At 40.1% G+C, this 72,089-nt stretch overlaps 2 protein-coding genes across 2 annotated transcripts; one reads left to right on the top strand and one right to left on the bottom strand.

The window, feature by feature from the left end:
• Positions 1-12,509: 12,509 nt before the first annotated feature.
• On the top strand, positions 12,510-60,287 carry LOC136832835 (histone-lysine N-methyltransferase, H3 lysine-79 specific-like). The gene is made up of 5 exons (XM_067094485.1): positions 12,510-12,950; positions 13,208-13,372; positions 14,678-15,039; positions 15,639-15,682; positions 59,542-60,287. Exons 1-5 carry the CDS (start codon positions 12,546-12,548, stop codon positions 59,553-59,555), a joined length of 990 nt encoding a protein of 329 aa, XP_066950586.1. The 5' UTR covers positions 12,510-12,545; the 3' UTR covers positions 59,556-60,287.
• LOC136832836 (pro-resilin-like) lies at positions 15,893-18,863 on the bottom strand. The gene is made up of 3 exons (XM_067094486.1): positions 18,728-18,863; positions 18,149-18,223; positions 15,893-16,606 (listed from the first exon to the last, which is right to left on the bottom strand). Exons 1-3 carry the CDS (start codon positions 18,737-18,739, stop codon positions 16,343-16,345), a joined length of 351 nt encoding a protein of 116 aa, XP_066950587.1. The 5' UTR covers positions 18,740-18,863; the 3' UTR covers positions 15,893-16,342.
• Positions 60,288-72,089: the final 11,802 nt, after the last annotated feature.

The raw sequence follows: 72,089 nt of genomic DNA, 5'->3' as shown, positions 1-72,089 counted from the left end.
TATTAATCCGGTAGCAGATTCCTGAGATGTAAGCTAGTATTGCACCAGCCCCACATATTTTGCCATATCCCTAGGTTAGGTTAAGTTAATGAGGTTGGGTTAGAATTAGAATGAAATTATGATGGAATTTGGGTGTGGGAAACACAATGAAATTATTTTCAAGATACTTATATGGTTAGTTTTTAAGATATGGCATCCCGCTGTTTTCAGGGAAAGGTCCTGGTATTCGATTACATCACGGGGAAAATGCAACCAAGTATGTATCCACCACCTTTATGCGTCACCCACTCCGAGGTAACTCCTTGGGGCGCTGTGTTTAATACTAGCTCCTCTGGGATCAAAGTATTATATACACCCATTTCTGTATTGTGTGGTTGACAAACAGTATTAATAAACGATATCTTAGTGCGGCTGTCTGCTGTACTTAGCATGAGTTTACCCTGGACTCAAACAAAGATGGATACATACCAGGTTAATAATCTAGGCTAGTTTACTGGCATAAGTAGTCAAGCAAGGACGTGCTAGTTAGTTTGTTAGCTCAGGTAATTAAACAATGGTGATATTAGGTACTTTATTGGCTTGGGTAGTCAAATAGAGGTGGTACTAGGTTAGTTTGCATTTGAGGTGATGGTTTGTTTCTAAGAAGTGAAAAAATGCAGACTTAGGGGCTTGTGATATATTTTCAAGTGTTTTGACTGATTCTGATTATAGCTGGAAGTTCATGTTTCTCAAGTTGAGATTTCGAGCAAAGTTCAGTATCAGATTCATCACAAAATACACCAGGAAAACTGTAATACAGCACTGAGAGCCATTCCAGTATTGAACACTCAAGTTATTATTATTTCTTAATGGGCACCTTAACACCTCTAATTTTTCGCAAATCGTATATGGGCTATAAATATGAACGTACTACTCAAAGTGTATTTGTTCATTTGGTTTCCAGGTAATTTTATAACATTTCCTGTAGTTACTTATCAATCCATGTTAAATGAGATTAGGATGTCATTAAGGTCTATACTATATACTGTATAGAGATATTGGATCAGAAATCACAGGAGTTTAGTGAATATATTTGGTAACCCCTGGAGCGGAGAGGTACTGGGGTGGGTAAACACTCTAGGTTAGGTTAGGTGAAACCGACTGCCGAAACTTTGAACCGCCACTTAAGATTTAGGCGATCATCCATGAAACTATTTTACGAGTGCACATGTTTTTATAGTGATTCAAATGCAATCCCATCAAAGTTCTTCTCTTGTTCTTGGAGAGACGGACAAAAGATCAGGCTGTTGGCTGAGTGAAACAAAGGTGTTAAATGAGAACCCAGTAAACAGGAGGAAAAAGTGAGTAATTATCTAAGTTTTGTTACCTGTAAAGGCCTTTATTTTCCAAAGAACCATGATGTACTTGAAGATAATACACCAACATTTTATAATAACAAGAATCTACTGAGGTAATTACAGTAAAATGTGGAACAAACAAGCGATTACGGATATTTATAAGGTAACAAATCAGGGCGATGGTAGAACAATGTCTCTGCTGTTTTGTTGATTATCCAAATAACTAACAACCACCTTGCCACCTGGGTCATCAGTCTTATTGCTGAAGTTATTAGATAATTTCGTGAAAATTAATATTTTTATATGTCTGAGAAACATTCCGATATTTTGATAAAACCTAAGATTTTACGTTACGTGGGATTTGAAATTTAGTTTCCTCAATTGACTGAAGCTATGGTAGCTTGCCTTACTAGAAACATTTGTTAAAATTAATTACAAACAGTGAACTGTCAGCATATTTACAGAGCAATTTCTCACAAGGCAATAATAAAAAAAACGTTTTTGGGCTAAACAGCTAATTGCACGCTTCGGAATAGTGGAAACGAACTTCTGAGACAAAATATTGTGAAAATTAAATGTATTCCACATGACAGAGTCCCTGCTCAAAGGGTTTCATCTCATGCTTGAAAAATTAAACCCGTCATTTTGTAGCACCATTCATGTGACAGTAATAATGATCAGAATTTAGATCACTAATTACAGGAATACTCTTAAACCAGTCGTGTAACATCCTACAAGTATATGAAGGCTTTGCCCTCCACATTTTTTCAGTTAAGAAATGTAACTCTACAGTATAGAAATAATCATAGAAAAGGGTGTTCTAATTATATAATTTTTCCTTTTGTGGTTTTATGCAAATTATGCATGTATGTTAGGCGAAGAGAGCATGCTGGCCAATTTTTCTCAGTCTAGGTCACTGACTTTTTTTTGGGGGGGAGCAGTTTTGCCATTGGTCACTCTTACAAATCAATAATAAAACATTGTGTTATTTCTCATGGAATGAACATTTCAAATGTTATATGATGAATGAAAAAGAGACTGAGTATTGAAATCCAAGTTTTCTCTTGGAATACTGATGTGAGCAGTCTTTGAATTAAAAACTACACAGAAATGGTTTAGCAAGCCAGCTATAAATACATTGTGGGAGATGAATAATTTGCTAGCTCAGAAACGAAAAAACAAAATGTATATTGTCGTGATTTCAGATCGTTAGCTTGTTTAGGACATCATCATGCAGAGGAATGAACATATGTATTTCGTCATATCCCTCGGCGAAGGGGAAATTCGAATGAAATGGTAGCAAGCTGACTTAATGAAGGGTCGGGAATTTATGTAAAATTAGCTGATATGTTAGGCTTTAGAAGCCAGCTCGGGAAAACCCTCAGGTACCGAGTACTTAGGTTCCAACCGCTTTTATGACTTCGGTGGGTCAGTCACTACCGCTTTGGCCTGTCACTCAGGAGACTGAGGTCCGTTCCTGGTGTGAGTCATAAATTAATTTCTTTAAAAGACGTGCTCATGTGCTTATTTCCACACATATATATATATATATATATATATATATATATATATATATATATGTATGTATGTATATATATGTATATATATATATATATATATATATATATATATATATATATATATATATATATATATATATATATATATATATATATATATATATATATATATATAATATATACTAATCATGAAGCTGTACAAATGTCGCTTAATATCAAATCCACGCTACCTCGGGAATATCCCCGATGGGGAATTATCACCGAAGTAGAATTTATAAGTGATAAATGGACGGGCACTGCCGAGTCCGTCCATTTATCATAAATTCCCCTTCGATGATAATTCCCCTTTGGGGATATTCCCGAGGTAGCGTGGATTTGATATTAAACGACATTTGTAGCTTCATGATTGTATATATATATATATATATATATATATATATATATATATATATATATATATATATATATATATATATATATATATACATTATATAATTCACACATGTATGGTATGACTCTGGCTACCTACGGTTAGTCTGCCTATGTTAATATCAGTCCGTGTCTGCCTCTCATAGTCGGTGGAGGCCAGAGGTCCACATCAGTCCTCTCACCCCCTTCGACACCATACCATGCCTTGCTGCTTTAGGGAAAGAGCCCTTGCTGGCAGAAAGACGGATTACCCAAAACCAAACCACCTCCAATCCATCTCTGTTCCAAATAGAAATGAAATTACCTGTAGTGCAAAATGCTGTAGGGAAACCGCCCAGCTGGATGTTCAGAAATTTGAAGTGCTCATGACTGCGATTTGAGGTAGACATGGCACTATCACTGTTCGTGTTACCATTGTGGCTAAAAATAGTCATTGACTTTCACACAAACCTCGTACCCTGCATGACGTGTCTCCCTTATCGTTATGAACCTCTTTTTTTTTTTCCTTCTTTTTTTTTTTTTTTTTTTTTTTTACAAATAGACAATCCAGCGCTACAGCTGGCTTAAGAACATGAAAAAGAGAATGACCTGGGCCAGCCTCGCTATTTTTAAGTACAATAGAGCTCAACCCTTAAGACTCTTGTTAGGTTAGCGTGAAGAATCCCACAACGAAGAACAATACGTATCCGATGTGTATTATAGGCTTAACTTTTTTGTCATATACATTTCAAGTTACGCAAGAAAACGCTGTATTTTGAGTAAAAGATTCTATTCAAGTATATATATAATATGTATATATATATATATATGTGAATATATAACTATATATATATATATATATATATATATAGCAATATATATTATATATATATATATATATATATATATATATATATATATATATATATATATATATATATATGTATATATATATATATATATATATAGATATATATATATATGTATATATATATATATATATGTATATATGTATATATATATATGTATATATTTATATATATTGCCTGCAGTACAGATAAATTCACAAAGATGCGGAAATGCAATGTCACTTTGTGTTTTCAACTTTTTCAAAACCCCCAAATGAGAAAAGAATAAACCAAACTCTTTCAATGTCAGCTCTCCGGCTGAGCGATCCAAATGAAAGCAGCGAAGGAGAATTCCGGTTTTCCTGAATCCATTTTGTCTCATTTCATCAAAGAGATAAAGTGAAATTAAAAAAAGATACGAGAATCCTACACCTTGCATTCTGGGGCTACAAGTATGTTTTTGTGTGCCTGTACAGATGTATCTGATATTTGTTTGTTCTTGCGACATTCACGCCAGGCCGTCAAGTGACGGACTCTGGCGAATTGCATTTATAATTCATTTTTCTGCCTAACGTTCGATCGCTTTTGCAATGTGCACACTCGACCTTCGGTTGCACAGAGGCAGGGCGTGTCTTCTGCATTTGCTAGTTTTATTCAGAGGTGTGACCGAAGCCCAAATGCGCGAAAATGGAAGACTTTCTTCTCCACGCTATGAACTTCAGCCAAGTAGAAAAGGGAAATCTCCGCTGAACAGCGTATCTCGGGAAGGGCGTGTATCAACATACAGTTATTGACGAAAGACGTCTGTTAGCCGAGCGTAAAATGAAAGTTACTTTCATAAGTTCCTCAATACGTCAGTTTTGACCACCTTCGTCGGGTACAGTGCACAATGTATGTCAAAAAAAAAAAAAAAAATGTGAGGTGCACAAATTGGTTTTTAATGCCTCGGTTCTGGGTTATCGAATCGGTTGGTTCCTTGTATGTCTGTCTATATATATATGTGTATATATATATATATATATATATATATATATATATATATATATATATATATATATATATACATATATATATATATTATATAATATATATATATATATATATATATATATATACGTATATATATATATATATATATATATATATATATATATATATATATATATATATATATATGTATATATATATATATATATATATATATATATATATATATTATAATATATATATATATATATATTATAATATATATATATTATATAATATATATATATATTTATATATATATATATATATATATATGTGTGTGTGTGTGTGTATGTCTGTGTGTACATTTGCATTTTAATTCTGTTTGAATATTTGACGGGTCGTAACGGAGACATCTTTGATAGGATTTTTAGGTGGACGCCACAACAAATCGTTTGTAGATTTCCTGCTGTCACATACATTCCATGCGCAGTTTGTTCATGAGTTTTACTTTTTGAAAAATGAAATTGAACAGAAGTATGGAGAGCTGGCATACAGAGGGGATTCGGGGTTGTGTTCTGTTGCATCATGAAGTGGAACGAATAACCGTCAGTCCATAAAATCAGTTTAGAAGTCTTTTGTTTCACGACATCTGAGTTGAATAAGTCCCCAACTGCGAATTACCGTCGAAATTTTCGGAAAAGTTATAAAATACTGACTTTTATTTCAGCTGCCTACTTTTAGGTCACGGTGACGTAGCAAAAGTAATGAACGAAAATAATCCGACTTATCAATACACGTAAATGGAAATAAATGGAATCGGTGTTATTAATTTAATGGTTATTTTATAGGTCATCATTTGTTCCGCTTTTATAAGTGCCGTGTTTACAAAACCTTACGTCACCCCTTAATTAGAAAAAAAGTTAATTATTTTGAACTTTTATTGTTTCTTGAGAGAGAATTTCATTTCTTGTTTCTGACTGATTTTAGTCAAAGTTTTGTCTTCATAGGAGCTGTGACCAGATCTTAGTCTCATTTATTTTTACAGGTTTTCCCAGTCGTTGCTTTCAAGTATTAAATTCATCTCGAATTCTTTACTCTCAGTTGTTGATGAAAAGCAGAAATGACTCAGCACTAATAGAAGAATGGGGACTATACAATGACTATGAAACAACGTCTTGGAAAGCTATTTTCGACAACAATAAATATATTTTTTCCATTACTCTTTTATAACTTTATAAGATTCAGATGCCAAATAAGATGACTGTCAATCTTTTTGGACGCGTTAGTGTTTCTCATTTTCATCAAAGGTCTTTGCTAAAATCTGGGTGAGTGCAATAACAATTTTGATTATTTCTTTTCCGATATATTGTTTTTTTTGCTCGAACAGCGTTTGTGTATAGAATAAATGCCCATTCTATTACGAAAATAATTTTTTTTATTTATGCTCTTTAAAACTGAAGCAAGTATATGGACACATACGTAAATACCCCAACACGTACACCACTACGTCAACAGACTTTATATAGAGATATTCCCGCACAGTAATGTTAACCTTACACGTTCCTGCAATTAATGGGTTAACCTTTAACCGTTATACGTATTTACTATACAAATACGGAATGAAATCCAGAGACCAAGTTCGGCCCGGCCATGAAATTAGCCCTTGGTGGTGGTGGTGGACCCTTTCCTTAGTGTGAACTAGCCAAGTGTCGGTACAGTAGCCAACCACGTTATTAATTGTTATTCGTATTTCCGTAGCGGGGAAATACGAGTGTTTTTCTGTCATGTGAATGATTTTTCTCTTGCTCTTATTAAAAAAATTTACATTAAGCTGTTCAGAGTCGAGATTTTCCAAAGCTCTTTAAATTACGTTTTGTCTCACTGAAATTGACTTATAAAAATTAGTTTTCCAAGTGGATGCAACACTGGCACGTCAAAATGGAAAGCTATTTATATGAAGTGCCTCAATCATTATACATACATACATACATACACAATACACACACATGTACAGTATGTATACATGAGTGTCTGTGTGTGTGTGTGTAATGTATAAACTTGTTGCAGGGAACGAGGAAGATTTAAAATTTTTTCTGACATACAATTGTCTTCGTTGGAGTATTACGAGTGAATGTCAAGCGAGAACTGTAAGAGTGAAGTGAGCTCTTACTAGTAAGGATGAAAGGAATATTATTATCTCGCATGTTAATAATTTGCGTCTTACTCGTCTGCAGTTCATCCTGGTAAGTAGCCAATTAGTAATTATTATTAGTAATTGTTAATGAAAGAATATTTGAAGTTCGGGAGACTGAAAAATATAAAGGAAGTGAATAATGATATTATAGGTACAATCATACTGTTCCATTCAGGATTTAGAAAGTATCAGAATTGTAACATGAAAACATTTTTAAACGATTACCGACTGAAATTCACTGTGGCATTAGTGAGGGGTAGCATGACTGATTTTGTCTTATATACAAAACAGAAATTGCACTAAAGTGAGTTTCTTTGTCGCATTATTGCCACATAACCAAGATACGGTTATAAGGTTCCAAGTTAAAAGTTATAGGTATTGTTTACAGTAGTCAAATTTATTTATGGTGTCGGCTTGAAAGTATGGCTGTTGAACGGTTTTAGAACGAGTTCACTGTCGAAGTAAATGTTGTTTTGGTAAGCTATTTTCAAAAGAGTACTTTGCAAAACAATAAATAACCTAATTATGAAGCTTACGAGTGGTCGTGCGGGAACAGAAGTTAGTGAACGTGCTTTAAAACGTATTCTTGCCCTAGTCCAGAATATAAAATATTGAAAATAAACTTCTGAGAAATGAACAAATGCATAGCTAAAAATCCTATAATGTCAAAATGTGTTTCATAAGAGTAAAGAATGAAAAATCGACCAATAACCATTTTGTTAATAGGTAAGTGTATCATGTCACTCTCAAGACTTGCTGTACGGACCATTTTCGTCTGCACTCACTACCCGCGAACGCGTTTCTCAGATCGCTTGTTTTGGCTGTATTTTAGAGAACTTATATCCTGAAAAATATGTTTTCGTATTTGTTTTTCATAATGTTGATATTCATGCATTTGATATTTACGAGTGAAAATTTAGTAAGTGCATGTTTTAAGTGGTGAAAAAAATTGTACATATTTTCCTTATATAATTTATAAAGTGTTATTTATATAAAATTTAGACAAAGCTAGGATAATATATAGAGAAAATATGAATGGAAGGACGTAATCTCGCTTTTTCATTTCAATCTCTAGTTCTGATCCTACATTCAGCAAACAGTTTTCTGGAAGGGTTAGTGCAGTTATATAATAGTAGTTATATAATGTTTCTTTCTGATTAATATGTTGACTACAATGATCTTATCATAAAGATATGTATAGGCATGTATTGCAAGCCTCGAATTCAATAAGAAACCACCCCTTATATAATATATATAATATATATATATATATATATATAATATATACATACATATATATATATATACAGTATATATATATATATATACATATATATATATACATATAATATATATATATATATATATATATATATTCATATATATATATATATATATATATATATATATATATATATATATATATATATATATATATATATATATATATATATATATATATATATATATATATATATATATATATATATATATATATATATATATATATATATATATATATATATATACACAGCAGTTAAGGAGAGTTCAATTTCAAAGCTGATTTGAAACATCAGTAAAGATAATAATAAAGCAAGAGGCACCGTTTAATTTTTGAACTGAGTTTTTTTGGTATCTGCTTCTTTATTTATGAATATGTAATCAAAAGAACTCATTACTTTAAACCCCAATGAAAATAAGCTAACAACCTATAGCCAAAGATAATGGGTGGTAATATATATATATATATATATATATATATATATATATATATATATATATATATATATATATATATATATATATATATATATATATATATATATATATATATATATATATACATATATACATATATATATTATATATATACTGTATATATATATATGTATACATATATATACTATATATGTATGTATACTGTATATATAATACATAGTATATATAGATGTATACTATATATATATACTGTAATTCATGTATATATATATATATATATATATATATATATATATATATATATATATATATATATATATATAAAGATCACAAGCTCTTAATAAAACATCGCAATCATTTAGAATACTGCTCAAGAACTCGGTCTTAACATGTTTTGGTAAGAAATAACAATTATTGTGGTCTCAAGCTCTTAATAAAACATCGCAATCTTTTAGAATACTGCTCAAGAACTCGGTCTTAACATGTTTTGGTAAGAAATAACAATTATTGTGTCTTTCTGATCATTAGTCTGATTGGCTGCATTTGACAGTGACAAAACCTGATAAAAAACAATAATAAAAGCGTTTTCAGTGAATATGTGCCTAGTTTGTTATTACGCTAACCACCAGAAGTCCATTTATATCTTTAAGATATTTCTTCTCCATCTAAAGCCATCAAAATTATTATATGAGAGTTTCTCGAGACAAAGTGAGCGCACTCAAGGATTTCGTGAAATAATGGCTTGATTTAAGCTACAAGATTTTATACGCAGACAGCAGTATAAACTTATTGCTGTTCTTGAAGTATACCGCTTGCCAATAATTCAATGTTTTGTTCAGTGTTTTCGGTAATTTAACAATTGGCTCATTAGCTTTGACGCTGATCGCTCTCACTACATGAATACTGATATTTACAGGGTAAATATCAGTATTCAGGAAATTTCAGAATTTACGTTAGCTACCAAAGAGCGATAGTGATCGAAAATTCGAAATAAGTGGGAAAACCTGATGAAAAACATGTCATCACAAATTTTTTGTAAAAAAAAAAATTACATCTGTTTTCCCTTAATGCAAAAAATGTTGCATTTTGTTATTTAACGTGAAACGTTAAAGGCCGTGTTTATATTTTCAAAAGAACATTCATTATGGAGTGAAGTGAGTAAGGGATACGAATATCTGAATAATATACAGACTGCAATGGCACATCAAGAAAAGTCCGAGCCATATACAGGCTTATTTTGACTTAAAACAGTTTGGAAAGGTTAGAGCAGATTTACAACTTTATAAGCTTTTCTTGGCCACAATGAAAGTGAATCATCTCGTAATTATATTAGCGTATTTCCTAACTGAATTTGACAAAAAGCTGGAAACTATTCAAAGCTGCGACTGTTTTTAAAAGGTTATCAGAAACTATCCAGAATTATATCATTAACTCAGTAAGTACGGTTGTCTTAAATGCCATCAAAAATGGGATGTTAGAATGCAAGCATATTGTTATAATAAGGTTGTGGAGGAATTTTGCACAAAATCAAGGCGAGCCGAATTTCATTTTAAATTAATTTCTTCAGGTATACTTTACTTGAGAGCTGCTTATATTTATAGTTCTAATATAAGTATTAGCAAACTGTTTACCCAATATGGTGTTGTTGTATGGTTATGCATCCGTGTCATTTGGTCAAATACATTTGTTTTCTGGCACGGCCTTTCTTCAGTTTTTTTCAGGTGCTAATGCTCATGTGACTTCCACAGCTCACTGGCAAAACTTCAAACTATCTTCAGTGCTTTTCAAGTTGCAGCAGTTTTGTTCATCTCTTCTTGAAGACTGAAAAAGCATTGGAGATTTTTTAGGTTTTGCCAGTGAATTCTGGAAGCCGGGTGCTCATTACCTCTTGAAGATTATATATAATTTATGCATTTCCCATATCTTTAATGTAAAACGATAACATAAACAACATGGTATTTATACACACCGAACCTTTTTTCGAATTAACGGTCATTGCATGCCCATGTAAAACTGCCACGAGCCGCCACTGATATATATATATATATATATATATATATATATATATATATATATATATATATATATATATATATATATATATATATATATATATATATATATATATATATATATATATATATATATATATATATATATATAAATTTTTTTTTTAGATATTAGATAGATATATTTTGAGAGGTCGCTTTTGAGATTTTGGTCCCGTGCTGTACAATTGTTTGGAAAAGTTCAGTAAGTAGTTGTTCCGTGTTATAAACATATTCTTATCCATATTATCATTTTCTCATTAGCGCTCTTATTGTTCACATTTCCTTGGAAACAAATCCTTGTCAATTTGTCCTTGATGTTTATCGTTTTAACACTGGTTTCCTGTTCATTGTTCCAGGCATATTGTTTCCGGTATTGAAATAATTAATGATGTAACTCATTAACCCTCTTTGAAAGTTTTTCATTTAAGAAATGTGAGAATGTTTAAGGGGGTCCTTTTGTGTTATCGGTATTGCTAGTGTGAGGCTTCAACTACTAACAGCATAATCTAACAAAACGCCTTCAGTTTCAAATTAATTGCCACTTTTTTCATGCACTCCTAGACTTCTCTAATGTTTATCACTTTATACAGCAATATGCTCTCTATCGCTTGGTTCGAGTAATCATGACACTTATACGCAGTAAAAAAATGAAGACTGAGGGTGATGCAGATGCTGCAATTAGATATCTTGTGTTAAATACGGATGCATATTTATACCAACATTGTAAATATAAATATACACATGTATATAAATATATATATATATATATATATATATATATATATATATATATATATATATATATATATATATATATATATATATATATACACTCATGTATAAGGAGGAACAGGATAGCCAGAAGACGTAGTAACATTGTAGACATTATTATTTCTTTGATCATAACAGAAACACAGCCGAGCTTTCGGGGATACATAACTTCACATCATCAGCATAACTTATATAAAGAAACAGTAAGAAAATATACTGATTTACTAGATCTAAAAGTATTAAAACAGCCATAATTGACAACACTTTAAAATACATAATAATGTAAAGTAAAAATATGCGATGATAGTATACAAAAGGGAACATAAAAATGAAAATTAAATGCAAATCAAAACTGACACAAGAGCAATGACTAATTAAGAAGAGATTACAAACTGAGCAGAAATCGTCAAATAAAATCGCTGAGGGATAGATACCGAAAAAAAAAAACATGAATATTCAGAATAATAATAACGATAACGTAGTACAATATACCGGAAAACCTACTGTTTATGTCTGTAGTTAAAAGATATATGGGCGAGTTAAGAGGAGACTGCGAATGGAAGAAAGTAAAGTGGTGTGAGTTTAAAAAACGATGCAGTGTATACTGTATAGATAGATGCCCGTTAATCAAGTATCGACGCGAAAAATTTGATTAACGAGCATCTACGGTAGACTGCTCAGTACATACCAAGACTCCTGTGTCGCTTGTGCATGAATGAAATCTGGATATGACGTTAGAAGCTGATAATAACGATGCCGTTTCCTTTGTTTTTGTCTCAGTCATGACATGTTTCTCCTTTCTCCTCTTTTTCAGTAAGACACCGAGAGCATGGAAGGTTTATCGGCCGAAGGAGAAGCACACAAGCCCCTCAGGGCAGTCGTTCCACTCAGAGTCCTGCTCCCCTTCCGAGGATATCTCAACCTTTACTTTCCTAAACTTCGCCCTGGCAGTTGGTCAGATGGCAGTGAACATCGCTAACAACATCGCCAACAACAACAACAACAATAATAATAACAATAACAATAATAACAACAACCTTCTGAACGCCAATGTTGCTAGCAACAACAATAACAACAACAACGTTAATGATATTCAGTTTGAAATGCCAGGGCTGAAAAGAATGAAAAGACAGGTCGGTCAAAATTTGTATTAAATTCGTTTCTTTTCATTGAAACTTTAATAACTTTTTTTTTCATCGTAGAAGGAAGGTATCTCTGATACTGAGTAATATGTACCTCGATAAATTTCCCATCTGTGTTTTTTTTTTCCAATATAAATTTCCACACCCTTTTCCTCACAACAAATTTGTTGACAGAACTCTGCATCATGAGTTTTAATTTCATTAAAAATCCTTTTTTCAAAATAGTTTTACATCTCAATCTTTAACAGAGTCTTCGACCTGGAGAGATTTTTGCGGACGTTTGTCGGTCTCGGAATACCACAACATTTCAGTCTGGAAAGTCTTCCTACTCGCAGGTCAACGCAACGGTCTTCATTGTCGATGATGAGCCGTTTGCTTATAAAGAAGACAAAGCAGAATGGATAAGTCAGGAGGTAACAATAACGCAAACTTGTATGTACTCGTAATATACGAACACAAGCACAAACATGTACACCCTCTCTCTCTCTCTCTCTCTCACACACATATAATATATATATATATATATATATGCATATATATATATATAATATATATATATATATATATATATATATATATATATATATATATATATATATGTATATATATATATATATATATATATATATATATATATATATATATATATATATATATAAATATATATTATATATATATATATTCTATAGTGCTTGTATATATTGTAAGTTTGTGAGTGCTTTGAAAAAAAAATGTATTAAAGTTGTCAAGTTGATTGGATGATCAATTTAGAAAAAAACCGTTACCACAGTGTCAGTTGTCTTTTCATTAAAGTTTTTGTTGATCAGATGATCAGTCATTAAAAGAAACCGTTACCACAGTGTCACTTGCTTTTCATTAAATCTGGTTTTTTATATCGCTAAAAGCTGCACGGCATTCATATATATTGGTATCGTTTCACCTTCCTTCGTGGCCTCCTTCTGGACTTTATCTTAAAAGTAAATACATACATATGTATATATATAAATGTATTTATGTATGTGTACACAAACCTGTTTAACCTGTCCACATACATTAGTCGATGTCCTTGCAGGAGATCTTTCCCAGTATCAGAAAGAGCGAGGTGACCGCCATGAAATTAAACGCATAGGTTCAGATGTATTACACAATAATATATCTTGTAAGGCTTCGAAATGAGAAACTGCAGTTGCTTTCTTGTAATTAATACAAAATTTCATATTAAAGACAGGAAAAAACACTAATTATTAACTATTTAATATAAACAAGAATGTAAAAGCCACGGACCTTTTCTTGGCTAGTATAATGATCTGTGATCTACATAAAAATCTAAGAATTAACCTCGAAATGAACGAAGCAGATGCGTATCTTGCGCTTCAGAACAATTCGTATTTTCTCTGTAGAGGGGTTAGTGCTGTCAGTGTTCCTCATGTGGTACACTGTTGGCATTACCAAAGGTTGCTTGCACCGTTCCTACGGCCCTCAGCTGCACCCACTATTAATCCTTCATTTTATCTCCATTCCGATTCTCGTTCTTGCTGTCCAGCCATTCCAACTCAGTCTTTTCATTCTCTTAATCAATGAATGGCTGAAATTGCCCAAGTGTTTGGCTTTGTAGCCGAATTTCCCTAAATTAAATTATTTCATATTTTCTGTAGTAGTGTGGAGGTACGAAATCAAGTGTACATACTGGAAAACCATTAGCTATCTTTCTGACACAGGTATGGTTGGGTGTGATGAAAGTCCTCGCTGAACATATGGAAATTAAGCGCAGCAAAACAGTGTCGCAGCGGCAGGTACATGAGACCAACAATGCTATTGAAAATGACTCGGATCCAAGAGAGATAGAATGCTCTACAGGAACGATGTGTTCAATGATGGCAAAAAAATACTTGATTATTAAAGACGAGACATCCGCCAGTATGCTCCAGTTACTCTCAGGAATCAAGACTGTGAAGAAAGGGAACAGTTCAAATACACTCCAGAGTGGCAAGAGGATTCGTCAGGATTCCGAGCTAACAGACACCCGTGACAAATTAGAGCAATCAAGTCGACTTTCTGATGTTATCGTCATGATCGTAAGGTACGGATAAACTTGATTTCGTAGGTGATGTACCTTGAATCAGAATATCATAAATCAGAATTTGAAAGAGAGCGCATTTTCCTCGAAAGGCAGTCGGAACTATCGAGAGAATATTTTCAAACAATCTCTCTCTCTCTCTCTCTGATATTCGACTTGCAAATAAGGGTTTCTTAATAATCTACTTTATTCATATTTAACTCCAGTTAGAACTCTTATTAGTGTTAATCTGACAGTGAACGTCTATAGAGTCTTCGAATGTTAAACAACATAACAAAGAAACCAACCGGATTCATGTCTGTTTTGAAATATCATTTCCGATTGATTGACTGTAAATTGACGTAGTGTAAATTGCTGTCCCAGGTTATGGAGTGTTCTACATTTGAGGAACTGACAATAACGCATATTCCACTTATATTGTCTCAGAATTAGAAATAAAATAGAACTGTATAGTTATTAATTTTAGTGAACGACACATACAGTAAATGTTCACTATAAGCAAAATTTTAATCACTTTAACGTCTTTTATTTTTGTTCAGCCACATTAACAACTTTGGTTTTTTCTTTCATTTATATTCAACAAAACAATCCTCTCCTTCCAGGGAACTCATAGAGAGCTTCACATACGAAGAACCTGTTGATTATGGTGAGTAAAAACCTGCTTCTAATTCAGTACTTGGATTATCATGATAGCAGTTCAGGTGTTTGGCAAATACTGCATTCTCTTTACCGATGGTGACCTATGGGTATGCAAATAATTCGGAAAAGTAAAGGCGTTACTCTAAAGCATTTTTAAAGTGCTGGTTGACGTTCTTGCCGATTTCATAATTGAATTTAACTGACAGATTTTTGTATAAATGTACAGAACTCCAACATATTTCGACACTGCCAACGCTATTTTGTTAAAATTGTCGTTTTAACAATTTCTGATCTACACGAGAATTTCTTTAAATTTACGTTCACTGGTGTTTGTGGAATCGCTTTTCCTCAGGTTTTTTCAACTCGTGTTTTTTGAGAAGGTTTAAGACTTAATAACATGTAAAGAATCGGTTTCATCAAAAGTAACGTTATTTTTTAATACACTTTTAGCGTTTATTCACTGAATTGTTACACATTTTTTTTGTTCCTTTTATTTTGCAGCGTCATAAGAAATACCTTACCATACTATATAACTTAAAGGCGGAAAAGTAAGAAAATATAAAAATTTGAGGAACATCGTCAGAGGCAAATTTGAAAAGGAATGATTTTTTTTTCATTGTTTATCCTACTGAGATCCTTGTCGAAGTGAAAATCCTTTGGAATCCTTCTAGTGGTAGCCTCCATGGCCTCCGTATCCCCCATGCCCTCCATGCCCATAGGTTGCGGGATGATGGGCCTTTCCTGAGTAGGTGACGACGGGATGGTATCCATATTCATCAGCAGTGTAGTGGACGTCCTGCCTTCGGCCGTCAGGGAGATTGACGAAGTAGTGTCCTTTGGTGTTGTAGCCATCGCGGTATTCAGAGTGCCCGAAGTGCGCCCCCTTGTAGTCGTCTTGGACGGCGTAGTTGAAGTTGTATTTTGCTGGAGCCTGTCAGTGGAAAAAGTCGTCGTGAAATTATTCTTTGTTGTAGTGGTTTATGGTATTCTGCAATGTGGGAATCTGCTTGGGCTCCCCGTAGGAGGGTAGAGCCGTCAGTGCACCTCACGCGGTGCACTATAGGCATTACCTAAGGTTCTTTGCAGCGTTCCCTCGGCCCCTAGCTGAACCCCTTTCATAACTTTTACTGTACCTCCATTCATATCATCTTACTTTCCACCCTCTTCTAACAATGTTTCAAAGTGCAACTGCGAGGCTTTCCTACTGTTGCACCTTTTAAACTTATAACTCTCAATTTACCTTTCAGCGCTGAATGAACTCACAGACCCCAGCGCTTGGCCTTAGGCCTAAATTGTATATTCTTTCTGTATATTCTTCTATCTGCTTGGGCGGATTAATAGACATTTTGGCTTTTCCTTACGAATATGAGCTCATTATGATCAATATGTGAAATTAATTAGTTAGGGAGCGAATGAAAGAACTGCTGAAAGCTATCGAGAAAATTAGTTCTCAGTTCAAAGACCAACTGAGAGTAGTGAGGCGATTGACATGAGATTTTTCCCACATTTTCTTTTCGTTATTATGAGAGAAGCTGACTGATTACAAAATCAGGGTGGAAAATTTTTTTTACTGTATTCACAGACTCTGGTATTTGTATTTGTATTTAAACAATGGGAAGTGCGGCCTACATTAAATTCGAATTCAAAACACTTATAAGATAAACTTATAAGGGGACAAAAACTCTTATGAGAATAATTCAGAAAAATTCCAATGCCTTTCTTCTTTGTATTGAAATTAACCTAGAAAAACTTCCTTAGAACTCATGCTGTAATTGACGTAAGGCTTGGAACTTTCATTTTATATGTATATATATATATATATATATATATATATATATATATATATATATATATATATATATATATATATATATATATATTTTGTTTGTACGTTACGGCTTCATTTATGATAGGGGACAAAACCGCAAGTGAAGGCGAGATAGTGAGATGAAGGAAACAAACTAATGTCTTGGTTAAAACCCCTAACGAGGATTTCTTGTTAATTTATCACATGTGCACAAGTTTTTATGAATTGTACTTTTGGTTGCTTTTTGGGACATTATCAAAACTTGGATGGTACAAACCAGTTGTGGGAAAAGCCGTTTAGAATAAAATTCTTTAACAATCCTGCATAAGTAACAGAAGACTCAACGTAGGAATAACAACAAACGCAGCTGGTATAATACAAAGCAGAGAAGCTAAAGAAAAATTAAATATTCGTAATTTAGTAATTAACATAAATCACACAAGATCGTTATTTTTTACTATTTGTTCATCATATAGTATTTCTATATATTGACTGATTCATTCTTTTTCCTCCGTTTCCACTTCGTACACCAAATCACTAAAATCAATAACTTGATTTTCCGTCCACTATATTTCCTCCCTGATTATTTCATATATCTGCGGTAGAGTAGCACAGCAACTAAAGTAAATGAATAAAGAAAAACTAAAAGGAGAATAATCTGCTTACATGGTACGACGGACCAGAGTGATAGCCATCAGGCGCGCATGAGGCCAGAGAAGCCAATGCCAGGACGATTGACACCTGTGGAGAGATTGCAGAGTCATTATTAGAGAAAAGGAGAGAGAGCAAATGTCTCTGTCAAATACCCACGTCACCAGAGGTAGCAATTAGCAATAAAGTTTATATTCACTTGTTAATAGATGCGGCCAAACATTTTTGTGAATATCTTGGTATCGGTTAAAAAATCCGTTATGAGAGATTTTGCCGGACAGGTTAAAAAATGTCCCAAAGTCTGATATGTAACTAATAGCATAATTAACTCAGCCGCATTATTCTTATAAAAACAAAAACGATAATAAACTGTGATTGACAAAGTGTTTCAAATTCAGCTGTTGAGACGTGTAGTAAAGAATTTCGGAATATTTCCCATACCGATTAAAAAGAAAGTTTTCAGCAAAATCATTGAATTGCGTTAATCTGTACTCCCGCAGCAGCTAAGAAAGGGCTTCTTAATTGCACTATAAATTAATTCGCAAAGAACTAAGAAAATAGCCCAGAAATTCCTCAACTGAATAATCATCTTACTTGAAGGATCATCTCTTCGCAGACGTAGTGGCCGGGAAGGGAAACTGGTCGTAACTGATGCTACTGACAGCGCCGCCCGCTTCTATATAGCTCTCCGCCCACCGCTTTTGACCTTCGGACCTTCCATGGGCGTCACTAAAACGTGTTAGAGAACGGGTGGGGTGAACTGATTGCTATTATAAAAAAAAAAAGTGAGGAACTAAGTTACGATTAATTTTTTTGATGATTTTGCGTCATATATACATTATATATAGCGTATATATATTGTGTGCATTAGCGACAGACAAACGCATATATGTGTATATATATATATATATATATATATATATATATATATATATATATATATATATATATATATATATATATATATATAAATATATATTATATATTTACATTTATGTATATAGCCTAAATATATTTCGTGTGTGTGTATTGTACAGATGGGTATACATATATATGCATTATATATATATATATATATATATATATATATATATATATATATATATATATGTATATATATATATATATATATATATATATATATATTATATATATATATATATATATATTAATTGTAGGCTCCGATTAATTGTAGGGCTGGTTTTGCATCATATATAGCCGATATATATTGTGTGTGTGTATTAGCCACAGAAAGACACACACACACATATATATGTATGTATAATTATATTCATTTATACATATGTATATATATATATTTATACATATTTATATACATATATATTAATGAAAATTTGTCGGGTATAGCCGCGTAACGCCAAATTCTAGAACTTATTGATCCACAAATGTCGCTTCATATTGAATTCGCTGTGCCTTGGCAATAGCTTACGGCCAAAGAATTATAAATCCCCTGTGGTATAAGTTATTCCCATGGTATAACGAATATATTAGAAATGAAATATACATTATATATATATATATATATATATATATATATATATATATATATATATATATATATATACAGTATATATATATATATATCAAATGTAGAGGTTATTATCTTTAAAAGCCGACAGAATGCAGTAACTTACTGAATAAGGATGCATGCTAGAATGTTTCTGAATTATTGATTTATTGCATTGTATCAGGTTAAAACATACACTCCAAAGCAAAGACATGCATGATATATGTATGTGTATGTATATATATATATATATATATATATATATATATATATATATATATATATATATATATATATATATATATATATATAATATAATGTATGTATATTTATATATAATATATGTATATAGTACTTAGTATATATATATATATATATATATATATATATATATATATATATATATTTATATTTATATATTTATATATATATATATATATATATATATATATATATATATATATATATATATATATTATATATTTATACACTGTGTGTATATATATATATATATATATATATATATATATATATATATATATTTTATACACACACACACACAGTAGTTAATGTGTTTGTTTAAGAGTATTTGTTTTTAATCTGATCAAATGTAGTAAATCAATAATTCAGAAAGATTCTAGCATGTATCCCTAATCAGTAACTTTTTGCATTTGTTGGTTTTTCAAGATAATATTCTCTACTTTAAATATATATATATATATATATATATATATATATATATATATATATATATATATATATATATATATATATATATATATATATATATATATATATATATATATATATATATATATACTGTATGTATATATATTGTCATATAATATTTAACGTAGATAATATTATGAAAAAATCAACAAATTAATATATTGATTGATACATGCTAGAATCTTTCTGAATTATTGATTTACTACATTTGATCAATTAAAAACAAATACTCTTAAACAAATAAACCTATATAAATATATATATATATATATATATATATATATATATATATATATATATATATATATACTGTATGTGTGTTGGAATATATATATAATATATTCCTAGGAATAACTTATAAACCTGGGAATTATTGCTAGGAAGAGTTATTGCCAAGATATAGTGAATTTAATATGAGGTGATGTTTGTGGATCAGTAATTGGTAGTATTTGGAGTCACGCGTCTATATCCGACAAAATTATATATATAAATATATATATATATATATATATATATATATATATATATATATATATATATATATATAATATAGTTTCAGAAACATTCCAGCATGTATTCTTAATCAGTAATTTACTGCAGTCTGTCGGTTTTTAAAGATAATAACCTCCACATTCTTTTATAACACTCAAGGAAATTAATTGACCCTAACCAAGGCCCCAAAGTTCCCAACGTGACCGGATAAGATCGACCCTAACACAGCGAACTACTTTCAGTCTCTGATAAATCCGTCTGCTGCCGGGAAATTGATGAGTAATTCCCCATTGTTTAGCCTCTGTGACATTGGTGGAATTGGCTCAGTCTTTCCCAGAGTTATTCTGTCGAAGGAATACTTACGTTTTCATATCTCTTGCGCGTACGTGATAAAAACAAAATGTTTTTATTTGTGTGTGTGTGTGTGCGCTTCTGGGAGCGGTTAGGTAAAGAGGTTTTTTTGCGAGATACTTTCTTTCCACGAGAAAAAACTTGTCATTTTTCTGCTCAAACTTACATTAGGAATTAGGAGAACCTTTGCAGTTAGCCATGACAACATGTAAAGTAATGAACATGTTTCCAGGAAAGAATGATATAAATAATGTATAGACATAATAATAGTTGGTAACAACGGAAAAAAGAGCAAGTGTAAAGGTGTTTATTTATAAAAATATGAAAACTTCAAGTTCGTTTGTTTTATATATTCTGTTTTTATATTACTGTCGAACTTATTCTTTTCCCGATTTTGTTTTAGTCTTTAATAGCTTAACAAAACAATTATGTTGTGAACTATACAGTACTTACTTGTGGCTGCCTCATTCGCTCGATCTCCCTCTCTCAATGAATTTCTCGCTTGTGAAATTGCATTTGTCATGCATGCCGGACGATTTTCGTTGGTAACCCCTACTTTCGTTATAAAGTATAGTTACGCAGTCACGTAAATGGATTAAAAAATGGATTCTCTCGCTGATTTATAAGACTGGACGATTCTGCACATCTGCTTTTGATCAAGCAAAGAAATTTAGTTACATTTAGCCAAAGAAAGTTGGTTTGTTTGTGGACTGTACAGCTGCAATCACAGTCCACAACTTGATAGGTGTGAGTACCGCAGTGAATTTACAGTGAGCTTTTAATGTTTTTGCCACACTGGATTTTCATGTAATAAAGGATAAATCCAGTCTTCTTGCCGAGTGAGGAGAAAGTCTAAGAAGGAACAACTGCAAAATTTAGGAAAATAAAGCAAAGCGCCGATCCTTAAGTCTGTTATTATTACTATTGAGAATGAACGTAACACCTGGTGGATCGAGACAAATGAATGTAAACTTACTTTGCAAGCCTCTTTAGAAAAGATAGTCATATGTTTAAAAAGAGGGAAAAGAAGAAAGTAGTAGGTACATAAATGCACAATGTACATACATACATACGCACACACATATATATGTGTGTGTGTGTGTGTGTGTGTGTCTGTCTAAAGAAACAAATTTGATGTTTCCTTTTCGTATAGATAGAAATCTTTATGCAACTAGAAACGTGTAATCACGTTTATGCACATACAGTAAGTGAAACTGGGCATTTTCATTTGTCCTACTAGGAAGCAGCGGGAGAAGGCCCTTGCTTTTGTCTTTTTTTTTTTTTATTTTTTTTTGTAGAAGAGGAAAACCTCATATGTAAAAGATAAATTGGTAAAAGACGTATTCTGCATCTACCCTCTTTATTATTTTTTTTTTTTTATCCATTCTTGGCTTTCTCTTATAGTTTCTCCTGCGTAAACAGAATATGTAAAGTAGTTTTCGTTAAAGCAAATGAATTTTAATGATTTACTGTCTGAATTTTTAAATTGCACTCAGATTGGCAGTTGGCTTCAAATTGAATTTACTCATATGGTTTTTTTCAGTAAGAACTATTCCTTACTCATTCCATACATCGTGAATAACATGTTTCAAAAACTGATTGACAGCTAATTAAAGATCTCACTAGCTTATCATTCCAGTAATTAGTTATACAGTGGCCTCTAACAATGACTTTTACTTAAAGACTGGAAAATAAAGAAGAAAAGACTTTGGTCTTTCCTCAGAAAACAAAAAATTGACGGTCGAACAAAACATTTCTCTTTTGTGCGTATTAGTAACAGAGAAATAATCCAGAATTGTTCTTTCTACATTGCTTGGATCTCAGTAACACCAAATACGACTTAATATCCATAATCATATCTTGACCATTTGGAAAGTATGATGCCAAAAGTATCTTCAGAAACTAAAAAGACAAAATCATTAACTGTAGCCATCATTTCGGTCTACAAATCGATCACTTTCACCCCTCGCTTTATGTTTGACATAATTTTCTATTCGTCACAGTTTCTCCTAAAGTAGAAATGTCTATTTTGTTTACCTTATCCACAAAAGACCGCCTTTAAACAACAACCCTAGCGTGACGGAGCTAATCCAGAGATAGACTGCGCCGCTCGTTACGTGACGTTCAACCGATCGCTACCTGACGCGTAGATCATTCGACCGTTCGGAGACTTGAATCGGTGTTTAACCAGTTGTTGACAGACATCACGTAGGGAACACCTTGACCATACCTCTGGCCTATTGCCAGACAACTGGCTGATGTTGCGTTGGAGTCGTTAGGGCGTTTCCTAGTCGCCATTCTTTTCGTCACGATAAGGTACCTGATGATATGAATGAACTGCAGCTATTTTAATTTTTTATTTAAAAATGTCATTTCTTTCATCGAAAATAATAAAGTTGCAGAAAAATACTAATGGCAATATTCAATAAAGCAGGACACTGACTATGCAAATCTTGCTCTTCGTAATTTTATAGTCTGATTCATGGTTTGGATAGTAAAAGGAACCGTAAAAATGCAATGGCTGATTTTACCAATAAATCATGATAGCAATTTCAATAAAACTCCGAAAAAGATTTGAAGTTGAAGAATAAAACTTCCTTCGAATGTTTTGGTAATCCTGCAAATTACATACATTGTAACTTGTCTTTTAAAAGTTGATGTCCATTTCGAGAATGTCGCCATTGTTCTCGTCTACCTAGATTTCAGAGGAGAGAAGTATCTTCTCCACATTATTTCTGTCTTTGTGCTCTTCTCTTGGCTTTGTGGTCCATTAACTTTGGCTCACATCCTGTTCGTGAAAATCACTAACCCTTTTCCATGTCTTTACCGATTTATTCACGGCCTTGACTTTGTGCTGTTACAAGTGATGCGGTTAAGATGCAGTTTACATCATTAGTGTCTGATATATTTTCATTTGCTGTTAATGTCACATTGTATCAAACTTAGTTTTACGGCGTTGCGATATTCACGTTGGGAAACAGGTTCCGCCAAGTGATGGTTATCGTCAAATCAGAAATGTTTGGCAAATGTCAAAAATAGTGGCACGAGCAGAGATGTCGTACAAATTTCGTTCATGCTTGTCAGTCAGCTGGCATCCCACAGTAACTCATTTGTTATTGGATGAAGAAGTTCACGTCTCAAATACACCTCTTGAGTTTGGAAGTCCATGTAACCCCTTTTGCATTAGCCACTGAAACAAACTCATCCATTTAATGAAGACATTTTAACAAGTATTACACACACAAGACATTTTACACACACACACACACACACACACACACACACATATATATATATATATATATATATATATATATATATATATATATATATATATATATATATATATATGTAATTGTGATAGCCACAATGCCCTCTTAACTTCTCGAATTCTTCATTTTTTTTGGATACGCTGCTTTGTAGTGACAAGCGTATCCAAAAAGCGATGAAAATTCGATAAGTTAAGAGGGCATTGTAACTATTACAACTACATAAGTATTTGGTAAAAAGTGACCAGTAGATTCTACACACACACACACATATATATATATATATATATATATATATATATATATATATATATATATATATATATATATATATATATATATAATATATATATATATATATATATATGTATGAATATATATACAGTATATATATATATATATATATATATATATATATATATATATATATATATATATAATATATATATATAGTTTTTTTTTTTAAGTTCTTACCTGGTTCCTGGCCTACTTACTGTTTTCCTTGTTCAGGGGCCAATCTGGGGTCTAGCTCTTGAACATGGGGACTTGAAGAAATCTGACTGTAATTGCTAGCTCAGGCAGGAATCGTAAAAAAAAAAAAACATTTGGGCTGAGGCCATACTTCAACAAGGGACTTGAAGACAAACACTTAGGCTTACTTTAAATGGGATATATTTACAATTAAACACGTCATCAGAAGACTGGGGAATGATAGGCAGATCCACCAAGGGCTGCCACGTGGTTAGTTATGCTATCACTGTTTAAAAATTTAATAGTCTATGATTAATCTTCTTGAAAGGGATACTGAAGAATTGATTGCAGTGGCCTTTTCACTGCAAGAAGCACAAGACAAGTCGATGTTTCCACTGCTGATGTACCATCTGCAATTTGATAATGCCAGCGGTTATACAAGGATTATTATAACAATCTTGGGTGAATCGTGGGTTGCACAGAGGGTGCCAAGATGACTTGATTCTGGTACGATATACTGTACTTGCATTAAAATTGACACTGAGCTAAGTGAGTCAGGTCTTATTGATAACTCGCACTTCAGAAAATAAAATGAGAGTGCAGTTGGAGATGAAAGATACGTGTCTGTTGAAAAACCTCTAGTCAGGACGTTACCTTATAGCAGAGCGATGGAGGGGCCTCGTCGAATTTCACCAGCCCTGGAGGGATGAGTTAATGGGAAAATGCACAGGTAATGCGACTGGCTGGTCGAAAGGTGACCATGTGGAGGGGTTAACTCAATAAAGGGGCCATGCAAGGGGGTAGTGTGTTGATCTACAGATGGGGGTGTTCTTAGAGCAATGGCTGATGGCCTTATATGACCTCAGGGACTTATTTTCTTGCTCATCCCAGAAGTCACTGTCATCGCAAAATGGCAGTTGTGCCTCCGTTTTCTATGTTAGGATCTTTCCCAAAATCCTGGTGACTTCTAGCAACAATGTTTGCCAGTTTTTATAGGGAACTCAACCTTTTTGGTGGATTTTCGGCAGGCTTCATCTCCATTCGCCTTTTGCCTGAAAAGAGGTAATTCAGGCAGTCACCAGGTCTTTAGAAAAGATAAACAGATGCACCAAAAGGTGAGCATGGAGAGAAATTTACATAGGGGTTGAGTTTCTCACTTCCTCCTCAGATAGGTGTCAGTGCGAAATTGTTATTTTGGGGTGAAACACGATTTGGAGGTTTGGGTTTAATGTCAGAAGTGGATTCCCGCTTAACGTAACATAGGTTTAATCAGCTCTATTAGCTATGATTTGGTTCTTTCTTTTACCAAAAAGTTAGAATTTACAATCTCATTTTTCTCTATCTGTAAGGGTGTACAGAAGAGATGCAGAAACCATTTTTCTAAAGAAAACCAAATAGAATATAAGAAAGTTTAGGAAACAAAATATATACCTATTGATTTGGTCTCTATTAGTTAACCTAAAATATTTGGTCTTTACAAATGCCCAATTATTAAAGAATTTATTAATTATAAACCGAGTATGACATGGGATGGAATTAAAATCCTAAAATAAAAACGCCATGACTGAATATAAGAAAGCTTTTTTGAGACAAAAGTTGATAGCTCATTGAATAAGTTCTACTTCTGTATCAAAGCAAAAACACATAGATTTAAATCTTGCTATACAATATATAATATTATATAATTTATATATATATCAATATTTATATCAGCAATGTATATATATATATATTAAAGAATATTATTAATTATATATGTATATACGATATGTATATATATATATAAATATAAATATAATATATATATATATATATATATATTATATAGTCGCTTTGGTTATATATACATAAGTTATAGCTCATATATATAAGTATATATATATATATAATATAAAAATACATATTTATGTATATATGTATATATATATATATATATATATATATATATATATATATATATATATATATATATATATATATATATATATATATATATATATATATATATATACATATACATATAAATATATATATTAAATTTTATTACCAATGTGATACTTGTTACTCATTAAATGGATGAATTTGTGTTTCAGTGGCTAATGCAAAGGGCCTACATGGATTTCCTAACTCAAGAGGTGTTTTTGCGACATGAACTTTTTCATCCAGTAACAAATTACATAATTTCCAGTTGTTTAGTTATTCCCATGGTGAAGTTAATTCGATAGTAAATGGCACTTGTTTATATATATATATATATATATATATATATATATATATATATATATATATATATATATATATATATATATATATATATATATATGTATATATATATATATAATATATATATATATATATATAGACACAACGATCGACCTTATGATTCTAGGTTTATGGTATTTTACAGGCCGGCAACGGAAACTTTATTTAATTGGCCTTGGAGTTCTGACTTGCGCAAAGGGAATCGTAAAAAAAATAACAAAAAGGGGTGAATTTAGGAGCTGAAGGCTCTACTTCATGAGGAAATGTTACGTAAACACTTGGGATAAGTTAAAGAATTATATTTACAAAAGCAAGCATTTGAAGGGAAAATGGATAAGTAAATTGATAAAGGGCTAAGGCCTGAAGATCCTTCTACTGAAGTCTTGAATAAAGGCAAGGCACAAGCCAAGATGAGTCCACTCGAATGGGTCCTCTGCAAGAGAGGTTTACACATTACACGCCAGTAAAGGAACAACTTAACACAGAATAAGTCTCGAGTTTGCACTAAGGTTGCCAAAGACTCGAGGAATGAATGACCACTTTACACTCAAACACAGGACATTGGGAAACTGAATAAACTGGCACAAGAACAGAAGTGAAATGCCTCCCTTTCTCCGTGACCCAGCAGTTACCTTTGGGTCTCTGACGAAATAAGGACAGATGAACAACACTGCGAGGATGACTGGAGACTGGAGCCGACGGGGAAAGAAATGGTCTTCTCAGCAATGTTACCACTCGCCCGCATGGAGGACTGTCTCTCGAGGACTCTTACTGCATGTCTTCTGCTCCACAACTAACTAACTCTCCTTAACTGCTTCTCTTCCTTCATCAGTCCCCAGGGTCGTGTGGAAGCATGAGTCACTGGCCAGGTGGGCAGCGATTCCGTTGCCCTGGCGGGGTTTATCAGGTAAGATAATTCAGGCTGCAATTTGCCTTTGAAAGTGCCATTTATGGACTTAGTTGGGCTACCTCTGCTTAAGGGAGTGACAATAAGTCTTCTCCTGGCCTCTTTATCTGTGTCATCTCAATGTCTGTTCCAGGTAAAAAAAAGGGACAGATCGGAATGTTGAGAGCCCTCTGATTTCTAGTCAATAAACAAAGGTAAATTAGGTGGGAGGGGGGGAGCGCAGAGACTTCTATAGGTTATTATAATAGCTTCCCATGGAAGAAAACATACGAGCTTTCATTCAGGCTTGTATGTTGATATCCAAGAAGTCTGCACAGCTGATTTACTGTATTCTTCTCCCAACAAGAAATGGAAAAACTTTTACTTTACTCTGTCCCCACGCAAAATGGAAAGTACTTCCATCACATTAATACTAAAGTACTTTAACATGGCCCATCGTTACTTTAAGATTACGAGGAGAAGATAATTTTGAGGCAGGAGACATAATTTTTAATTTAAATAAGTTCCTTAATTCTAAAAATAAGGCATGTGGTTAGTATAATCTGCCTTGAAGACTTGAAGAGCCTGTGTAAATGATACAACGGCGTTTATTTTTGTAAATGGCATCCCCTTTTGTGATATTGTAATGACTATATCTAATTCGGACCCTTATTCTGGGGTGTTTTGACAGTTGTAACGAGAGTATCAGTTTTAATTCATTAACTTTAAACCACGCTAATTTTTGTCCACTGCCACATTCGGTACAGGCTATAAATGATACTCGCTCAATGTTATGACGTGGTCTGGGACAAAACAGAGTTCTTAGAAGGAAGGGGAAAAATGAATAATAATAACAAAAGGATGTTTGAATGAAAACGTGACCGCATGAAAGTACGTCTAAGCTTACGAAAGGGGCATTTAAAATCACAAGGGCAGAGTCTGACCGCGATTCATTAAAAGAGAAAGATAAATAAATAACTAAAAGAGTAAATGATATTGGCAGAAAAGCTAAGGGAAACAGAATGAGGGTTTTATTGTGTTATGCAGAAATTTATTGTCCCTTGCCTATAAATTATGGCCCGGACTATCACTTCAGAGGGCGAGAGGGAACCTCGAAGGGCCGAATCCTTCAGGAAGAGCTGACACGCATGCCCTGTCTGCCACTTCTCACTCTGTTATTTTCAATGATTTATACATTTTGAGGGGAAGGGTATCCCGTATTTAATGGCCTCTTGTGGTGATAATTTAAGGAAAAGATTAATAGAGAAGGATGAGGGATAGAAGTTCCAGAGGAACGGAAGAAGATAATGGAGGGCCTGACATCCCCTTCTGGAGTAGAGGTGCCAAGACCTTCGAAAGATGAAATGGCGGCACAGGTGCCAGGGGAGCTCTAGAGCTCTTTGTAAACTGCCTGGAAATTCCCACGCCCTGGTAATTGCTGTGAACCTTTTCTACTGGGACAACGTCCTCGGCAGCGGAGGGTGAGACGGAGGGTGGCACGGAGTGCCACCTGGGCCTGCTGCTGCAAAGCTGGACAGGAGTTTTAGCTGATTCTACCATGATCCGTCGCAGCTCTTGTAGTTCATCGGCCAAGTGAGAGATGGCAAATCCTGACTTACAATTGCGTTGGCGACGGACTGAGGCAGAGAGGAGGCGGTCGGGGGCGGCCTGAGCGCTCGCCGGTATTGACCAGCTCATACGGGGTTGCGAGCCGCACCTTCAGGTGAGCTTCGCTGTGGTCGAGAGGAACCATCTCTCTTACCAGCGGTGCCAGGCCGGGGAGAGAGGGGTCCTGAGTTGGATCCCCTGAATGGAGATCGGAGTGGTGCTCTGGCGCTGGTACTAGGGCAGAGTCAGGCACTATAAGAGGTTTCTTGTGCTCGTCGGTCAGGACGGATGGCACTGCTCGGTGCATGCAAGTGGCACCCGCAGGCATTTGGCATCTCCGGGAGGGAGATCTGATTGGTCCTGAGTTGGATTTGAACAGAGATCGGGGTGGTGCTCTGGCGCTGGCACTAGGGCAGAGTCAGGCACTATAAGGGTTTCTTGTGAAATGTCAGGACAGAGCTTGGCACTTTCGGTGCATGCAAGTGGCACCGCAGGCATTTGGCATCGGGGAGGAGATCTGATTGGAGATCCTGGCACTGAGGCAAGGCCAGGCATTGGGGTGGAGGAACCAATCGAAGGGGCCCTGTACATCAACTCAGGTGGCACTGAGAGGACTGCACGTCCTCCTGGTACCCAGGGGCGCCAGTCTTGACTGAGGAGAAGCGGGGAGGATGCCAAGGAATGTAGATGGACCCCTAGATTGTCGTGATTTCTGTGGGGACTGAAAGTCCTGTCCCAGGATGATGTCATAGCCTCCGGAAGATGGCTTGCTACTGCAAGATTGCAAATTTTTGATTGGTGAGGTCTTAACTTAAAAACACAAATTCAACAATCCTCTCTGACCCATAATTAGCCAATGCCTAATTCTGACTTACTACAAGGCCAAAACTTTGAGAAAGATCTTGACACCCAATGTCCTTAGTAAACTCTGCAGTGCATCATCCATAGAGTTTCTTGGCAAACTATGCACCACGCTGCCCCAGGGTATTATTGCACTCTTGGATGTAGAGAATCTCTTTACTAATGTGACTGCTGACGAGACTATACAGATAATCCTTGACAAGGTCTACAGGGATGACTCCACCCCAACTTTGAGCACTCCAGAGGAGTCCCTCCACCACCTGCTTGAGATCTATACCAAGGAGGCCTTTTTTGTTGATCAGCAGGATAACTATGGACTTAGATCAATGGATTCACCATGGGTGCCCCCTTCTCTATGAGTGTTATGAAGCAGCACATCTTCAGCAAGATCCCAAAACCTGCCTTATGCATAAGGTACTTAGATGATACCTTCGTCAACGTTGCATATGGGGAAGAGCTGGAGACACTTGGATGCACATTTGAAGAAGAATTGACTCTCCACTTCACATGTGAGAGAACCATTGACGATACGATTCCTTTCCTAGACATCTGTGCTACCAGCATTCCCCAGGGCTTCCAGATGGAAGTCTATAGGAAACCTACAATCATTGGGCTCTGTTCATCGGCAACAGAGAATACCATGATTAATTTAGGATATCTGTTATTAATGCCTAAGTTGACAGCACCCTTTCCCAGTCTTTTTCCTGGAGTGGCACCTCTGATGGACACATTCTTTCAGTCAAGTCGCAAGGATGACAAGGAACATCACTGACAGGTGCTCCCATCAGGAGACCTGTGCCACCCTGGAGGGTGAGAGAACCATAAGACTGTTTTATAGAGGCTATATGAATACCAACTACAAGAAGGACAAGGTGGCCCTGAAAAGTATCTTCCAGGCTCACATAACCCTTACTGAAAAAGGCACAATAGTCAGTTTACTGTAAGGATCAGGGAACTGCCCAACATCTCATAAAGAATAGCCTCATCATTAGCAGTTATCCCATGAAGAAAAGAGGAGTAGTCTATTGTGCCCACGAATGGATACCATCATTCAAACATTGGTGTGACCATGAATTGCCTCTCCAAGAGGACTGCCATCCACCTACACGAAGGGATGGAATACCAACACTACATAAGGAACATGGCAGTGCCCCTTAACACCAGTAGATCGTCAAGAACACCACAATCCTTAACATCGACATGGGCCACAGCTGCCTCCATTACAAGGAGGCCTTTGCCATTCTTCTGTGGGAGCCAACAGTCATAGTGGGGCAGATAAGAGTAATTTTTTAGAAGAATCGTGCAAATGATGATACAAGCATCAAATTTGGCACAATTGTTCTCCAAGGGATACTAATCAAATCTGCCTGATTGGCCAATTGAAAATCCACAATGGCTGCCATTTTTCAAGATGGCCGCCAAAATAACCACCCGAAGTTAATGTTTTGCTTAGAAATGTTTGTAGTTGTCCGAATTGCATGATCTAAGTGTGGATTCCTATGTTTTTAAGCTTGCTGATGTATATTTTCTAGTTTATAACATGGTTAAGGCTCTGTATTAAAGGAGTGATTGTTGGGCACTACCAAGGCACATTGGTGACATCACTGCTATGAAACTCAGCATGGGGTTCAGTGTCAGCTAAGTAGGAAATTTATGTTGGCATCATACTGCAACAACCTACTAGTATCCCAAATGCTGCCTATCAACCCCAAATCAGTTAGGCAGCCACACCTGAATGGACAGGACGTGCCAGCGTGGGAGAGCCGAACCAAGGATAACAGGGTTTTAGTTATCTGGATGGTGTACAGATCGTACAGGACTTATGACACTGGATGAGCAATTGGACTAGGTGAATGGCACAGTGCAAGAACCTAGTTGTATCTCATACAGGAAAGCGCCTATTGTATATTGCAGGACATAAGAGGCCTATTATACCATTACATGTACAGGGTGGTAAAAGGATAAACCCTCAGCCCTGAACGTCATCATAATCATGGATGTGAACTCTACTGGACAATCATGGAAAACAGACTGGACCAAGTGTTGCCTATGTCAGGAGGTTAAGAAAGAAGATCTAAAATCTCCTCAGGCCAATCCTGCCAGAAGAGGGGATGATGGATATACGAACCTGGAAAAGAATATTCCTCTGTTTCACTCACTCAATGCGCTACCAATCAAGCTAGACCCTGTAAGACTTGATGAAGATTCTGGGATAGAGGAAATGAGAAAAAATAAGGCACAATATCATGAGAGTTGCAGGCTTCTGTTCAACAACACAAAGTTACACCGAGCTGAAAAAAGAGCAAGCCATGTAGGTACTAGTGATGTGGGCAGTAGAAGTATGATTCCATGAAAGCTCCAAGAAACTAAAACAAAAGAATGCTTCTTCTGCGAAACTGAAGGAGGGGAGCTTAGAGAAGCAATGACAATGCAAGTGAATAGGAGAATAAATGAATGTGCCAAAACACTCAGTGATACAAAACTTCTCGCCAAACTAAGTGCAGGAGATGCCATAGCCCAAGAAGTGAAATATCACCCTGGCTGTTTGGTGGCATTGTATAACCGAGAACAGGCATACCTAAAGGTGCTGGAGCAAGAAAAAGCACAGGAACACTGGAGGGATGCATATCCAATTGCTTTCTCTGAACAAGTCACCTACATCTGCGAGATGAAAAGTGCCAGTGAGAGGCCACCGATTTTCAAGCTTGCTGATTTGACCAAGCTTTACAAGCAGAGGCTGGAACAGCTTGGTGTTGACTCACCTGATGTTCATCCTACTCAACATCAGCTGCTTTTGCACATTCCACAGCTGCAAGCTAATCGCCAAGGACGAAAAGTTCTGTTGGCTGTTGAAACTGATGTAGGTTCAATCTTATCAGAAACATCTCGTTATGGTGAAGCGATCCATCTAGCAAAAGCCGCTGGGATAATAAGACAAGACATGCTCCGTCAGAAGTCGAATTTCAGCAGCTATTTTCATGACAAAGACTTAGAACAGGCTGTGCCACCATCTCTGCTTCAGTTTGTATGCATGATTGAACATGGTGCAGACATCAAGTTCCAACTCCATCATGGAGCGTCGAAATCAGACTTTGCTGTATCACAACTACGCTAGGGATGCAACGACTGACGGGAGCAATCTATAATCAAGGCTAATGACACAGATGTGCTAGTCATAGCAATATATGTACTGCCATCCTTCCAGAAACTAGGTCTTCAGGAAATGTGGATTGCCTTTGGCCAAGGAGCCCATATGCGATGGATTCCAGTCCATGAGGTAGTTTCTGCAATTGGGCTTGAGAAAGCTAGAGGGATCCCCTACTTTCACGCATTCACTGGATGTGACATTGTGTCTGCCTTCTGTGGGAAAGTGAAGAAATCTGCATGGCAGACTTGGAATGTATTTGATGATATTACTGAAACATTCCTCAATCTCAGCCAGCAGCCAACATTGGTTCGTGACCTTGACATGCAGAGGCTGGAAAGATTCGTTGTCCTCATGTACGACAGATCAAGTGCAGCCACTGGTGTGGACGAAGCAAGACTAGATCTGTTTGCCCGCAAGCAGAGGCCGTACAACTCAATTCCGCCAACACAGGCAGCCCTCAGAGAACATGCAAAGCATGCAGCCTACCAGGCTGGGATCATCTGGGACCAGGCAACCCACTGTAATCCACACATGAGCAGTCCAGCTGAATGGGGTGGACACAGAAAGGAGAAGCATTGCAGACACATTAGATTGCAGCAAGCTGTCAAGAATTGACAAAGTGCTCCTGTAAGAAGGTTTGCAAAGGAAGATGCATATGTGAACAGCAGCAGATCGAGAAACAGCAGCACGGTATGCATAACTTTGAAAATGTACTAGCTGGGATGCAACTTATGTAGAAAAAGACAAGCATCTTGGTGGTCATCTTGAGAAATATGCCTCAGAGTGCTTTTTAGACAGGAAAATATAGTTCAGCAGGCTTCAAAACATAGGAATCCACACTTAGATCATGCAAATCAGACAACTACAAATATTTCTAAGCAAAACATCTACTTCGGGTGGTTATTTTGGTAGCCATCTTGAAAATGCCCGCCATCTTGGATTTTCAATTGGCCAATTGGGCAGATTTGATTAGTATACCTTGTGCCAAATTTGATGCTTGTATCATCATTTGCACGATTTTTCTGTTATCTGCCCTACTATCAGCATTACCCAGGAGACCCCCCTCCTGCCAACTACTGTTAGGAGAACAACAAGTTGTGCCCCTGGGATAATTCAACAGCCACCTTCCTCTTTAAGTGGCAAACTCTGCGAGCAGGGATCTTGGTCAGACTCACAACCAGTAAGAGAGCTCCCTACCCTGATAACCTGTCAGGATTCGACCCCCATTTCTGTAAAATTCACCCTTTGTAAATGGTAGTATGGACTATCAAAACGTCAGGCTAATAAATGAACTTTGGTCGGCCTCATTTTGATTTACCTGCTGGTACGAAGGAACTTAAATATCAAGTTGAGAAAGCTCTGTATAAGCTCAGCGGTTTACCGACTGACATTCTTTTTAATGACGTATGTCTAAAAGTGAAAGTTCTCCCAAGGTATTATTATTATTATTATTATTATTATTATTATTATTATTATTATTATTATTATTATTATTATTATTATTCTCGAATTTCCGGCGTTAAACGAAAGTCCCGTTTTAAGCAAACTTCGTAAGTTCAGCTGCTATTAGAACGCAGAATCTTACTGTGAAAAGGAAAAATTTAATCTGCAAGTGAATAAGCGACACTGGAGAAAACGAACAGCCGAAAACATTACAAAGAAAATGATTCACGGAGTACAATCACACTGACATTGTATACCAGGACTGCCATGTCCTCAATGATGTTAGTTAAACAATTGACAGAATCTGAAGGACAGGGATCTCAAGCTGTGGACGCACGAGAGAAGATGAAAAGCAAAGCCCGAAAATCTGTTTTAGTTTTGTGTCTTTGTGAGGATAAATCATGCGATTTTTTGTTTGGTTGTATTTGGGTTTTATTGCAGTGTGAACACATTATAAAGTGGATTTGTACGCACTGTAGTATGTATGTGTGTATATATGTATATGAAATATATATATATATATATATATATATATATATATATATATATATATATATATATATATATAATATATATATAATCTGTTAGTTTCTTGTTTTGATTAATTTTTTTCATTATGAGTGCTGCTCATAAAACATTAAAAATGTCAAAAGCAGCAGTATTCAGATACACTGTGTCACCTACCTTTACCCCATGTCTCTAGTAAACTTAACAGTCCAGTCGTATACATACAGAACTTAACACAATTCCTTGGGTACTCCTTTTCTCAGTGTTTCATAAGATGAATATGAGTTTCCAATCTGTATACAATATTTTCTCTCACCAAGGTAATCTTTCAAATACCCCGAGACTTCTTTATGAATTCGAATGAACTGTAAACCATTTAGAAGTTCAAGCACAACTATATAAAAAAAAAAAAAAACACACTAAGATCGAGCCAGACCAGATACCTCATTTGCCTTCATCCATCATTTCCAGTACAACATTTCCAGTAGAGCATACTGAAGTGTAAGAAGAATATAACTGCCTATAAGCTGACTGACCATCCGGCAAAGCATTTACCCTTTCCAGATGAATAATTAACCGTTCAAGAATCACATATCTTACCATTTTGGGCATTAATGATAAGTTTGAAAAAAATATTCATGAACTTCAAGTTTGATAATCCAATGCACCACTCAAAACTGGTTTCGTGACAACTCTTTTCTTAGATATAGGAACTTTTACTCGGAAATACTGGCATTTATAACTTTCACTATTATATCAGTAAGGCATGAAAAATTTTCCTCGAACAACTTTAGGTAGTTGCATCGGATCAATTACATTTTCTTTGCCTCCTTAATGATCCTAATGACGTCATCAATATTTACAGTATTAAATTTTGAGTCTTGCACTGCTAACAGGCTCAGTAATACTAACCTGATTGGGCAATTCTCAGAAGTAATAACTACAGTGTAAAATTTTTTCATTTAGAAAAAATCTAGAAAAATATCATCCAGTTCTTGATCAATGAAATCATCAAGTTAAACCTTCAAGGAGTCTGTATGATTTATTCATATCCACTTTTGCTTCTCGGGCTGTAATTATAATATTCGGTTTTCTTCTTTCTTACCAAGTGATTGTAACGGTTCTTTACTAATCTATATTCTTCCCTTGCAGTGTCAGTCTTAACTTCGCCATTTGCCCTCTTAGTGTGTTTTTCCCCTCTTCAGTTTCAAAGTCTGTCCTTCATGGTTATGCATTTTTCCTTTACAAACATATTATCATGGTCACTTTTATTCACCGATTATAAACATTCATGGGACAATTTACACAGTGCTCTTGATAGACTTTACCATGATCACAAGAAATATTTATATCTTTCATTTATTTCCGAATCATTTTGTTAATGAAAATATGCGAAGAGAAATTCGATCTATTCCTAAAACTCATTTTCTTCGTCACATTATTTTTCGATACCAATATTCTAAATATTGTAAGCTTATGTATAATAATGTACTGGAGATAGGGTGCATTTCTCAGCAATAGTCTGATACACTGTTTTCAATAGTCACTTGAAACAAGACCTACATAAGAAAGGTACTTCAGAAACAAATACCCCAAATGTCGTGAAATGGTTTTAAAGGGGAAAAAAAAAGACAGCAATTGACATGCCGTCATGCTTTTCAGTACTACCTCAAAAATGTTTTAACACTAGCGAGAAGTAATCATAATTCTGAGAGCCTTCAAATCTGTCTGGGTATAGTATTGGAACCTGAGTCACGTGACTTGACTTGATTGAATGGTTTTTCAAGATCCTCTGGCGGCTTGCTTTGGTCATGAACGGTGTCTAAGTTATCGTCATTATGTGACTTTTATGTCGTGTTTCTGGCAATTCTTCTTCATTAGGCTGAATGCAAGTCTTGCCCACGTACATGGTAAGTCCATCTATACATATACAACATATATATATATATATATATATATATATATATATATATATATATATATATATATATATATATATATATATATATATATGTAGATTAAAACGGTACAGAAACAACTTCCAAACAGTGATGGGTAAATGCAAAGAAGGCCCAAACTGTCGTTTAGCCTATTATAATTTTTAGTTAAAAATGTAGAAAATGGTATATACAGTCCTGCACTGGTGAGATTATCAAAGAAAATTACGGAGATAATGAGAAATTTACCGCTTTTTTGGCGTTCATCCCTTAGGGCTGGTACTAAACATGGCGGAAGCTCTTCAGGGAGCATGTGTTAAGTTAAGTAACAGCTCCTCGGGGATGAAAGTAAAATGATCTCTCTCGTACTGTACTATGTACATCCTTTTCTATATTCTACAGTTAAAAAATTATAATAAACAATGTCTTCCTGTGGCCATCTCCATTACATTTATCAAGTGAAGTGTCCCTTTGAGATTTGGGCTCTTTTAGAAACTGTCTAGCGGGACTTGATTAGCCTAGGGAAACCTTGTTTGTGGCCTGTAGCCTAATATTCACTGGCAGAGGCATAGGCATAAATATATGTGTTCTTAGGTTAGTCTGCCCCACTGATACTAGGCATAACTCAGTTTATTTGGCAACGACCTAAATGAAGAAAGGTTTTAGCCTGTTGTAGGTTTGTGGAGGTGAAATTTGATGAATGTGACTCGCACCTTGTTAGTGTTTTCAGGATGCTGTTTCAAATATCCTAGGTGATGACCTATGGACTTGTCATGGTGACCTAAATTTTTTTTTATTGAGTTATTTCCAACATTAGGCTTTGGACTTAGGAACTAATTTTGCTGTTTTTTATTTCTTCCTAGCATAGCATAATTGCACTAGCAATGAGATTAGACCCTTGTGCCATATACATCTGTTGCGTTTTATACTATACTTGTAACCATTATTGGTATACTGTACTAACCTCTTGGCAGGCTGTGTAGTTACAAAGGTTAAGTCACTTTGCAAGGCTGCAACAGTACAGCAACATATGCCAAGTGTCATGCAGTGGAAAGAACTGTTCATTTTTCCCTAAATAAAAGTTTTCTTTTGTTTGAAAAAAAATACAATGACACTCTTATACAGTATCAAGCTGATTATAAAAAGTTTTACCCTAACCAAATCCGTTTGCCTTTGGATGTTTAAATGCTCTCAGTGGCCCATGTTTTCATTTGTTTTTATTTTATCACGGTCTGTGTTTTTTTATTAATAGGTAAACTTTCACTTTAAACCATTATCACATCTCTGAGATGAAAATATGATTTTCTTATGATTTGTGCTTTGAACATTTCTGAGGTTCATTTCAATACCAAATTAGTAGTTTTAAAGATACTAGAACCCCCATTGTAACCTGAAATTGGGAGTACCACATTGTGAAGTTGGAGTTTTTTGGTGGTGGGAAACAAAATGAGTGAAATACAAGGATTTAAGTTACCTTACCCCAGTGGCGAAGAGTGGGGGGAGCGGTTATTAGACTCTGACCTGATCGAATGTTAAGTGGCTGGGACCTTACATAGCCAGGGGTTTGCTCCCTGGGCATCCCCCCAGCCTAACTAGGGGCCAGGTCCATACCTAATCTAGCTTATGGTGCTGGGGTCTTATCTAGCCAGGGGGAACTTTGCCCCATTAGACCCCCTTCAACTTAAGGCACTATACTGTATATTGCAGTAGGGTTGCAGTTTAAATTAATCACATAACCAAACCTAACTTAATCTAGGGTTTCCAGTCACCACCTGGCCCACCAATAACATACAGTGTTACCAGGTCCTTACAGTCTTCACAATCAGTATCATGGACATGTTAGAATACAATCTTGTATTTCATTCATTTTGCATTTCATCCCACCCAAAAGCCCCAGTTTCCCACAGTAGCCTGCAAATTGTAGTATATAAAACTGAGCCTAGTCTACTGTTTGCAAGCAAAATGATCATCGGAAACATTTAAAATACACAATAAAACAGGAAAATCATATTTTCAACTTAAGAGTGTGATTATAGTTTACAAAGAAAATGTACCAAACCACACAACTTTCAGTAAACCTTACTGTAATCAGAGTCAGAACTTGCAGAGTAGACTCAGTGGCAATGTTAAAGTACCTCCTTTTGGACCCACCTCACTATTTTATATTTAACCCCATGTATAAAAACCTGGTTTCCCACTGTGGTCTCCCATTACTGTAGGTATATGGAGTTTCAGTATATTTAACATACTCATTTGTTCTTGGAAATGAATAGCAAGTGTAAAAAAAATGTGACAAGGCACAAACTTTGTGTCTGCATAGAGTGAAGAATGACTATGAACTTGAGCCATTTTTTTTTTTCAAAAATCCTGCTTAATTGTTTGACACTTAAAGCTAAAGAACCAATCTGGTTTCAGTATTTTCCACAGACCCTCATTTCCCAAAGACAATAACAAGACATACCAGGTACATAATCCATCCATACCCACAGTCCACTTGGACATACAAAATTCAATCCAAAGTTAACACACCAAACAGCCGGGAAAAATCCAACTAACATTTATTGGCAAATATCTTGGTCGTAGTAAATTTGCAACAGATTAGAGCATGAGTTTCTTACAGAGTATGTTAAGGAGACTTATGATTACAACATAGAAACACTAACATCGAGTAATGGTTTAAAGTAAAATTATACCAATTAATATATGGTCATAGAAGCTAGTTAGCCTTAACATTTTATTTTTTTATGAAGTTAACACGAAGTGGTGGGAGGCATCTAGGAGATAGAGAGAAAATCATTTAGTTTTGTCATGTGGAATTGGTAACTGACACCTTATGACAGGGTCATCTTCAATGGTATAATTATCCTGGTTGTCTGATACCAAGTACTGTAGTGACTTACAAATTTTTTCAAACATTTACTATAGCCTATAGTCTATACCAGTGGTTCTCAAATTTTTCCATGAGCAACCCTATTTGGAACATTTCAGTCCCTTGCGAGCCAGAGTAAAGTAAGGAGAAAGAAAATGCACAGTGATATTTACATTTTATCTTGGAAAAAATAATGTGTACAGCTTTTCCTTCACAAAACTAAACTAGTGGGATCCATAGCACTGCTTTTCCTTTCACAAAACTAAACTAACAGGATTCATGGCGCTGCTTTTCATTCACAAAACTAAACTGAAAACATGATAATTTTCCTGTGTCCCTGCGACCCATCAAAATTGATCTTGCGATCCATAGTTTGAGAACCACTGGTCTATACTATGACCACTGCACAGTACCCTTTCTTCCATTTTGCTGTCTCTTCTCTATTACATCATCATGCAAGTATTGGGAGGGGGGGTTTTCCCAGTTTCATCTTTAGATTCTTATACTTCATATTTATTTTCAGGATGCCTTTCTCTTGCTGTCTAGCCACTCCAATCCCCTAGTTTCACTACCTTAAACATTGAAAGGCTGAAAGAGCCACAGTGCTTGGCTTTATAGCCTAAAATTGAAAATTTATATTCATCATGGGGTTAGGTTTGAGATTACCTCAGTGAATGTATAATACCTGCAGCACTGCCAAATTTTGTTTAAACATTATTGTGGTTAAAGAATGACATGGTCACTCAAATGAAATACAATATCTTGTAAAATGCTGTACTTCATTGTCATCATCATAGACTCCAACTCTGCAGGGTAAAGGGCCTCTACAGGTAAAAGTTAGTTTATAAAATAAAATGGCAAGATTGTCAAGTTTCTGCCTTGTCACAAGAAGGAATGAGAAAAGGCCTGGTCCTGACTTTTTCCATAGGTTTTTGTGAATTGGCTACATCATCAATGGCTGTATATTGATATTTTGGAGTTTGATGATCCGCGACCTCATATAAGAAATCTTTACTGAAGGTAATATTGTGATGTGGGGATTAGTGCAGTTTGAACTTACTTGTTGATGATGTTCAGATAATTTTCCATGAAAGGGGATGGCAACGTTTACCTTGTTTGTACAGTACAGTATGTCATTTTTCACTAGTTGCACAGAAATTTTGTGTTTTATATAAGTAACTTAACAAGTAATTACATAGCTATTAGTTTCTTTTATTCACAGCAGTTTAAATTTAATTTCATGGTAGTGACACCGACGTTCTGTGTAGATGACTAGTCTTGCCCCATACGAGATAGTTAAAAACGACTTATGCTAAGTTCACACATTCACGTATCAAGGCATGCATGCCCACGCACGGCCGAAATTTGTAAAACGTGACCATACGCGAGGTGAATAAGCCCCGCCCAACTGGATACGTGTCATGGGCCGATGTGCGTAAAGCAAGCATATTATAGTGCGCTGCAAATGTACGCACTGCGTAAGCGTGACGTGACGCTTAGTGGAAGTGGCCTGACAAGTGGCGGCGCAGGCAAAAGTAGTCCATGGCAGAGCACGTAACATCGACGTACGTATACCGTATGTGTAACGTTGTGCGATACTGAGTAAAGTCAACGTTACGTTGTCCCCACGTACTACGGGCGTTAAACCCCAGCTATAAAAGGGCTGACAGTGGCACATGGGTGTCTAGTCACTGACATAACACCACAGAATCAACACAAACTACCAACCTGCTGAATCAACATGGAGGACATAGCTGAAATCTGTGAACTTATAGCTATAGCAAGTAGGGATAGAAGAGAAATGTTGCCGTTTGTTGTCGAATATGTGCACACCATGTTATTGCTGGAGATTGCAGTGATTGCTGCAAAGCACACAAGGCAGAAAAAAAGGCGGCCAAGGAGGGTGTGGGCAGGGCCGTACCTCCAGAAAAGGATGGAGCAAGGTCATTATGACAACCTGATGGAGGAGTTGTCAACCCAAGCCCCAGACCTGTACTGAAATTTTACCTGGATTGACAGGGACCTCTTCAATGAAATTGTTGAATGAGTCACACCCTACATTCAGAAGAAAGTGACATTCTGGAGGAAACCCATTGAGCCAGGCCTACGTGTTGCTATCACCCTATGTTTCCTCGCTACAGGTGATTCATACAAGAGTCTGCAATACTCATTCTGGGTAGCCCACAACACCATTAGTTACATTGTACCAGAGACCTTCGGGGTTGAGGAACTGCAGGTGCCACAAACACCTGAAGCTTGGCAGGAGGTTGCATGGGGTTTTGAGGAACAGTGGAACTTCCCCCACGTAATTGGAGCTATAGATGGCAAACATATTAGGCTTTATAACCCTTGTAAAGCCATGTTGTATAGTCTCTGCTGATCATGTTGTTTGTAAAGTCCTCGCCAAGCAAGTTTTCTTTGATGACAGCCCATTTATTTTGTACCTACGATTCGTCACGCAATCGGGCCAGGTCACGCAAAATTTCAGTTGTTTAAACTGTGTATGCAATTATTTATCTGCTCATCAACTGTGTACCGGGTATTTCTTCTTTCGCAGGCGTCAAGATTATACTCAACTTTAATTCTGTCTATTGTTACATTGTATATTGTACTCGTTCGTTGTATTTATTTATCAATTGTTATCGACCTCAGGTCACCCTTGCTTCCATTGTCTTCCGCGGCCCTGACATCAGTCAGCCGCTATATAAACTGCCTGGATCTTGAATAAATCAGCAGTAACTTTTACCTGCTCGTTTCTTTAACACCTCTTATAGTGGTGACCCCTGGAGTGGTTCCCGAAGCCATTAGCGGACCCATACAGCGACCCAGTCTTGGCTTCAGGAGCTTACTCTCGCCCCTAGCGGACTAAACACGGCGCTGAACCAGCGTTTGGGCGTGCTGACTCTCGTCGGCAAAATCACCAGCGTCATTAGCGGACTCACACGGCGCGCTCCCAAGTGCGTTTTGACGCGAGTACCCTACTCCATATAAGAGGGCAAAGAGCGAGTATGGATGCAGACATCCCCTCCCTCGTTCAATTAACCGCTGACCTCGCAGATTCAGAGGTTTACCTCCCTCCCATATCACCTGCGCCGAGGCTCTCACGCTCCTCCACACCCCTGCCCGCGCCCCGCACTCTCCCCAGCCCAGCGGGCCAATCCAGGGCCGCCTTATCCATAAAACTGCCGCCGTTTACGCAGGGGAATCTGTTGGCATGGCTCTACAGGGTCGGGAGCCAGTTCAGGATCGTGGACCTAAACGCCGAGGTGCTGCAGGCGGATATAGTACTTAACGCCCTGCCGGAGGAGATCTACAGTAAGCTCGTCCCATGGGTGTCTGAAGCATGTCCCCTTACCTACCACCTCCTGAAGAAAACCCTCCTCCGGACATGCTCCCTGCTGGTGGCCGAGCAGGCCGCCCCCACCCTCGACCTCGCCATCAACCCGCGGCAGGATCTGAGCGTCATGGAGTCATGGGGCATGATCCGAAACCTCCTCACCATCCCAGACACAGATGGCAGTAAAAAGAAGCGCAAGATAAGCCTGTTGTGGGAGATCCTCCTCCGTCAGCTCCTCCCGGAGGTCCGCACACAAATCCCGGAGCCCTACGTGATGCCCCTCGAAGACCTGGTCATCTCAGCACAGCACTTGACGGACTCCGTAAAGGCAACAGATCAGGTACCAGCGCCCACACTCCCAGTCAGCGCCGTCCAGCAGGAGGAGGGCGCAGAGGAAGAGGTCAACGCTATCACCAGGAGGCGCCCAGCGCCTCCCAACAGGTGGAATTCCCTGGGTCTTTGCCATTACCACAGGCGGTTCGGCAAAGACGCCCAGAACTGCCTGCTGCCCTGTTCATTTGCCCGTTCAAAAAACGGAGGAAGTGGCGGCCAGCAGGACAAGCCGCCATGGCAGCAGAAGAACCCAGGGGCCCAGCACCAATAGGCTTCTGCGTCCGTGACACCGTCTCCGGCAGGATGATGCTAGTCGACACGGGGGCCGTTAGATCAATCTTCCCGGCATCTAGAGAGGACCGCAAGCGGGAACCGGACCCGGCTGCCTCCCTGACGGCCGCCAACGGGTCCCCCATCCTCTCCTATGGAACCAGGCCCCTGTCGATCTCTATCCTTGGCCGGAGGTACTCCTGGGACTTCGTCGTCGCGGACGTTAGGACCCCGCTCCTGGGTGTGGATTTCCTGGCGCACTTCGGGCTGGCAGTTTGACGTCAGTCGGAAATGCCTCCTAGACACAGACTCCTGCCAGTCCCTCCCGTTGGCAATGGGACCCAAGGTGCCCAGCATCTGCTCGGCCACCCCCCACCAATAATCGCAGCTGCTGACGGAGTTCCCTGACGTGTTCAGGCCTGAGCTCCGCCAAAAGTCTGGGGACCCAGCCAAACATGGCATATATCACCACATATAAACAAAGGTCCCCCCAGCACATGCGAAGTTCCGGAGGCTTCCCCCTCGACGCCTTCAGGAGGCCAAGGATGCATTTGCCGAGATGGAACGAATGGGAATCTGCAAGAAGGCCTCCAGCCCGTGGGCCTCCCCTCTCCACATGGTGCAGAAACCGGACAGTTCCTGGAGACCCTGCGGTACTACAGGTGACTCAACCTGGCAACGGAACCTGACCATTATCCCCTGCCGAACATGCAGGACCTCACGGCCTCCTTCCATGGGGCTAAAATATTTACTAAGTTGGATCTCTTAAAATCTTATTTTCAGGTACCGGTCGTGCCAGAGGATATACCAAAAACTGCCGTCATCACGCCTTTCGGGTCCTGTGTGTTCGCCTTCTCTACATTCGGCCTGAGGAACACTGGGGTGACTTTCCAGTGGCTCATGGACAGCATCCTGGGGGACCTAAAGTTGTGCGTCTGCTACGTAGATGGTATCCTTATATTTTCCAGGTCCCACAAGGAGCACCAGAAACACATCCGGGCAGTCCTGCAGCGCCTGCAGGAGAACGGCCTCGTCGTACGTTTTGCCAAATGCACCTTCAGCGTACAGAAGGCCGACTTCCTGGGCCACGAGGTATCCCCAGATTGCATCCATCCGCTCACATCCAAAGTCGCAGCCATCACCAGGTTCCCCATCCCCACCTCCGTCAAGGCCGTCCAAGAATTTCTCGGGATGGTGAACTACTACAGGAGGTTCATCCCCGGGATCACACACACCACAGCCCCTTTGACGGAGACCCTGAAAGGCCGACCAAAATCCTTGTTGTGGGGACCCAGCCAGTAGCAGGCCTTCTCCCTGATGAAGGCCGCCCTCGCCGAGGCAACCGCCTTGGCCCACCAGGATCCCAGTGCCCCCCTCCAGCTGACAACGGACGCCAGCAACGTCGCCTGTGGCGCTGTCCTGGAACAGGTCATCAATGGCGCCCCCCAGCCCATTGCCTTCTTCAGTAAGAAGTTCAACCAGTCAGAGGCCCGCTACAGCACCTTTGACAGGGAACTCTGCGCTGTGTACCACGCAGTCCAGCACTTCAAGTTCCTCCTGGAGGGCACGCCCTTCACAATCTATACGGACCACCAACCGCTGGTCCACGCCTTCACCAAGCAGGGGGACGCGTGGTCCTCCAGGCAGCAACAGCATCTCTTGGCCATCGCTGAGTTCACCTGCTCCATCAAGTTCCTCCCCGGCAGGAAAAACCCTGTGGTGGACGCCCTCTCTAGGGTGGAGCTGAATGCGGTGCAGCTGGGAATCGACTACGAAGATCTCGCCAGGGAGCAGGCCGCCAATCCAGAGACCCCAGCCTACTGCACCGCCATCACGTCCCTAAAGTGGAGGGATGTGCCCCTCACCCCCGGGGGCCCAAATCTCCTCTGCAACGTCAGCACCGGTCAGCCCCGCCCCCTAGTGCCAGCCTCCCGCCGCCGCCAGGTATTTGACATCATCCACGGCCTGTCACACCCCTCCGCCAGGACAACAGCCAAGCTGCTGTCAGAGAAGTTCGTCTGGCACGGAGTGCAGAAGGACGCGAGGACCTGGGCGAGACAGTGCCTGCATTGCCAAACCAGCAAGGTGGGGTGGCACACCGAATCCGGGGTAGGCGAGTTCCAGCAGCCAGGGCGGCGTTTCGGCCGTGTGCACATCGATGTCGTCGGGCCCCTTCCCCCATCAGGCGGGTCCAGATATTTCCTGACGGTGGTAGACCCCTCGACGAGGTGGCCCGAAGCCACACCAATGCAAGAAGCCACTGCCAGCGCCTGCGCCGAGGCCCTACTTTCCAGCTGGATCAGCCGCTTTGGCGTCCCTGACCACATCATGACTGAATTGTGGTCCGCCCTGGCCCAGCTGCTGGGGACAGCTCATCACACCACCATGGCCTACACCCCAGCTGCCAATGGTTTGGTCGAGCATTTCCACAGGTCCCGGAAGGCGTCCCTTATGACCCGCTGTACTACCGAGGACTGGAAGTGCCAGCTGCCGTGGGTCCTCCTTGGGTTGAGAACCACCCCCAGGGCTGATGGGCTGAGCCGAGAAAACCTACGGCGAGCCCCTCATGGTCCTGGGTGAACTAGTGACAGAGGATCGCCACAACCCATCGGTCCAGAGGCTTCGCGAAATCGTCAGCAAGTTTGCCCCCTACAAGAGAACATATACCGACAGGTCGGCCACCTTCACGCCGCCTGGGCTGGCCTCCACCACCCACGTCTTCATCAGAGATGACGCCGTCCGCCCGCCACTGACCAGGCTCTACAAGGGGCCCTCCTGCGTGCTGGAGCAGAACAGCAAGGCATTCCTGCTCGCACTCCACAGGAGGAACGACTGGGTGTCAATCAACCAGGTTAAGCCCACCCTCCTGGAGGAGGACTCAACTGTCAGCACACCGCAACCTCCGCCGGCGCAGTCACCGCCGCAACCGGGCCCTCGCAAGGAGCGGAAACGCAGCCGCCCCCGAAAAAGGCCGCCCACACCCACATTCAGCCACCCTCGCACACAGGACGTCCCTCCGTTGTCCTCGCGCAGCCAGGGCACCCTTCAGCACCCCAGCAGATACGCTGATTAATCAGACGTTACCTACGTCTTGTGGGGGGGGGGAGTATTTGTAAAGCCATGTTGTACAGTCTCTGCTGATCATGTTGTTTGTAAAGTCCTCGCTAAGCAAGTTTTCTTTGATGACGGCCCATTTTCTTTGTACCTACGATTCGTCACACAATCGGGCCAGGTCACGTAAAAATTCAATTGTTTAAACTGTGTATGCAATTATTTATCTGCTCATCAACTGTGTACCGTGTATTTCTTCTTTCGCAGGCTTCAAGATTATACTCAACTTTAATTCTGTCTATTGTTACATTGTATATTGTACTCGTTTGCTGTATTTATTTATTAATTGTTATCGACCTCAGGTCACCCTTGCTTCCATTGTCTTCCGTGGCCCGACGCCAGTCGGCTGCTATATAAACTGCCTGGACCTTGAATAAATCAGCAGTAACTTTTACCTTCTCGTTTCTTTAGCACCTCTTACAGCCCTCCCCAAGGCAGTATGCATTACCTCAATTACAAGAAGTTTTACTCCATGGTATTACTTGCAGTTGCTGATGCTTCATACAAGTTCCTACACGTCAACGTGGGTGCCATTGGTTCATAGTCAGACGGTGGTGTATTTGCCCAGACCCGACTGGCCGAAATGCTGTTGCAAGAGGAAGCAAATCTTCCCCAACCTGATGCCCTGCCAGGTCAACCTAATGGATCTCCTGTGGCCTATTTCCTAGTTGGTGATGATGCCTTCCCCCTGAGGAATTACCTTATGAAGCCCTACCCCAAAAGAGGCCTAACCAAGGAGGAATGGATTTACAACTACAGGTTAAGTAGGGCATGCAGGACGGAGGAGAACACCTTCGGGATTCTGGCAAACAGATTCCGAGTATTCCACACTGCAAAATGCCTGAAGCTTGACCATATAGAGCCATTAGTGATGTCCGCATTTGTTCTGCACAATATGATAAGAAGAAGAAATGCACGCAGACAAGGAGGAGATCAGGAGCACCTTGTCACACATGCCGTCATACCTGGTAGCTGGAGAAGTGACCCTTCCTTAGGAGTACCCCTTCCAACCGTGTTCGGCAACACTGCAACCAGGGATGCAAAGGAACAACATAAAATGCTGAAAGAACATTTTTCATCGTCTGAAGGCTCAGTGCATTGGCAGGAGAACATGATTTGGTTGCTTTCCTGTATACTTGTTGTATTAACTTAAATGTCTGTTCTTGCATTTATTTTGGACTATTTAAAATTCAACAATGTATCATTTCAAGATCATTTTGCCCTCTTTATTTGTGTACTTCTATTTGTGCTAGTTGATTTAATAAAAGATATTGTTCAAATCCATGATATATTATTCTCATCAATACTTAGTAATTAGGAAGAGGATAGAGTGACACATGATATTGCAAATGTAAATTTAATCAATATGAAACAAACACACATAAATAAAAGAAAGAAGATGTAGTTATTTTGCCCTTTGTAATAATTTCTTAACATGAATTCTGTTCTGATATGATAATTCTATGTTTTTTTAAAGTACCTTCTCTTAACATTGATTCTATTCTGATGTGATAATTCTATGTTTTTGAAAGTACCTTCTCTTAGCATTTACACTGATTATATTCTGATATGAAAATTCTATCTTTTTGAAAGTACCTTCTCTCTGATATTTATGCCATTGTACTGTATATGACTTGCTAATATTTTTCTGTTGTCATTTTGCTTCTGTGCCCAAATGTTACATAAAATATTTTGAACTTATTTCAAATTCTGTATTGTATACTGAAATGTTAGTGTATTCAGGTTCATTTTGCCTTCTTTGTGTTCTTGTATCTGAGCTACTTCATTGAATACAAGATATTTTTCACATCCATGATATATGATATATTATTCTCATCAATACTTAGTCATTTTGGACAGAGGATAGAGCTAGACATATTGCAAAAAATATTTATTTAATATAAAAAACATACATATAAATATAAGCGGAAAAAAATACTATACACATCAGCACATACATGACAAACTAATGCTGGAGATTGTTTAGGAACGTAGTGTCGATCGACAAGTTGCTGAGGTCCTTTGGGGTCGATGTAACTGAGGGCCCAACCAGCTGTGCCTGTAGGGCCACCAGCTGCTGTGCAGTGAGCTGCACACTGCAGGAGGGCCTGCCTGATGTTGCGTTGTGCCAGGTTTGGCAGGAACCAGGTGCGGACTGTCCCTGTCACTGCCAGGTGTGGGGCATCAGGCTCCTTGACAGCATCGTGGCGCCCTCTTTGGAGGCGCGAATGTATCGCTGAATGGCACCGAGGACTTCCATCTTAAGTGTCGCCCTCAGGTGAGCTGACACCTTCGCACAGTCGTCCTCCATCTCTTCAAAAAATTTGCGCCAGTAGAGGACGCTGGGGTTACGCGGAGGTGGCTGGATGGAGGACATCATATCCTCCCGGAGGGACTGTGCCTTGGTGATGGCGGCGTCGAAAAGCTCGGAAACTTGTGTTTTCCGGGCCTTGGTGCCTGATGCCTCGGCAACCGGAGAGACAGAGGGCATTGGTGTAGGGGCAGGAGAAGAAACAGCAGCAGCAGGCAGGTCCGGAGCTTGGGCAGGGAGGGCGGCAGCAGCATGAGCAGCCTGTAAAAATAGGAGGAACATATATGAGAAAATGGTATAAAATGTACAATGAATGCATGGAAACTATGTACAGTGAACCGCCCGTATTCGCAGGGGATGGGTCCCACACACCCCCGCGAATAGGTCAAATCCGCGAATGCTTAAAACCCTCTAAAAACACTTAGAACTGCCCATTTTGATAGCTTAAACCACTAAAAACCCTGTAAAAATGCTTATACCTGAGTATTTTAATAGTTTTATCACAAAAAGTGCATTTATTCATGAAAATTATGAAAATACAGTAATTAGTGAATATTTCTCAGTGAAAAATACCGCAAATGGGTGAATTTTCCGCGAATGATGGCTAGATATGTTCCACAGAGAAACCTGCAAATGCGTGAGTCCACAAACCATGAGAACGCGAATACGGGGGGTTTACAGTAATAATGTTATATTCAGTAATAATTATGCATGGAAACACATTAAAACAGACACCATCGGAAGTCCCAACATCTTTGGCTTCCTTGGATGCACAATGTGGGGCTTCAGGAAGTGGAAGGTACTGAGGATCCACTTCTCCCGGTCCGTCAACCATCTGCCCGCCCCTTGGCCACTCTTCTCCACCGTGAGCTGCACAAAACGGCTCCTGAGGGACGTAAACCATGTCCTCAGTTCATGGCGACTCACGGGAGGAACAAGTGACTGGCCCTTTTCTTCAAATGCCCTCCAGACCTTCGCCTTGTCTTTGTAGGCTGTGAGGTCCTTGTTGTAGATGAACTCGGCCTCGTTCTCCAGCCACTCGCCAACAAGCCTCTTGTTCTCTTCTGAGAGGATCACTGACGGGTTCTTCTTCCGGTCCTGACCTGTAGGGCCCTCTCCTTCAGGAGTGCCATCGACGTCGTCGTCGGCATCCCCCTCGTGGTTGGCGTCGTCGGTGGCGGCGGCGAGGGTTGCTCTCGTAAACCAGGGCAAGCTCCTCTTCCTCCTCCTCTAGCTTGCTTTCCGTCACAAGCTCGTCGCCCTCAAGCTGCAGCACCACAGCATCACTGCCTGAAGGGGGACCACCAGCTTCTGAAGGCTTAGCATAGGGGGCAACTTCAGCTACCAGGGCTCCTGGAGTTCTTAGGGCCCCCTTCCTGGTCCTCTTCAACATGGGTCCTTTGGGCATCTTGGCTGCAGTGGACAACGACGATGGAGGCGCTGACAGAGAGAGCAGTAAGGATGCTGTTCACAGAAACACTGACCTGCAAGCGCACTGCCTGTCCCTTTTATCCCAGGTCAAAGCGTTGCCACATCTCCACGGTTGTGGGCAGTGCGGCAGAGTTGCAGCGTCTACTCCCACGTCATGCTGACACCCACACAGTTTGGGGCAGGAACCCTGGGCCAGCGTGGGACCACAGGTAAGGGCTTAGCGGCTACACAGTCATCCCGCAGTTGGCACCACGCTGTGCAGGTTGGGTCACGCTACCTGACAGCTGACCTGGCCACCCACGCAGGGTTTTGAGCAGGTCGAAAGGTTCATGGCCCCCGGCGCATGCCCAGGTGGTCCGTAACTGTCACGCCGCATGCTGGTGTGCACTTACGGTACATTTATGTTGTATTTGCATTGTGTTTACGTACTTACCGACTCCTCCCGTGCATGGGCATGCGTGCCTTGATACGTGAATGTGTGAACTTAGCATTAGCAGAGAATCCTCGACTGTTTCTGTGACATCTGGTGTTATTAACATCAGGTGTTGGCAGTAGATTTTATTTTTTTGCCGGTTATTTAACCGGACTTCGGTGTTCAAGCCGAAAGTCGAGTAGCTTCAGCCAAAAGCATTCAGGATGAGTTTTTTCCTTGTTTTATTGTTACTAAATGGAGTCTAGTGTAAAAATTTTTCGCTTTTACAGTGAAAATTGCAGTTAATTGTTTAACTACTTTGCCGAGTGGCGTACTATAATGTAAACATTGGTTCGTTGTCGAACCGATATTTACGTTCGCTACTGAACTGAATTTTTCGATGCTACAGTAGTAAATTTACAATCTTTGGTTTTACTCACCTTTACGACGAGTAATGCAATAATGTAGTGTTGCTGAGTAACATGATAAAGTAAACATTGCATTCACTACCATCTTTATTGAGTAGCATAATAAAATGTAAACACTGCATTCGCTACATGACTGATAATGATATGATATAACTCCAAAAGTCTCAAATAATGTTTGTTAGTTGAGATTTTCTGTATGATGGTACTCTGTGTACTTCAGGAATTAAGATCACCTTATTACACTTTCCTTTGCAGAGAACTGGAAAAGTGTAAGGGCAGAACGTAGTAAGGAGAGAATTGTGCTTATTTTGGTTACACTGGGCTTTTGGAAGAATGACGTTCTTGACAGCCAAGGATCGGCTCCGAACATCCAGGAGCGCTCATCAGCTCCTAAATTCTTAGCTTATGAGTTACTAGCTTGTTGGATGCCCAGTTGCCTGGCGGCATCTTCACCTGGGAGCACACAGCACCCGGCAAAGCAACCAGTGAGATCTGAGCGATCAGTAGGGTCTGAACAGCCAGCGGATCCAAGAGCCCAGCGGATCTCGAGTGCCCAGCGGATCCAAGTGTAATCTGCCGCGTAATCTCCCTGCATCCATTTTTCTCTTCTACTACTAGCCCTCTATTTTTTTTTCTTTTTGCTCCTGTTCCTGGCTCCCTCGCTTCCTTCCCATGCCATTGCCAGTCTTGTGAATAGTGAAGTGTTGTGCAGTGGAGAACTCATCCCCAGATGCTCCTAGACAGAAAGTCAAACTCCCTAAACCTGGGAGGAGGCATACTAGAAGTCCAAGGGAGGTCGGGGGGTTACCCACAGGTAGTTGCCCCCTCAGTTGAGCCTGTTGCTGGTCCCAGGTATCGACAGACAGCCAATGGAAAGGTGTTTTACTGGATGTGTAGTGGAGGATGTGGCTATCTGGCCCTATCAGATCTAACACAGTCCCTGTCAGACTCCCCTAAACCTGGGAGGAATCATACTGTCAGTCCATGAGGGTCCAAAGGGGTTTTTGCCTCCGGGTAGTTGCTCCTTAGTGGATCCTGCTATCCCGCAGGTCTCGATGGATAACCACTGGAAAGGCCTCCATAGGGATGTGCTTTCTTTGTCCTCTAGTGATACGGATCCCAGTGTGAACAGTTAAGGATCCCATTGTGGAGAAGAGGCATTAACGGTGTTGTTCCAGTTTCCCAGTGTAGACAAGGGGTGTTGATGGTGTTTTTTGGGCATATCTTTACCTTTGAAGAGGCATATCTTCCAGTTGTGGAGCGCCAGTAATTGGAGCCAAACACTCTTTTCAATCTGAGTGCCCAGCAGTGTCAGTAGACAGAGTCTGAGTGCCTGGTTTCTGAGCATCCACCTGTATCCTAGTGTCCAAGCATCCACTAGGATCAAAACATCCAGATGGATCTGATTGGCTTCAAGCTTCCAGTGGAATGGATCCTTCCAGATCTGATGGGAGTGGGATCTGATGGATCAAGTGCCCCAGTGGGATCCGATGGAGTGTCCGATGGGATCCACTGGGGATCAATGGATCCAAGTGTCCAGGGATCCAATGGTTTGTAATGATGGATCCAATGGAATCCAGTGTCCAGTGGGATCCCCATCCGGGATCCATCTGATGGATCCATATGGTGGATCTGATGGATCCAAGTATATGGTGGGATCTGATGGATCCAAGGGATCCAATGGCATGGGATCCAAGGGATCCAAGTGTACAGTGGGAAGTGGGATCCAAGGGATCCAACAACCTGCTGTGTCCAATGCCAGTTCTTCTTTGGTTTCAGCGCCTGAATTTTAAGAACACGCTGTTGTCCTGTCTTGTGCATGAGTTCCTATTGAGCAGGGACCAAGTCTACCTCTGGACAAGACTTCTGGGTCAGAGTTGTTGAGTTGCAGTAGGAAGCTTCCTCTGTCGGCTATTTCCTAGTCATCCAAGCATCTGTCAAGGTTGGGAAATTGGCTTTTGTTTAAAAGGAGCAAGACAAGTGTCTTTTGTCTTCCCTCACTCTAGTGCCTTGTTGGATCTAGACTTTCCTGTCAAGATTGTTGGAAGTCCTAATTTTCTGGACTGACATCAGGAGCACTGGCCAGAGTCCTCCTGTCGACTTTCAGCATCTCTTGGATTTTTTATTTTTTTCTGTCTGCCAAGAATCTGTTTTCAGACAGCCTGAGAGTTTTACCTTCTTTCCCCCCTTCATGCCTGGGACATTAGTAGTGAGCCTACTCAAGCTCTGGCACCCACGAGGCGTTAGCCAGGTTGGGCAGACCTAAATTAGTCCTTGGATTTTACTTCAGCTCCAAGATTTTGGGCGAAGACTGAACGCCATAAGAGCTGCATGTTGGCAGTTGCTGTTCTCTGCTTCCTGTCAACGGTTAAAGCTATCTACCTTCTCACTGTCTTCTTGCAGCTTCGTTTTTGGTTGAATGACCTTTCCTGTAAGGTGCCAACTCCCATTTTCCTGGAGCCTTTCCCAAGCTCCTGGCATCACGCCTGGTGCATTCGTTGAGTGCCCAACACCTGCACTAGAGTGCTCATCATTATATCTCTAGTTCTCGCCAACCACCTCTGTTTGCCTGGCTTAAGCTCACAGTTATGGAATTTTTTCTCGGCGTACGGTTCTGCACATCTTTGCTCTGTACAAGGGTATCGTTGAGTCCACGCTAAGCATTATCAAGTTCAGTTTTTGTTGAATCTTCAAGGATTTTGACGTTTTCTCTTGGCTGTCATAAAGTCCACAGAGTTGGCAGCTAGTTCCCATGGCTGTCTTTGGTTTTGCACGTCTTTCTACTAGTTTGCTTTTTTGGCTGTGAGTCTGCATGATCACCAATGCGAGACATGCACACAGCGGATTGAGGACGAACCAGATAGGCTCTTCCTTCAATCTTCATGGCTATTGAAATAGGAAGCACCCTTCCTTGTCCATGCCAGATGGTGGCCTCCTGACAGCACAAGTTTTCTCTGAAGCCTTTGTTTTTATAGTTGTCTGAACTTAGTCTTTTGAAAGGAAGTTCCTTCATCCGCGAACCTAGTCCAGGATTTCTTTTCAACGCTTCAGTTACTGGTTCGGGAGCCTTTTGAAGGAACCGGGGTTTTTTCCAGGGCGTGGTCCCCAGAAAGACAGATCCTTCACTTCCTTCTCATAGAGCTAGAAGTTTCTTCACATAACTTTAGTGCTTTTTGACCTTATTACACTCCTAGACTGTGGAAACCATTCAGACTAGACCACAGTTCTAATGTTTTATGTAAGCAAGGCTCTACTCCACATCTTCCCACTTCTATAAGAAGAGACCTGTTTCTGTGGACAGATAATCAGGTCTTCTAGTCACTTGATCGGCTCATAGAACTAAGCCCTATCAGACGTACTGAGACGTCAGAAGGGGACTGTCGATCCTCCGATTGCTGGGATCTGTGGAATCTATGGGACAGACCTGTCTTGGACCTTTTGCCCCTTCAAGGAATCTTCATTTTCCTCCTTTTGTGGTCCATACCATCCCTATAGCATGTGCAACAGACCCCATGCTATAGACAGATCCATCGGACTACCTCTCTTCACGCCCTTCATCATGGTCAAGAAGGAGCGGCACAATCTTCGGGCTAACTCCAAGTTACGTTGTCCGCTTAGCCCTATTCTGGCTTGTATCATGGTCCCTGAACCTGCTCGATTGTGAGTGGACTCTACAGGATCCTCCCCCACTGTGTGTGTTCTCCGACAACCTCGCTTCCAGAGATCTTCCAAGGTAGTCAGGTCTTTCCCCGACAGACTCCAGATTGTCCGAAGGATTATCATTGAAGATCCCTTTTAGAAGTATTGCAGAGACCATTGCAAGACATGTAAGTCAATCTTCTTGCGTCATCTTCCAGACCTGGGGATCGACTTTGCGAAGTTAGTATCTCAGGCCCTACGTCTCCTCTGTGAGACGTCCATGTTCCTTTTACAATTACCCCATTAAGGGGTGTCGAGCTATGCATAACTCATGTGTAAGCTTTGAGACCTAGTTCGTTGGCATTTAAGACCTGGATCCGTTTTTCTTTTTCCCTTAGGAAATTTACGGATTTCCCTTAGGAAATTTACGGACATCTGTCTTGCAGGAGCACCAGACAACAACCAAGCTCATAGCTCGTCTGGAGCCCTGCTCTCCTGGCGCTAACAATAGCCTGGCACCAGCTTTGGCTATGATGTCAGCTTTCGTTCTGAGTGCCCAGTAGAGCCCACTAGCTCAGAGGAAGACTAAAGTTTTCTATCTAGTTTGAATGTTCAGGTTTGAAGGCTATCCAGAACCTATGGTGTAATGGCAAGAACTACTTTCTTCCTCTGACTAGAACTCCTGGCGGCACCTGCACCTGACGCCAGCTCATTCTCTGAGATCCAGAAGCGCTCACTGGCTCTGAGGAGGAATTAAGAGAGTTTTGCCCAGCTAGATGGTATGGTATTGCATAAAAAGCCAGTAGTCCAAGGCCATCCATAACTCAGGGAGTTAGGGCAAGAGCTCGTCTTGTTCTCTGATTAGAACATCTTGCCCTTTAGCCTAATGGACTTTATCTTCTGAGACATGTTCAGATTTAGGAGAAGCATTTTCCTCCTCCTAGTGAAAACTAAAGATGTCAGAACAGCCTCTACCTTATCATCTTTCAGACACTATATATCCCTGACATCCATTCAACATTCAACCTACTGGTAGTATGATCGTTCTTCGTTTCTTATTTTGAGAGAGTTTAAACAGTGTTTAAAAATTTTGGCAGTACCTTGTGAATTTTAGTTACTGGCATGGTATCACGGAAGGAAGCATAGCATTTTCTCCTACTGCCTATTCACCTTGCAGTGAAGTGCCAAATTTTGGGGAGCCGGGGGGGGGGGGGATACAGTGTACCTGGAGAACTCGGCACTTTAGTGGATGGATTTTGGTCTTCAGTGTAGGTGACAACTTAATCTGTTTGATTTTGTTATGGTACTGCACCCAGGGCAAGGGCACCTTTAAAATTCTGCTAGCCATTGGATAATTCCTTGACTGCATAACTTCCACTGATGCTTTGGTAGCGATCGGAGTACTCCCCGCTACAAAGCTCCCTCTTTAGTAGAGGTGACCATCGGCTTTACCACCGCGCTACTACAGGTTAAGTTGAGCACCAACCAGAGGCAGTTTATAATGCAGGCTTTCTTAACTAACAAGGAACGGCAAGCATTGTTTTCAGTGCTAGCAACTTTCCTATTTCTAATTCATAATGTTTTAGAGTTAAATATGTCCATCTATCCCACCTCCTGTCAATGTGGGATTCAGCTATGTAATTACTTGGCAGGTTACTTATATAAAAATGACATTTTTATAATAAAGTTTTAACTATACTTACCAAGTAATTACATGATCGGAGCCCTCCTCCTCCTCCTCTGATGTATATAAGCATAAACAGACTGAGGATTCTCTGCTAAGTCGTTCCTAACTATCTGTTAGGGGCGAGACTAATTAATTACACAGAACTTCGGTGTCACTACTGCAAAATTTGAATTTAAGCTGCTGCGAATAAATTAAACTTGTAATTATTTTATTATAAAAATGTCATTTTTGTCTTTTGTTTTTCAAGTAACCAGTTGGTAGGTGGGTGAGTTGTGAAACCCCTGACTCACTTGCCAACATAGGCCTAAAGTGCCTTTCCTTCAGCTGGGGTAGAATTAAGACATCTTACTGCACTCAGACTGACAAAGCTGAAACTTATTTCATATTTTGTGGTTTTAGTGTTTTTTGTTCAACATGCATTTCAACAAGAAAAGTGAATAACAACAGATGTGATGTATGTAAGCATGTTTTTGACCACATTGTTCACAATGTTTGTGTAACCAGTTTTGTTGTTATGTATTTGTGGGAGGAGTGCATGGACCGGTTTCCTTTGTAGTGGAGGAAGGGCATAAGTTGTTCACTGGTTTCTTTGAAGGGGATTATGCCTTCCTCCTGGACTACCCTCTCTCTCTTCCCCTACCATCTGCTTGCTCTCCTCCGACTTGCGAGGGAGTTAATGCACTTGACCCAGGTATGTACCCAGCTCTCCCTGGATGAGACAGTGTCACATGTTCTTGGTTTGTCACTTCTTACACATGCTTCATTGGCAGCTTTCCAATACTGTTCTGTTGTTGTTTCTGTTAAGGAACTCAATGGTGGTGAGCCTTTTGCAGCAATTGTCTTGCCTAGGGAGATAACTCCTCCAACACTGCCTCCTGCCTTGACATGTCATCTAGTGCAGCTGAAGAGAGAATGGCTCATGGATAGAATAGGGTGAAAAAATAAGCATGTATCTTCCTCCTCCTTGTTGCTGTTGAGCTCTTCCTTCTCATCTTCTTCCTCTTTTTCTCATTCCATGGAAGAAGAAGAAATCTTAGAAGCCCTATCACAGGAAGCTCTGTTGGACTGAGTATCTTTGGGGTTTTGCAGTGGCATTTGCTTGCCTGCAGATGGGATGTCTGTAGGGGTGACACCGAGTTCTCTGAGCAAGCTTGGGAGCCAGCATCTCCGTTTCCTTCCAAAAGATAAGGACTGTCCTGGACCTTCCTGTTTGTACTTTTGCTGTAATACATGGAGGAGAGTTGAAGACACTGCCTTTTTCACTCGGTGTGTGTATGATCCCTAGATTGTTGAGGCAGGAAGAACTGTTGGAGTACGGCCTCTACTTCGTACTGTGGGAGTATCTTCACAGTCAAGGTGATTACTACAACAGATTTGACAACGATGAATTCCGTAACAGAAACACCAGCAGTGAAAAACAGGTCACAGTAATACCCTTTGGTGCTGTGATGCTGTATGTGCATGCCTGTGCAACCCTGGAGTGGTGCCTCAGCTTGTCCAGAACTCCTGATAAATGCATATACAATTCCAAGGTCGTGCATGTGCAACAGAGGGTTTCACACATGGAAGTATACTGCTGAGTACTGTGGCAAACTGTGGATGTGATACTCTGTAGACGCTTGGGGATGCTCCTGGTTTGTCCAAGGCAGCTGATGTACTGTATGTGTGCATGATGGCACACTTGGGCATTCATCTGTAGCAGACTTGTCTTGTAAATTGAATGAAGACTTCCTACCTATTGATGTCTTTAAGCCTCTCACAGTATCAAAGCTTAAACATTTTCACACTTCTAACAGGAGGCCTGGAGGCATGTAGATTTCTAGACTTATGATTGGGGAGAAAGCTGTGTTCTTTTTAAATGCCTGTGGAGAACAGCTAATGTTGATAATTTACATGCATGACTATAATAATAAAGATGTTAGATGAATTTATATAAAACAAATGTTCTGTATTTCAAGCTTTATAGAATACTGGATTAGCTTTAGTTCCAAGTTTTCCAGCTATCCAATTATTGGTCCTAAGGCATTTGGATAATAGGGACTACACAGACCTGCTCATTTTGAGTAAAGCATACTTTTTGCATTCCAGGTTACTTTGTTTGAGGAGGAAGAGTCCAGTCCTTCAATGAGGGCAGAGTTCTCCAAGATCTGCTTCCAGCTGACACATCCCCAAGGTGGCAAAAATGCATTGAAGAGACCGAATCTTAATTTTGCTAATTCCTTAACATTCAGGAGAACTTTGCTAACTTGATCCAAAGCCAGGGGCCATGATGATGATTTTTCTCAGGTTTATGTTGATACACAGCTTACCTTTCAAAATGCCATTGGCTTTGTATAAATGTTTTATAAGTTTTGATCTTCTATAGCTTTAGGGAGTTTTAAGTTTAAATACTAGCATAGTAATTGCCTACAGAAATCCTCTGAACATAACTAGTTTAGGATTTAAGACACTTTTCATGGGGTTTTAATTAAGTCTTTGATCATGATGCTTTGGAAATTGAAGTGTTAGTTTACTATGGTAGAGTTTTGTAATAAGATAAATAATTAAAACTGAGATTATTTAGTATTTTCGCTATTGATAATTTGGTTTTTGGAATTGTTAATGACAAGCTGTGATAAAGTTGGTCTTCATTCATGACATTAGATTTCATTACAGTAAATCCTGTATAAAAATCAGTGATAATATCTACCTTGTGATGTTAAAGGTAGATAGATCCTCCATGAATTGTTTGTCCACTAAATATTGCCCTCTTGATAATGTATGATTCATAGTATTCCTTCATGATGTTCTAGTTTTGAATTATAAATGTTGGTCAGTAAAATTTCAGTATTGAATTTAGTTCATGTTACTGGTGTTCAGCATTCAGAAAGTGATATTCATTGATAATTTGGTGTTCAAGTGTTCTTTTAACGATGGTGGATTTATTCTTTTAACGTTTATATAGTTTGTGAGAGTGGGGTTATAATTTAAGTCAGTTTTGACTAGAGTTGTTTTAATCAGTAATTAGTAGGTAACATTGGATATATGTTGATACATATTCATAAATTAATTATGACAAGGGTATTTGTTGTGTGTTAGTTTGTAACAGAAGTTTAACATAGCTGATGGGGTTTGATTTTGTGTATTTTTATTTAAACTGTGTAGTAGGTTCTTTGTAATATTTTTCACCACTTGCTGGTTTGATAAACTGTGGTTTATTAGCTTGTAATCAAGTGCTTAGACACCAGGGAAACTAAGAGGTTGTATGTCCCTTCATTCTCCCATAATTCCATTCAATATCCAGTCTAGATGTATTTCATATAAGTGAATTGTGTTTTGGCCATATTTTTGGTCTCATCACAACAACAACAGTCATAACTGTGCCTGCCCTTGTGGTTTCAAATATTCCAAGATTCAGGACTTATGTCTGACAGATAGATGAACAAGGGCAGTTTCATGATGCACATAAAAACTGGACCCTCAAACATTCATCAGTCACCCTCCCACTTTTTGTGAGTCTGCAGCACTGTAACAGATCTGTGCAGAATTCCCCAGCTTGTTTCTAAGGATTGTCATTTAGCCAGTTTATAACCATTTTCTAAAGATTCATTAGGCAATTTACTTCTCTTTCAGCTTATTTCATGCCTTTTCTATAATAGCGGTAAAGTGTGATTTCTTCACCTTAGCTTTTGCTGTCAGTACCTGGCGTCTACCTGTGAATACTTACATTTTTCATGTATCCTGAAAATTTTGCCTTTATGCAATCGTTACTATTATTTGTTTGTGTTTTGCCAGTTGTTTTTAAGGTTTGTCCTATATTTTTCAAGAATTTTTGGTATTCTGTTTGCTAAAGTGTTTTGCTGGTGTTTTTTGAGGTTTGTCCTATATTTTTCAAGAATTTTTGGTACTCTTCCTCCTAAATACATGATCAGTTCTTACTAATTATTGCCATGAGGGTGTTAGTTTGTATTAACTTGCTTGATTAATTCCTGCCTCTGTACAGTGAACATGAGCATGTTGGTTGTCCTCATAGCTATGCATGATACTTATTGTTAATTTTTGGTATTTTTGATACTTCTTGGTACTTGGTATTTTGAATTTACTGGCCATTCTGTCCCAGTGTTAATAATGTTACTTTTTCATTAGGTAGGTTATTTTAGTGTTTTAATATATCTTGTGCTTTTGTTATTTTGTGATTTGTGATTTTGCTAGAGTATTGGTTATATCTGCTGGCTGTAATTGTTATTTAACATTTGGTATTTTTAGTTGTGTTAATGATGTGTTCTAACATCTTTAATGATCTCTTATATTCTTCACTTTGATTAATTTTTTCTGTCTTTCTGAATTGTATAGGCTGTGTAGCCACCATACTTTATTTTAGATGAATCTTACCCATTGTTAAAGTTGCATATTGGTGCAAGTCGACATTCAAACGAAAAAGATCGCATGGATGGCCCGGATAACTGTATAGTTCACCTGTTCTTCACCAGGTGTAAGCCGAATGTTTTAGCTCTTGTCAGATTTCTCCTTGCTGCCATTGTGTATAGTTGCTCATTGGTATTGCATGGTTTTGGCTGTTTGCCTTGTGCTGGAATCAAGGCTGGGAATGTATGGTTCTGTAGGAATGATTACTGTGTTAGCAAAATGTTGAATATTGAGTTAGACACACTGTTTGTGCCAGATGCAAGGGTATAGAGTAAGATGTAGAGTAGATATAGGAAGAGATGGGAAGCCGATAGATGCCAAAGCAAATAGGTCAGGTCATACACCTGTTATTTCTCCCCCTTCTCCAGGTCCTTCACCTGTACTTGTCCTTAGTCACTGTATGGCCTTTTCCTCTGCTAACGCTTTAGCTAGTACTGAGAGTTCTCTTTAGATATGGTTCAGGAAAAGCTTATTGTCAAGTTAGAACTGGATGTAAACCTTATTTTAGTCAGTAAAAGGTTTGTCTGAATTTATGGTAGGGAACAATTCCATGTTCCCCCCATAGTGCAGTCATTTTTGTGCACCCCTGTAAGAGGCAAGGCATTAGTGCCCTCACAGATCTGTAGCCTGTGCCTGAGACTACCTTGCGACAATATGAAGATTACACTGCCAGGGAACCAGGTCGGTTCTCAGGGTGGTGTGGTTCTGTGCCCTACATCACCTGCCTATCATTTTTCATGCCCTGTGTCTAGTTTTAATGTATTAGCCCAAAGATCATTTGGTTAAATGTAAATCTTCACACAGTATTTGACTTCTGCCATCATCGGCATCTAGTAATGAGGTTGTTAGCACCAGTTTGACTAATTATATAGGTATAGACAGTGTAATTAATAATAATGTGTCTGTAGTGAGTTGTATTTATTTTGATGTTACATTGACTCATTCGATTGTTAACCCAATCTCTCCTACATCTGATTCTCATTCTTAATCCTTAAAATGCACTTGTTTGTTTACATGCTGTTTCTTTGGCTATCGGTGAGTCTCTTCCTTCTGCCTCTATTAATATTCCTCTTTCCGATCATACCATGGTTACAGAATCATCTGTTACTCTAGCTGCTTTGGTGCCTGGTGGTGCTCTGTCTTATTTTGCTCAAGTAAGCTGCTTCAGACTTCATTTCTCTCATACTCCCCTTTCATCGAGTCAGGGATTCATTGTGGGGAGTTGGCTGCTGCCACCCCAACTCCTCCTCTGGCGAAAGAAGAGTTTGAATTGGAGGAAGCTCCTGTGTTTTGGCATTTGTTGGGGTGTTGCTCTTCACTTTACCCTCATTTAATGGAGGAAAGAGGCCCCTGTAGATATAGGTCTCTGTCTTCAAATATTACAGCACCCATTAAGTATTTGAAGAAACCAAGCTTTCTCCTTCAATGAGAGCACATTTCAAAAGTTTTCTCATACTCTGGTGCACAAGGCTTCTGCAAGTCTGCCAGCTCTTATCTTTTTTTTTTTTTTTAATTTGTAGAGAGCCTCCTCTCATGATACAGGAGGTAACACCATCTTCAGTTGAAAATTCGGTTTTCTTTGTCTCGTTCCTTTGAAGAGATGTACTCTTGAGACTGACAAAGTGCTTAGGACATCTGAGACAGAGTTTATGGCTAGGTCTCTGTTTAGATTGTTGAAGTTTTATCTTCTTAACTTTTTCTCAGTATGATTGCCTCTTCTCTGCTCGAGTGTGTGTGTGTGTGGCCACCAGCAGTATTTTAGCAGGGAAGAGTCTTAGAGTTTTTGATTTGCAGGGTCAAAGCCATTTCTGACGCTGCAGGAGAATGTGCTTATGCTAACTTGGTTTTGAAGGGTGAAGGTCAAGGTTTCTTCTGCACAGGAGATAGCAGCTGTTTTGGTTTCTCCTTTGTGTTGCCTTCTAAGCCGGACTTTTTAAGGCAATAAGGAGGATATATTGGTATAGAATAGTAAGGAATTTCTTAGTTTATCTCTCAGTTAGGGATAAGAAGGCTTGCCTTTTCCCTTTCTTCAGGCCCTCCTTTTAAAAGTGCACCTCTCTTCACAGGTCTTTTATACCTTTTGGGAATCTGTTCAGCCTGTAGGTTCCGGTAGGAAGCCAATTGCAGTCTTTTTGGCATGTTTGGAGAGACTTGGGAGCAGAACCTTAGCTAGTGTAGGTACTGAAGGAGAGTTAGGGGTTCCCTTTGGGTTTGGCCTCCACTGGTGTCATCTCCTATAGCCTTTCCTTTGTGTCTTCTCCAGCCCTAAACAATGCTGACTAGCAATTTGCTGTCGTTATTCCCATGATGTAGCAAGATTCCAGGGGTAGTATGGTTGCAAAACTTAAACTTAAAATAAGTGATAGAAGGGCACTACCAGAAGTGGAGCCTGTGGCTTAATTAGACTCAATACAGGGAACTTCACCAGGCCTGGACACCAACATGATTGATATATTAAGAACTCTTTCTTGATTTGGTGGTTGGTGGTTCATGGCCATATGTAGCTGGAGTGATTTGTCTGGTTAATTCCAGTAACGAATGAGAGACGGGCCTGCTAAATAGCTGATGGGTGTTTTGGTGCATGGGCCCCATTTGACACAGTCTACTTAGAGGGATGAGCAGCAAGTATAACTGCAGGAGATTGAGCAATAACAGGTTTGTGATGCCCTTCGATGTCCTAGCCCTCATGCACGCTACACTGATTGAGATAGTGGGTTATCCTCCGAGAGGAGCATGAAATCGTATGAAAATCATTCGTGATAGGAATTGGGGCTTGCAGTAGTTTCCCATGAAAGAGAAATTCCCAGTAAGTGCAAGTCAGCAGTTTGTGTGAAGTCCCTGCCCTTTGTACACTGGGTCTCTCTTCAGTAAAGAGAGTCCATTATACGATCAACAGATCATCATGGGGCCCGTCACAATTGATGAGTTTCAGTGGATGAAGAAAAAGACAAATCTGGTGTCAGCACCAGCACCGGACAGTGAAAGTCAACTGATCTAAGGGTAGTCAATGACAAAGATATTAAGAGAGTGTATGATCTAATTCGCAACTCAAAAATATCAACCATAGACTGGGCAAGGAGGAGAACAACAATGTTGGCAAAAACCAACAAGAGCTGGGAGACTTCTGGCCAGTAACTGCAAAGTCTATAATTACCAGAGGCTTACACGAAATCGTGGGTGACGACAATGAGCCCTGCCACCTTCCAGGAGTTAAAGGCCACTCTCGTCAAGACCTGCTCCCTGCTGTTCTCCGAGAGAGCTGCCAGCGCCCTCGACCTCGCCATCAACCCCCAGCGGGACACAAACCTCTTGGAGATGTGGCATGCCCTCCAGGACCACCTCCTCCCCGAGACTGACAGCAGCAGCAGGCGCAAAGAGATTAGCCTATCGAGGGAGATCCTCCTGTGGCAGCTACTCCCAGAGGTCCGTGGGCAGATCACAGAACCATACACCCTGCCGGTCGAGGACCTGATCAGGGTGGCTCAGCAGCTGATGGACTCCACGAGGGCGGCGAAGAGGGCGTCCATGCCCACACACCCCATCAACTGCCTCCAGCCGGAGGACCCCACCACAGAGGGCATCAACGCTGTCGACGGGAGGAGGCCACCCCCACCAGCAGAAGAAGGAAAGGCCGGGTCTTTGTTATTAACACCAGAGGTTCGGTAAAGCTGCCCAAAATTGCGAAGCCCCCTGCCTTTTCTCCCCTCCAAAAAATGGGGGAAGTGGCAGCCACCCTCACAGGCCGCCATGGCAGCACGATCCGAAACACCCAGGGGCCCCACACCAGTAGGCTTCTAGTCCGTGACACTATCTCCGGCAGGATGATGCTGATCGACACTGGGGCCATGCGGTCAGTGTTCCCACCTTCCAGAGAGGACCGTAGGCATCCACCTCCCTGACGGCCGCCAACTGGTCCCCCATCCTCTCCTACGGCACCAGGCTCCTGTCGTTCTCCATCCTTGGCTGGGGGTACAGGTGGAACTTCATCGTCGCGGACGTTAGGACTCCACTCCTGGGTGCGGACTTCCTTGCCCACTTCGGGCTGGCAATCAATGTCGGCTGCAAGCGTCTGCTGGACACCAAGTCCTGCCAGTCCCTGCCCTTGTCGTTGGGCCCCAGGGAGCCCACAAACTGTTCTGTCGCTCCCACCAGTATGGCTCGCTCATGAAGGAATTCCTGGAAGTGTTCAAACCCGAGCTTTGTCAGGTGCCCGGGCCCCTGCCAAACACGGGATATATCATCACATCAAGACAAGGGGCCCCCGACGACGCACAAAGTTCTGGAGGCTTCCCCCACAGTGCCTTCAGGATTGGCTCCTAAAGGCACTGTGGGGGAAGCCACCAGAACTTTGCGTGCGTCGGGGGGCCCCTTTTCTTGATGTGATTATATATCCCGTGTTTGGCAGGGGCCCCGGGCACCTGACGAAGCTCAGGTTTGAACACTTCTGGGAATTCTCTTTGCAGAGATGGAACAGATGCGCATTATGCAAGAAGGCTCCCAGCCCATGGGCCTCCCCCCCTTCAAATGGTACAGAAAGTGGGCGGCACCTGGAGACCCTGCGGCAACTACAGGTGGCTCAACCTCGCTACAGAACCCGACCACTACCCTCTACCAAACATGCAGGACCTAATGGCTTCCTTCCACAGGGCCAAAATATTCTCAAAGTTAGATCTCTTGAAATCATATTTTCAGGTACCAGTAGCTCCAATGGACATCCCCAAAACCGCCATCATCACGCCTTTCGGGTCCTATGTCTTCGCCTTTTCCACCTTCGGCCTGAGGAATGCAGGGGCGACCTTTCAGGGACTTATGGACAGCATCCTGGGGACCTGAACTTCTGCGTCTGTTACGTCGATGATATCCTAATTTTTTCCAGATCCCACAGGGAACACCTACGGAACACCTACGACACATCCGGAAGGTCCTGCAGCGCCTGCAGGAGAGTGGCCTCGTCGCCAGGTTCGACAAGTGCACCTTCGGCGTTGATAAGGTGGAATTCCTAGGCCACGAGATATCCCCAGGAGGCGTCCACCCAGTTTCATAGAAAGTCGAGGCCATCTTCAGGTTCCCCACCCCTGCCTCCATCAGGGCCGTACAAGAATTCCTGGGAATGATCAACTACTACAGGAGATTCATCCCGGGGATCGCACACACCATGGCCCCCTGACGGAGATCCTCAAGGGCCGTCCGAAGACCTTAGATTGGGGCCCCGGCCAGCAAAGGGCCTTCTCCCTGATGAAGGCCGCCCTCGCCAAGACAACAGCTTTGGCCCACCAGGACACCAGCAGTCCCTTCTGGCTGACAATTGACGCCAGCAGCGTCGCCTGCGGGGCGGTCTTGGAGCAAGTTGTCAACGGAGCCCCTCAGCCCATTGCCGCTTCTTCAGCAGAAAACTCAGCCCTACTGAGTCCCGCTACAGCACCTTCGACAGGGAACTCTTCGCAGTGTACCAGGCAGTACGCCACTTCAAGTTCCTCCTGTAGGGTACGCCCTTCACAGTTTGGGCGGACCACCAGCCACTGGTCCATGCCTTCACGAAGCTGGGGGATGCATGGTCTTCCAGGCAACAGCAGCACCTCGCGGCCATCGTGGAGTTCACCTGCACCATCAAGTACCTCCCGAGCAAGAAGAACCCAGCAGCCGACACCCTCTCAAGGATCGAAATCGATGCAGTGCAGCTTGGGATCGACTACAAAGACCTCGCCCGTGAACAAGCCGCTGATCCAGAGACTCCAGCTTACCGCACCGCCATCACGTCGCTGAAGTGGAAAGATGTACCCCTCGGCCCTGGAGAGCCAACACTGCCGAGCGACGTAAGCACTAGCCACCCCCACCCGCCTCCCATCGTCGGCTGGTCCTCGACGTCATCCACGGACTGTCCCACCCCTCCAGAAGAATGATGGCCAGGCTGCTGGCGGAGAAGTTTGTCTGGCATGGCATACGGAAGGACGCGACGGCCTGGGCAAGGCAGTGCATACAGTGCCAGGCCAGCAAAGTAGGGTGGCACACTGAACCTGGGTTGGGCGATTTTCCCCAGCCAGGGAGACGTTTCGGGCACATCCAAGTCGACGTAGTGGGTCCTCTTCCCCCATCAGGAGGAGCAAGATACCTTCTAACAGTCATCGACCGCTCTACCAGGTGGCCCAAAGCTACGCCCATGGAAGAAGCCACCTCCAGTGCCTGCGCAGAGGCCCTCCTCTCCAGCTGGAGAGGAGGGCCATATAACTATGGAGAAGGGCCCCGCTTTCCTGTCTGAGCTATGGACCACCCTGGCACGCTTGCTGGGGACCACTCACCACAGCACCACCGCTTACAACCCCACAGCCAATGAAATGGTAGAAAGGTTCCACAGGTCCCTGAAGGCGTCTCTCATGGCTCGTTGCACCTCCGAGAATTGGAAGTACCAGCTGCCTGGGTCCTCCTTGGGTTGAGGACCGCCCCCAGAGCCAACGGCAACTCATCTGCAGCAGAAAAGGTCTTCAGGAAGACCCTTGTAGTCCTGGGGAACTCATCACAGAGGACCGGGATGACTTAACAATGCAGAGGCTCCGCGACAGGGTTGGGAAGTTCGCCCCCTGCTGACAGACATATACCAACAGGACGTCCTCCTTCATGCCTCCCGGTCTGTCTTCTGCCACCCATGTCTTCGTCAGGGACGATGCAGTACATCCACTGTTGACCAGGCCCTACAGAGGGCCTTTCCTCATGCTTGAGAGGAACAAGAAGACATTCTGGGTAGCAGTCCACGGGAAGGAAGACTAGGTATCGATAGACTGCCTCAAGCCCGCATTTCTGGAGGAAGATGTCGGGGGCACTTCCCAAAGCCCCCCGCAGGAGATGGCACCCCCACAGCCCACCCCCGTCCGCAAGGAAACCTCCTGGGCGCCCCTGAAAGGCCCCGTGACCAGGCAGGAGGGCAACCCAACACACCCATCTACAGGGCACCAACGAAGACGACCACGGCCCCCCAGCTGGCATTGAGAAGGCGGGGCCCCCTCTGCCGCCCCAGCAGATACCTGCTTTGATCAGATGTTACCCGTTTTCTGCGGTGCCTTCACATGCGACCTAAGGTCGGACGAACACAATCTTATTATCATTATTGTGAATTGCATGTTTATTACCTGTTCATTTGCCCTTGTACCACGTATGTGACAGTATTTTTATGTCCAACCAGATATTGTTAATCATCATGTTTTCTGTATGTACCTGCCCTGTTTTGTGTAGGGAAATAGTTTGACCTCAGGTCACCCGTAAATTTTTGTACCCGTGGTCTCTGTGTATACACAGACGTCCGCATGCTGCTTTATAAGCGGGTCGCTTCATCAGTAAACCAGCAGTACTTGTCTCCTGCTCATTATTTCGCACCTCTCTCACAAGCACCGAGATCAAAGGTGTGGTCTTTAAAATTAAGAGGGGAGTGATGCAAGGTGACCCAGTGTCACCGCATCTCTTCAACTTGGCTCTGAATCATGCACTCGGTAAGCCCCGGAGGGAGTAGGGGTGATCCTCCATGAGGAAATTATTAGTTACTTATCCTTTGTGGATGATATCGTTGTGGTGGTAACAATGAGAATGAACCTGCTCTAGAAACGCAAATCAACAAGCTGCTGAGAGAAGCCAGTAAGCTGGGGTTAGACCCAAGAATAGGGGCGTGTGCCACCACAGGGATAATGGGCAATCCCGCAAAGCGCACATGGTATCAGGACTGTAGGCCCTTCAATTATCAGAATCAGCAGATCCCACCACTTAGTGCTGATGGCTTCTACAAATATCTTGATGTCGAGGTGGGACTTGCAAGGCTGAACAGCAGGGCTTAAGTCATTGGCAGACTAAAGTAAAAGTTGGGTAATTTGTAGCGCCCTTAAAACCCCAGCAAAAATTATGGGCACTCAAACACTCATTAATACTGCGCTACCACTATGCAACTATTCATGGAGATTTTAAAAAGTACCATCTGTTATCCATGGATAGGGACATGGAAAGTGAGAAAATTGATCAAAAAAGCTTTGCGCCTCCCAAACTACTCGAAATGCATCTTTCTATGCAGTGGTATCTGAGGCAGGAATTGGAATAGACAATTTGCGGCAAGGCACGGACAGAATGAAGTGGGCGAGGCCCGCGAGGCAGTGGCTGAGGCCAGCCACATAAACAAACCAACCAAGATGAAGATGGAGAAGGCCGAAACCAAGGGTGTCGGAGACGGCCTAGAGAGTATGGCCGAGGATAAACCCCACGGACTTAACAGGTCCTCCACCACTACAGATTTAATGATGTATGATTGTTGACCCATGAGAAGAACTGCTATTGAGGCCGGCGAACGGAGAAAGTAGTTAATTCGAGAAAGAGCTTTATAAAGACACATATGTGTTGTACATATGTGTTTGTATAACTTTTTTGTGGGGGAGGGTGTGGGAGATTCCCCGCACAACATTTTCGTAATGTTTTTTGTGTATTTAACATATTTTCATATGATCTATTTCTTACTGTAGAGTTATTTAGTATCGTCTGTTGTCATAAGAAAATTACTAATTTGATTTTCCGTTAAGAACTATGTTATCTGTATCTGTTGTTATTCTTGTGAAATTCAAATGTATCTGCATACTGATGAGTTTTGTAGAAGTAAGTACATCTCTACTGCATGATAATAAGGGTAAAGGAACCACAACTATTCGAGAATGGCACTCTTACATTATTTTGTTTGATTTTGCTGTGATACTGATTAAATAATTTCTGTATTAATTAGCAAAAAAGCCAAAAGGGAGAGTTGGAGGAGAGTTCAGCAGTGTGTTTGTGAAAAGGATGCTGACATCTGCATCAGAGAGTTTAGTGACGCCCGATGGTTGTTGCTCTGCCACTTTCCAGCATTTTATTTATTTTGTTCAAGGATGTGTGTGTGCATAATTGCATGTACTTGTGCGGGCATGACATCACCCAAAACTGGATTGTCACACACCACCAGTTAATTGACATTTAACAAATCTGTTGGAATTCTTGAGTGTTATATTTTGAATTCATGTTTGTTATTATCTTAAATAAGTTTGTTAGTATGAACTTTGTCAGCTCTGTATTTGCATTAATTGTATAACTTGTCTCCTTTTCCCCAATGAGTACCTATGAATTGTAATCCCTTTTTTAAGCAATTCATGTTCATTTATCTCTTATAAATTACCCATTTGATATGTTTAACCTTTACTTATTAAATTAAAGTTTAAATTCAGCAAGTGCATTTCAGTACCCCTCCATTTTATTTCATTATTCCTGTAATCCCAGTTTAGTGAATGGTGAATAATAATTCCATCTGATAAAATTTGTATAGTGTTCGTACTCTGAAGTTATGCTAGTAACTTATAGAAAGGAGGTAACATAGTCCTCTAAGGTCTGAAAATCAACCCGTGAGTGCTCGTAAGATTTTGAGAGAGAGAGAGGCGAGCACCTGTCGTATCTCACAGCAACTTCTGATCTGAGTTCACGTCTATAGGGAATGCTCAGTATGTAAAGTCCCCACTCAATGTGTTCTCTATAATGAAAATCCCGTTTTCTGCGGTGCCATCACATCGACCTTGGGTCGGCGAAAACCCATGCTACTATCATGTTTGTAAATTATGTATTTTATTGTCTTTCCGAATGATCATGCATTATGTACATGTAATGGAGTATTTTTGTAATACATCAGACATTATTAATCATTATGTTTTCTGTATGAACCTGTCCTGTTTTTGTAGAGAAATAGTTTGACCTCAGGTCACCTGTAAATCTTTGTACCCGCAGTCTCTGCAAAGTATGCAGACATCCGCACACCGCTTTAGAAGCGGATTGCTTCATCAATAAACAGGCAGTACTTGTCTTCCTGCTCATTATTTCGCACCTCTCTCACAGTGGTGACCCCCGGAGTGGTTCCCAGAAGCCATTAATGGACCCAAACGGCGACTAAGTCTTCGCCCGATGAACCTCACCCACACCCATAACGGACTAACTACTGCACTCCAACAAAGCATTCGGGCATTTACCGACCCTCATCGGCAGGTCGCCAGCGTCATTAGCAGACCCACACGGCATGCTCCCCCAGCGTGTTTTGACATGAGTATTTCCATTTCTAGTGAGAGTGCAAAACGAGCACGGATGTGGACATTGCAAACCACGTACAAATTACCGCGAACCTCTCGGAGGCAGACACCTCCCTCTCGCAACCACCTCCCGTGCGCACCTCCCTGCCGGCACCTGCACCCCACACA

The sequence above is a fragment of the Macrobrachium rosenbergii genome, chromosome 50 (assembly GCF_040412425.1).
Source record: "Macrobrachium rosenbergii isolate ZJJX-2024 chromosome 50, ASM4041242v1, whole genome shotgun sequence".
NCBI lineage: Eukaryota > Metazoa > Arthropoda > Malacostraca > Decapoda > Palaemonidae > Macrobrachium > Macrobrachium rosenbergii.
This window is presented reverse-complemented; position numbering and strand designations above follow the sequence as displayed.

Bases quoted from the DNA above. Each gene is read 5' to 3' on its own strand.
- LOC136832835 (XM_067094485.1), top strand. From the start codon at position 12,546: ATGACGTTAGAAGCTGATAATAACGATGCCGTTTCCTTTGTTTTTGTC. The intron at 13,373-14,677 runs GTAACAATAACG...TTTCTGACACAG, and splicing joins CAGAATGGATAAGTCAGGAG to GTATGGTTGGGTGTGATGAA. The intron at 15,040-15,638 runs GTACGGATAAAC...CTCTCCTTCCAG, and splicing joins GTTATCGTCATGATCGTAAG to GGAACTCATAGAGAGCTTCA.
- LOC136832836 (XM_067094486.1), bottom strand. The intron at 16,607-18,148 runs GTAAGCAGATTA...TTCCACTGACAG, and splicing joins ACTCTGGTCCGTCGTACCAT to GCTCCAGCAAAATACAACTT.